At 34.2% G+C, this 72,089-nt stretch overlaps 6 protein-coding genes across 9 annotated transcripts; 2 read left to right on the forward strand and 4 right to left on the reverse strand.

Moving 5' to 3' along the window:
* The first annotated feature begins 10,001 nt into the window (after positions 1-10,001).
* LOC145034730 (zinc finger CCCH domain-containing protein 34-like) lies at positions 10,002-13,494 on the forward strand. The gene is made up of 7 exons (XM_078983232.1): positions 10,002-10,612; positions 10,696-10,829; positions 11,049-11,114; positions 11,600-11,719; positions 11,804-12,142; positions 12,223-12,483; positions 12,563-13,494. Exons 1-7 carry the CDS (start codon positions 10,546-10,548, stop codon positions 12,896-12,898), a joined length of 1,323 nt encoding a protein of 440 aa, XP_078839358.1. The 5' UTR covers positions 10,002-10,545; the 3' UTR covers positions 12,899-13,494.
* A 1,518-nt stretch (positions 13,495-15,012) lies between these two features.
* On the reverse strand, positions 15,013-16,311 carry LOC145034731 (uncharacterized). Its single transcript, XM_078983233.1, has 5 exons — positions 16,057-16,311; positions 15,644-15,798; positions 15,496-15,554; positions 15,333-15,422; positions 15,013-15,253 (listed from the first exon to the last, which is right to left on the reverse strand). Exons 1-5 carry the CDS (start codon positions 16,152-16,154, stop codon positions 15,245-15,247), a joined length of 411 nt encoding a protein of 136 aa, XP_078839359.1. The 5' UTR covers positions 16,155-16,311; the 3' UTR covers positions 15,013-15,244.
* Positions 16,312-20,662: 4,351 nt separating this feature from the next.
* LOC145033456 (telomere repeat-binding factor 1-like) lies at positions 20,663-22,571 on the forward strand. The gene is made up of 4 exons (XM_078982063.1): positions 20,663-20,812; positions 20,902-21,116; positions 21,489-21,573; positions 22,467-22,571. Exons 1-4 carry the CDS (start codon positions 20,663-20,665, stop codon positions 22,479-22,481), a joined length of 465 nt encoding a protein of 154 aa, XP_078838189.1. The 3' UTR covers positions 22,482-22,571.
* Positions 22,572-26,906: 4,335 nt separating this feature from the next.
* Positions 26,907-27,739, reverse strand: LOC145033457 (ethylene-responsive transcription factor ERF021-like). Its single transcript, XM_078982064.1, has one exon. The coding sequence runs from the start codon at positions 27,717-27,719 to the stop codon at positions 27,189-27,191; it is 531 nt and encodes a 176-aa protein (XP_078838190.1). The 5' UTR covers positions 27,720-27,739; the 3' UTR covers positions 26,907-27,188.
* Positions 27,740-36,399: 8,660 nt separating this feature from the next.
* On the reverse strand, positions 36,400-39,332 carry LOC145033458 (mitochondrial inner membrane protein OXA1-like). Its single transcript, XM_078982065.1, has 9 exons — positions 38,905-39,332; positions 38,397-38,487; positions 38,196-38,243; positions 37,759-37,817; positions 37,605-37,680; positions 37,388-37,519; positions 37,201-37,296; positions 36,940-36,994; positions 36,400-36,756 (listed from the first exon to the last, which is right to left on the reverse strand). The coding sequence occupies exons 1-9, from the start codon at positions 39,294-39,296 to the stop codon at positions 36,497-36,499; spliced, it is 1,209 nt and encodes a 402-aa protein (XP_078838191.1). The 5' UTR covers positions 39,297-39,332; the 3' UTR covers positions 36,400-36,496.
* Positions 39,333-52,776: 13,444 nt separating this feature from the next.
* LOC145034732 (serine/threonine protein phosphatase 2A 55 kDa regulatory subunit B beta isoform-like) lies at positions 52,777-57,959 on the reverse strand. 4 transcript variants are annotated; one of them, XM_078983235.1, is made up of 15 exons: positions 57,626-57,959; positions 55,955-56,062; positions 55,374-55,477; positions 55,187-55,285; positions 54,995-55,114; positions 54,831-54,917; positions 54,618-54,709; positions 54,418-54,536; positions 54,209-54,332; positions 54,005-54,128; positions 53,859-53,927; positions 53,673-53,764; positions 53,472-53,549; positions 53,290-53,363; positions 52,777-53,197 (listed from the first exon to the last, which is right to left on the reverse strand). In XM_078983235.1, exons 1-15 carry the CDS (start codon positions 57,780-57,782, stop codon positions 53,058-53,060), a joined length of 1,587 nt encoding a protein of 528 aa, XP_078839361.1. In that variant the 5' UTR covers positions 57,783-57,959; the 3' UTR covers positions 52,777-53,057. The 4 variants fall into 4 exon arrangements, with proteins under 4 accessions (XP_078839361.1, XP_078839360.1, XP_078839362.1 ...); XM_078983234.1 differs by having other exon boundaries at positions 54,804-54,917; positions 57,626-57,958; XM_078983236.1 differs by having other exon boundaries at positions 54,804-54,917; positions 55,955-56,106; positions 57,626-57,958.
* Positions 57,960-72,089: the final 14,130 nt, after the last annotated feature.

Genomic DNA, 72,089 nt, shown 5'->3' on the forward strand with positions numbered 1-72,089 from the left:
TGCCCTAATCATCCAAGAACAATTTTCAAGCAAACAAACCACCTCGAACCTTTCTTTACTCAATCTGGTAGTCGTATAATGTCTACCCTCTACCATGCTATTTTTTTTTCAATTACAAGCTTAAGCAACTCTTTGTTATCAAACATGTGTAGATGCTTTATCTCTTGACTTATGTCCACCCTCTGAGATGGAATGTTCACATCAACATTTACGGGACACAAAGGCAATGGAGGCATACCATGAAACATGGTATCTGAATACATAAGTAAAGGTTTATCATCCGATTCTTCTTCATTAGAATTACTCTCTAGGTCGGATATATCCAACTTGTCACAATCCGTAAACTCCATGTATCCTTTTAATTTACCATTATTAAAAAAAGGAACTTATTCTTTTCTAGATTCATTACCGATCTTATTGACGACGACTAGTGATTTGTGGTCAAATTAAAGATGTGCATCAACATCATTAACATATGTACCAACATCATCATCACTGATATACTTATAATTTTGTGGTTCAACATATAAAACCGATTCTGACACTACGTTTACATTTTTAGCAACACTATGATATTGAAGTATACTTGAAGATATAAAAGTACATATTAGGTTGGTGTTCCCTTTTCCACTGGATATGTTAACTGTAGATGCTCTTCCTCTATCACCGACGTCGTTACCCCCAACACATTCTTCAACCACCACACACAGACACAAATTTATCTCCAACAACATTTATTACCTTGATCAACTTTCTAATATCACAATCATCAACAATACCACAATAATACAGTAGCTTGAGATGTTGATAAAACAGTCTGACTTTTGATTCATTTGTAATATGCATTTTACTTTTTACTAAATAAACAAATTCAGTGAATGTGAAGGTCTCACAAAATTCAACACCATAATAAACATTCTCAAAATGTATCCCGGTGGCGATACATAGTTGGGAATTATCAAACTCTCATCTTCCATCAGTGATAAGCAATACGAAATACTCACTTGAACTCATAATATGATTTTTGAGATAAAACTAGATCAAAAACAATAACCTTCATTTTAAAATATATTCACACTAGACGAATTCCCGTGCGTTGCGCGACGCAGATTAAAAATATATTGTTAGAATATAGTTTTCAAACACCTTTCAGTTAATTCGATTCATCAATTTAGGTTTTTTATTATTATTATATTTAATGTTTTCCTTTTCACTATGTTAAAAAATATATATTGAATTTTTTTTAAGCATTATCTGATATTTTAGTTTAGATTTTAAATTTTACACTAAATTTTTAAGCTTATTTGATATATTAATGTAGGTTATTTATTTAACTATATATTGAAGTTAACAAATTAAGTATATCATATTGATAAGTCACAAATTCTTCCATTTATGATAATGTTTACAATTAAAAGCATATTTAAGTTAATAAATTAAGTATATTGTATGGAAATATGAAAAGATGGGAGTTTCAAATGAATGTGGTGAAAGAAAAAAAATGCTTCCTTTATAATATCGTATGATATGATGATTATAGTTTTAATTTTTAAGTCATTGTGATATATACAATTATTTGATAATTTTATAAACCGTTTAAAATTGTGTAAGTTATATATCAAATGTATGATAATTTATATATCATGGGTAACAAAATGTATGAACAAAAATATGAACTACAACTTTTAGTAACATAAAAATACAAAAACATCTATTATAACATTTGTGTAACGCCCGGGTTTTCAGGGCTAAGCATTTTTGTCAATGTAATAGTCTAGGTCAACTATTGTAACTCTTTTTGAAGTAATAAATATGAAATATTTGAGTATTATGTGAATTATGTGTGTTTATGTGTTTATTATTTAATTATAAATGTATAATTAATAAAGAATAAAAATGAGCGTCAAAATTAAAGTGTGAGATAATCCCGATATCTATACATAAAGTTGTAGAATATGTCTCAAGGTTTCCGTGCATATAAAGAATGCCGAAATCCGAGCTATAAAGAAGAAGTTATGGCCCGCCGAAGTTTTACGGCTAAACCGGCACGACACCGGGAGACGTAAATAGTGAATTTACGATAGAAGACTTTTTAGCCTTAGCAATCTAAACAAAAGTCGTAGAATGTGTTAAACTAAGAACATCGATAAAAAGAACGCCCAAATCTGACTTCGTATGAAGAAGTTATGATTTTTCTAAGATTCGGCTTAGCAGTGCACGGCCTGAAACTCGAATTTTAGTTCGAGCGGTTTTTGGCTTACGCAACATAAATGAGAGTTGAAGATCTCATTAATAGGAAATCAACGGTAAAAAGACAGACAAAAACAGAGTCCGTATGTAGAAGTTATTAATTTTACGCAGACGTTTAACAGTATAATCTCCTTGTACTGTTAAATTTAAGATCGGTCGAGAATTAGCTGACGGTGTCAAAATGAAAGTTGTAGATCTTATTATTACCTACGCGTGGATATAAAGAACGTCAAAAACGGAGGTCGTATGTGAAAGTTACGGATTTTAGAAGTCGGAAGTGTGCTGTGCGAAAATGGGTGATGTGGCACAATCTTGGCCATTGCTTTCTCCCCAAGGCTTGCCACCAGATGGTGACATGTGGCACCAAGTTCAGCCACATTTCACCCTATAAATACCACCTCTCCCACCCTCATTTTCTTCACACCTTTCCCATTCTTTCTTCTCTTTACTCTCTCTCTCTCTCTAGAACCTCTCTCTAGCCCCGAAATCCCCCGAAAAGCCTAGGGAACCTCCCTAGCACGAGGCGGAAGCCCCGGAGTGCTCGAAGGCTCTGAGAAGAAGAGCTTTTCGGCTCGGGAACGCTGCTCCAAGCAAAGCCCGGTTTTCTATAAAACCCGCTGTAAGTGAGCTACGCCTACGCTATTTTTAATATAACTTTTATTTAATTATAGTAACGTTATTAGGAACTTATAATAAATACTTGGGCTATTATTATGGGTTATATAAGTATTTTTTTGACGCTTATATAATAATAATAATAATAGCTAGACTATTAATTAGTCTCGACGAATAATAAACTAAACTCTAGTGGTAATAATACTAGGTTTCGTCGAAGAAAAATTCTTTTTAAGAAGCGAAGCGCTGTCTGAGTTCGGAATCACCACCTTTTCCGGTGAGTGCATAGTTACCTTCAACTTACACATAGATATGAAGTATTTTATATAAATTACGTGCTATGTGTGCATATTATCTGAATACTTGCTATCTATGCTAGATGAACGTTGTTATACATGTTTTCAATGATTTAAACTGTATATGTATTTTATATCTACGAAAATGTTGGGGTAAAACATGGGTAGATGTAATAGGTGATGTGTGATAAAATGATGAGAGGCCTCGATGTTGTTGTTGTTGATCCAGTCATCTAGCGGAGTATAGATGACGACCACGGACTCTTCTAGACAGTCCAGTGGAACACTAGCAGGTTCGCAACCTGTAGGTGTTGTGAACGATGTGTTCACCGGTGTACTCCATCCCCCACATGGTTGCCTATTAGGACATTTATTGCTGAGGAATCCCCTTAGCAGTAGTGTCCGTCCCGATGATAATCCTTAGGCTAGGTCCCTTATGATAGGTGTTTAGGGACGTAAAGTGAGGATAACGGGAACGGGTAATCGGGTTATTGTTGATTGATGAAATTAATAAACTTATTTATTGTGGGTTGAAAACCCTATGTGCTCACCAGGCTCCCAAGCCTGACCCACTCAGTTTTATGTATTACAGGTAGTGGCGCATGAGCATAGGTGTGATGTTTTGGACGAGGGATTACGGATATAGGCCTGTAGATATGAAATAATGTAGTAAGGCTTATATTGTACTGTTTATACTTTTGATCTGTACGAACATGACATCCCGAGTCTTTTAATGAATACATTTCTATGGAAATGCTTTTGATAAATCTTTATCATATTATTGTTTTGGGACAAATTCCGCAAACCATTTATTAAAAGATAACTCTGATTTTGAAATAAAGTATAAACAAAACCGGTCTTTTCTGGCCGTGATTTTGGGGATGTCACAATTTGTATTAAAGAAGATATATATACAACGAATAATAAAAAATATGAAAAATAAAAACTACAACTTTTAATAACATAAAAACACTAAAACATTTATTATAACATTTATATTAACTTTTCATATTTAAATCACAAATCTCTTCAAATACATTAATATTTTTAATGAGCAAAACTTTACAACCTTATAAAAGAAAGGAAAATAAAAAGTTATTATTGATTAGTAATTAATAATCATAAGTTAAAATTTTTTGAGTTGTAACTAATAAATATACATAAATTAGAAAACTTTTGAGTTGTAGTGAGAGTTTCAAATGAATACAGTACTTGGAAATATTTATTTATTTATTTATTATTATTATTATTATTATTATTATTATTATTATTATTATTATATTTGTCTAAATAATTGGTTTTGATGCATCATTTTAATCCCTTCAGTTATTAAACATAAAGATATATAGTTATAAGTTTATAACATACATAAGTGCATATATATGTTAAACAAATCACAAATAATATATATTTTCGTAAATGTCATATGTAATTATTGTTGTAGTAATATGGATAAATTAATTTCATATGAAGAACATATTATGATAAGTTATCATAATTACATATCAAATGTTAAAAATTATGTTATCTTTTAAATATTGTCTTGTAAATACGTTGTGTAGGATAACCCAACAACAAAATAATAGAAAATAAACATAATCAAAATAGAAAAACTACAATCAAATAAATTAGAACATTAGGAGGTTGAATATATAAATAACAATGTTACATAAATATACGTTTAAATCAAAAGAAAAAACTAATATTCGTCCACTTTGCTCAAAAAAAAAAAAAAAAAAACTATATCCATTTTCTGAATCTTCTTTCTTTATTGAACACCATTCTACCATAGAAACTTGATGATAATTCTTCACTAACCTGCAACCAAAATGTTTTTCTTGAAAAAGAAGAATTAGAAAGATACTCCAAGCGAAACATTGATGTTTGGAGAGTCACATTCAAGATTGAGTAATACATATAAATCACATATAAAGGTCAAATGAGAAATTGAATATAAAGAAATAATAGAAAAGCTTCATTTGTTTTGGTTGAAAGAAAAAAATCATATTACAATTACCATCGATGCGACATAACCCATTACTTCAAATTATCATATTTGGACCATGAATGTTTCAACTATATGAAAACTTTTGAATCATAATATCTTCAACCAAATGACGACTTTTTGTAAGAAAAATGTACAAATATAACTACATATATAATGAAGGTAAAAGGGTGTAGGGGTTTGAAATGCATGAGGTGTTGAACTTATAGAGTGTGTGATTTTCTTGGAATGAGACTATATGTGATTAATTAGTTTGAAGGTGAAAGGGTGTGGGGGTTTCAAATGCATGTGGTGTTGGCAAGTTTTTATGGGGGTTTCAAATGCATGAGATTCAAGAAAAAATGCTAGCTTTATAAGTATGTATGATTTTAATATATACTAGGTATGAAATAGTAATCAAAATCCATGAATCAATAGTAAAAAATACCAAATAGTAGTAATAGTAATATATATATATATATATATATATATATATATATATATATATATATATATATATATATATATATATAGGGTTAGGTTATTTTGTTTCTAGTAACTATTGTGTGCCAGAATGCACAGATCTGGACCATCGGATAGAATATAATCAAAGGTGATGATCTGGGGGTCTATGATAGTAGAATAAGATAACATATACCATATAATCACACAAATTTCAGCATAAGGACATTTTAGTCAATTAACCTATATTAAAAAAAGGAAATTTTTGGATTTTTAAGGATAATTAATTCCTTTATTTTTAAAAATCTGAATATTTTAAATTAATTCAAAATTAGAAATTCTATTTTATTCTATCAGAATGGTAGAATGTTAACCACAAAATAGTAAATATATTTGTCGATTATATTCTGTCAGAATGACAGAATGCCAACCATAAACTAGTAAATACATTCTAAAAAGAATACACAAAATCGATTCTTGAACTAATAATATCCAAATAATTACATTGTATGATTATGATTCATTGAATAATAACAACATTCTGAAAGAAAAAAAAAACATCACAATCTAACAATAACACTAATCTATTCTAATAGAATCTTATTTTTTGGCAACACTTTATACATTGTAGCATAACACATTCTGGTATAATACACTCTCGTTCTCTATGTTTTCTTCCTTCTCCACATTAATGTTAGCCTCTTCAAAACCTAAATCCACAAAGAAAACATAATCAAGGTTAAAAAATTAAAAAATTCAATGCATTCTAAGAGAATAAAAACTATAAATTCTGACAAAATGTACTTGTTGTTGACAATTATTCTCAAACATTCTAACAGAATACATCTATATAAAATAAATTCTAATAGAATACATTACATAATTCAAGAGCTGTAATTGAATACAGAATTCAATAGTTGCGATTGAATCATCAACACGCATATGCATTCATTCCCAGTAAACACTAGAGTATGTATTCATAATTTACAACAAGATAAAGAAGAGGATGAAAATGAACAGTAAAGAAACGAATTTGGAATACCTGGATAGAAGAAGGCTTGCGTTCACCATGTAAGACAACCACCTGTAAATGCTCAGTAAACCCAAGATCATACACCCTCACCATTGAATCAAAAATAATCAGCCCCACCATGGAGAATCAAGAGACTGAAGCAATTGATAAGAGGATAAAAAAGGAAATAAAATCAATAAGAATCAAGAGACTGAAGCATGTATATGTATATGTGTATGTGGAATATGAAGGACCTGTAACCTTCCAAATCTAATAAAAAAGTATATATAAAAAATTCACTTTTTCTTTTGACAGCGTTTAAGTAGCTTGTATGTCTTCAACAAAAGTCACCCGTTCTTACCTCGAATCTGTACTGAGGGCTTATGTAAAACAAGGAGAGAACGCATACCTTAGGAGGAGGCTTGAACGACGGAGTAATGAGAGCAGAGGGACGACTGCTTACACAACCATAAGCGAGGAGAAGGTAACTCGGGGAATAAATTGGATTGCGGATTTGATGTGCGTTGATCGTTGAAGCTTCTCCAGGTTCTCACTTTTTCCTTTCGAAACAACTGAGAGATGAGAAGGGTGTGCGATGTTTTGTCGATCTATTGCAAGGAGAGAGAAAGCATCTCCGATTCTCGTCTTCATTTGATCGGGGACGAAAGGAACTCGATCGAAGCAGGGGAAGAACGAACGGAAGGTAGCAACAACATAACTAGGTTGATGGTGATGGTGTTGATGCCGATGATGAAGTGTTCAGCCACAAACATAACTAGGTCAAATATATTTAGTTTAATTCCTTAATTGAATGATTAGTTTATTTCCTTAATTGAATGATTTCAATTAAATAATTTCCTTAAATAAAAGTACAAAAGGTCCAATACCCTTTAATGATTTAGTTAATTATTTATTGTTTCTTGAATTCTTATTGGTGTATTTAGGCACACAATAGTTGCTAAAAACATTTGAACCTAACTCTCTCTCTCTCTCTCTCTCTCTCTCTTTATATATATATATATATATATATATATATATATATATATATATATATCCGTAGGTTTGGGTCGAAACCGTAGACTATAGTTTCGGAAACCATAGGATATAGAAAGGATATCGTAGATCATTTTATGGTCTACGGTTTTGTTTTCATATATATATATATATATATATATATATATATATATATATATATATATATATATATATATATATATATATCCAAGATAACCATACGTGAAAATAGTGAAATAGTAGCCGATTTGACCGACTTATGTTTTATGGGTTGTTTTGGGATAATTGTTAATTTTGAAAAGTAATTAGGAGATTAGACTAGTTTTGTAATTATTTATTTACTTTTTTAAGGGTAAATTACACCAATCGTCCCTCGTTTGCTTAAAACTTGCTAACTTCGTCCCTCATATGTGTTTTTGTTTCAAATTTAGTCCGCTCCACATTTGAAATGATCATTATATCCTTTGATATTTAGTTTAATTACTCTAATATTATTTATTATTATTTATAACTTAAAAAAAACAACTCTCTAATATAAATCTCTCTCATACGAATGAAAATACCACCACAACCTCCGATGCCTCTCCCTCCTCATCTCTCACTCTCCCCCCCTCTCTCTCTCTATTTTTCTTCAATACAAAACACACACACACACACAAACATGTGTTCTGATCGAGATAACAAGAAACACAAAGCACACATACATCGGAAAAGAAAGCAGGTTTTCTTGGAGTAGTCCGCGTCGACTTACACCATCTATGAGGAATATGAAATGTTGGTGGACAAAATCCTCCTCGATCATGTGGCGGTGGACATCACGTTCCTCGATCTGATTACGTTGATCGTAATCCTTTTACTTCTCCTGCGACTCGTTCGTTCCAATTTGCAGGTTTAGGGTTTAGTTAGGTTTGATTTGCAGGTTTATGGTTTTTTACGATTTGTAGGTTTGGGGTCTCGCTGGATCTGTATGGAGGAAAAGGGTGGGATGGTTCCAGAAATTGAAGTCGAAATCTAAATCATACATTGGTGGTGGTCGTCGTTCTTGAGCAATCGACGAGTCCAGACCACGGATGGCGACTGGAGAGTCCAGGTCGGACAATTTATGTGATATTTATAAAATCACAAATTTGCAGGGGTGGAAACGGGCTCCTGGGATTCACCGACGGAATTTTTTTTGTTGGTTTCAGACAGGAATGATCGCTGATGATGTATCAAATTTTTGAGAGATTATTTTGGTTGTGGATGTATCGATTTCTTGGTTTAAGGTCTTGAAGAGGGTTTGGAGTCGTGGAGTAATGGATTTGATTTCTTGAGATATATATATATATATATATATATATATATATATATATATATATATATATATATTTAAAACTGATGAATAAATAAAAGAAATGAAAAAAGAAATTATTAAGGGTAAAATGGTCATTTCATGTTAATACGGATTAAGCATGCAAGAAAAAAACAAATCAGAGACGGTATGAGTTAATTTTTGAAAATAGAGGCTAAACATGCTTTTTGGCATGTGTACGATAGACGATTGGTATAATTACCCATTTTTTAAATTGTGCATGTCTGCACATTTGAATGTTTATATAATATGCATGCGTGGATGCATATTCATGTTTTTTTTTTTTCCCCAAAATCAACATAACAATGAAACTCTAATATCAACGTTTAAGAGAATCGCAAATTTAAAACGTCAAAGTTACACAAAAAAACATAAATAAGTACGTATACATATTTAGAAAAAAAAGTTGTCAATTTTTGTAAGGTTAGATATTGTTTAGACGTCTGAAAAGTAATAGTGGTTTTGATTTTGAAAAATAATAAGCGGATTGTGAGTTTTTTAAATTCTTACCAATTTTCTAAAATCTTAATTCTTTTACAAAGGAAATATTTTTTTTTGAAAGAATAAAACTAAATGAGAAATAAAGTTTTCCTAAAAATAATTTTTATGAAGTATAAAATTATAATTACTTTATTTATTAACATTGCAAATTCATATTGATACATAATTGAAGTTCATGAAAGAGTGGTTCGTTTATGAAATAAACAGTCCAAAAGAAATTGATGACCAAAATAGACAAATCATGTAGACATATAGTTGGTTACACTAAATGCAAAGTAAAATAAATTGCCTATACCTATTTAAAATAAAATCTTAAATCTTAAATAATTAAATTCACAGAGGAAGCATAAAAGTGAGTAATTAAGAAATATTTTAAAGAAAGGGGAATTGGGCAATAAAGAAATATCCGGTGATGCAAGGCGAACACGTCTTAATGCACGTGTAGCAAATCGAAAGGGTATTTTTGTCATATGCTCTATCGTTTCATAAAATCATAACCCTTCCCAAACAACTCTTCCAACCCCCGTTTCACAAACAACATCTTTTTCAACAATTCTAGAGAGAGAAACAGACAGTGTGTGTATGTGTGTGAGAGAGAGAGAGAGAGAGAGAGAGAGAGAGAGAAGGCGCAACAACTCTCTTGTATTTGTATCTGGCGCGTTGGTAAACTAACAGTCATTAAAGAGAAGTTCCAAGCCCATAAAGATCAAGAAAGAGCCAAGAAGAGAGAGAGAGAAAAAGTAACCTAAAAACACACTGAGCGTGTCTTTTTTTCAAGAAAGATACATACGGAGTTCTATATATATAGAGAGAGAAAGAGATAGAGAAAGAAAGAGAGAAGGAGAGAGTGTGAGAGGGGGGATGCCCTCAAAAAACCTCTTCTTTCTCTCACTAAAAAAGGCGATCGGAAAACCCAATAGCATTTGTTCATACGATTTGGCCTTTTGGGGTTTCAGTATATAGTGTTGATAGAGTATATATATTTATTTACACACACACACAAGACACAACCGTATAATTGTATAGTGATTATTTATATATACATCTTTATAATCGTATAATGGAGATGTCACAGTCCGATCCGGTTAGTGAATGGAACACATCAGGAGGCCAAACAGGGCTCGAAGGTAAGAACACTTGCATTATCATCTCTCTATCTCGAATTTTATTGATTCAAATGCCAATTTGGGTGTTTTGATGGTGAATGCAGAGCCTATGTGGCAATTAGGGTTGGAATCATACCCTGAACGGCCGGATGAGGCCGATTGTATCTATTATTTGCGGACAGGGTTTTGTGGGTACGGTTCTCGCTGTCGGTTCAACCATCCTCGTGATCGTAGTTCGGTAATTATCTTCAAAACTTTCCATCGTATTCATAATGTGTTTCTTCATGTGATCATCTCTGTAATCTGTGTCTCATCAAAAAGCGAAATCGTTCTTTGAAATTAATGGATCTGTGTACAAATTGGGTATCCCTTGAGTTTTGTGAGGTTATCGTTCGCTTTTATTTGGAAAAACATCGTCATGCATTGGGTTAAAGATTGGTTTGATGAGTTTTGCCAGGTGGTCGGAGCTATGAGGTCTGCCGGAGGGGAATACCCACAGCGGATTGGGCAACCAGTGTGTCAGGTATTCATTAAAATTCTCACAAATTTCAATCCATCAATGATTCTTGCTGTGTATGATGCATTTAGATACCTTTTAATGTCAAAAAGATCCCAACCCTGTTACTCAACAGTTTACGTCCTAGATTTGAAGTTCTTTGCTCTGTCAAATGCTTGTTCTTACAAACACATGGGTTCTGTTTTTAATGGGATCTTTTACCAAGATACATTTGTCTTTTACATTACTTCCAAAATGGAACTTGAGTTTAGTTATTTGTTTGTTTGTTTCTATACTGGAAACGATTTTAGTTATAAATCGTTGTGAACCATGAAGAATACATATCACATTATGTCATCTTTAATGACATTTTGTAACGTTTGAACATGTATTTGTTGTAGACCAATCATAGCACTAGACAAAATGTTTGTTCATTGTTGGAGTATTTAACATGCACGTCATATTCTTGTTGTATAACATTTAACATGATTGTGTGCTTATTTTGTTTCCAGTACTACATGCGAACAGGAATGTGCAAGTTTGGTGCTTCATGCAAGTATCATCATCCAAGACATGGAATCGGATCATCAACCACAGTGTTACTAAATATATCTGGATACCCTCTTCGTCCTGTAAGTTGTTTCTTCTTTTTTATCTGATCCATTAAATTAAAGTGTTCATATATCTTATTATAACTTATACTCTGTTTTTCACAGGGTGAAAAGGAGTGTTCGTACTATGTGAAAACAGGGCAGTGTAAGTTTGGGGTGACCTGTAAATTTCACCATCCCCAACCAGTCGGTGTTACTCCATCACCACCACCACTACCACCACCCCCACCACCACCTGAATCTTTTTCTCCAATGGCAGCTTCTGTTACATACCAAAGTATGCAATCTCCTGTTGCTTCTTCTCAACAGTATGGAGTGTTTTCCGGCAACTGGCCGGTTTCCAGACCTTCTCTTCTTCCGGGATCATATCTCGCCGGAAGTTATGGTCCTCCGGTGATGCTTCCCCCTGGAATGGTCCCATTTCCAGGTTGGAATCCTTACCAGGTATCTATCTATATAAAACCTTGTTCTCATTTTGTAAAAAAGAAAGAAAGATGAAGTACTAAAAATGAGAGATTACACAGGCACCTGTAAATCCGAATAGTAATGTTGGAGGAGGGTCGATGTATGCCATAAGTCCTTCTCATTTATCTCCAGCAGTTCCTTCATATGTTTCAATGGCGGAATCTGCGTTTCCAGAGAGACCTGGTGAAGCGGAATGTCAGTATTATTTAAAGACAGGGGACTGTAAATTTGGTTCATCATGTCGATACCATCATCCACGGGAATGGAATCAGCCAAAGACAAACTTCATGCTTAGTCCCATGGGTCTTCCCCTTCGTCCAGTAAGTATCTTTACACTTCCATGTTTTTTGATTATAATATACATTTAAAATATATATATATATATATATTTTTTTTCAGGGTGCAGCGGTGTGTACACACTATGCCCAAAAGGGTGTGTGTAAGTTTGGGCCATCTTGCAAATTTGATCACCCAATGGGTGGAGGTGGGACGTTGAGTTACAGTTCATCTGCATCTTCGCTAGCTGACATGTCAGTTGCACCATATCCTGTTGGAACTTCCGTTGGAACTTTAGCACCTTCATCTTCTTCATCGGACATTGTTTCTGCAACCAACAAAAACAAAGATGGTGTTTCTACCAGTACCAGTATAAGTATCGCTAGTGGTTCAGTGGGGTCCAGTTTGTCACAGAGCATGCCACTTTCACTTTCTAAATCCTCCACTGCTGCTGATTGATGCCAATTCCACATACATTCCCAAAAATCACATTTCATCAACGGATCCTAACAAACATGCCATCCATCTTTTTTTTTTTTTGTTGTTTTGGTTTTTGTGACAAGTTCTTTCATTAGGACTTGGATCTTGTTTTTTAGTGGTTTACATATTTACATGGCCTCTCCCTCTCCGTTTTCACTTTCACTTTCACGTTACAAATAATAAGCCAAAACCAAACGCCCTCCACATAAATATATAGCTAGCTAGCTAAACTTTTGAATAACCAACGAAAACAAAAAAGAGCATTATCTATTGGAAAGGTGGTGTCTATTTATGTTGTGTATAGGAAACAAAAACGATGAAGGCCTGTTTCCTTCTTGATCTTCTGTTGTGCTTCCCTCCCCTCTGGTTATTTAATCTGAAAAGTGAAAAGTATTCTTCAAATGTGTTTTTCTCTCTCCCCCGCTAATTGTTTTTGTGGGGAAATGGATTTAGTTTAGACAGGTTGCGATAGAGTCTTCTTGATATGATGAGATGTAAGGGGGGATTATTATTTGAATAATTTTATGTTGGACACCAAAACAATGAATGTGAGACGAGAAGCTGGGATTTTGTAATCTCTTGTTATTACTATTTTGTCCGTTACCAGTGTTGATGTTATCTGTGTTCTCTTAATTCCTGCATTCGAAGTTGGTATTTGTTAAAATTTCAATCACCTTTATCTATCTGTAAAGCTGATCAGCATAATATCATGTTTCCAAGTTCAAACTTAACGGGAAAAAGAAGAGAAACTGATGCAATTGAAAAAAAAAAAAAAAGCGTTCATGAGTTTCTTACTTTATTTCTCTCTTTTTTTCTTTGTTGAAACCTAGAAATTTACATTTGAGTTTCGAAACTCACCCTCTTATTTGTCGGTGTAGAATAAAGAGTGACCCACAAAAGATCTCCCATATGTAGTGGGGTTTCTTCTAATCAATCAAACTTGGTCAATGAACAAGACTTTTTATTAAAAATTAATCTCCCAATGACCAAGTCTTTTTTGCGCATTAAGATGGATACAAACTTGAAACTTTTTAATCCAACTTTATTAAGATTGCAACCATTATCTTTCCATCATAGCAAAAACTATTTCAATCAACAGAGCAGAAAGATCAGTCTTGAGGTCAGATCAGTATCCAATCGTTGATAGGATTGTTGGCAAGCTTGCCAATCCGGATCGGGTCCCACCACATTTGTTTTGCTCCAATTCTATTATACTAGAAATATGGTTGACCTCCATCCATTACGTTATTCTTTTATCATAAAATATTCAAAGAATATGTAAAACACTAAAAGATCTTTTTAACATAATTTTATATTGTAAAATTATGTGCTTTATCTAGATATTTTAGTGTTTTAAATTATTAAAAGATACTATATTTTTGAATAAGCTGAAACATAAAAATTAAGTTATATAAAACCTATATAATATCAATTTAATATTTATGTAACCGTTATACTAATTTTGATGTAAAATATTGGATTTGATGTTGGATTGAAGATGTCTTAATATAATAAGACAAGGGAAGAAAAAGTTATCATCTCAATTGTTATTTGGTTTGATAATTCACCAAAAGTTTCAACAAAAATAATATAAATTAATATAATCATAAAAATATTATTTTCACGGATCTATAAGTTGAAAATAAAATATATATGTAGAAATACAAACATTTTATCTTGGTACTAATCACTTTTAGCTTTTACCAAATGGTCAAACACCAACTCCAACAACGATTCAAAGGGTAATCAAGTCATTTTCATAACTCCAGTAATACTCTTATATAATCTTTCGTGCTTCTGCAAGCAATCTGCTGGAGTCCATTTTTGAAAGTCAATTATCATTTTCGGAAAATCAATTTGTAATTTACTTTCCTTAAAATAATGACTTCAAGACTTTCAAGGGGTAATCCCATAATCCATATTAACAAGCCGTGTGGAACTCAAGTACTCAACCGACAAATAAAAGTACACGATCTAGGCGGCTCCACCACAACCACCGACCACCAGCCACCAGACAAACCAAAGCCCATATTACATTATTATTATTATTATTATTTTTTAGCAAAATTACATAAGCAATTGATGATTTCACATGTGGATTATAACATCATACGATTTAATCCAAATATAATCAACTTAATAGTCTACAACATTTAAGCAGATAATCTCAACAATGATTTTGGTATTTTACAGCACCATGGTCAGTTTCAATTACCTTCTGTTCATGTTATACACAAGTTTTGTCTCTCCAAAAAAAACTATCAAAATCTTTTTGTGAAGTAAAAAGATGGAGCTTTTGGTTGTCCAAGAAACAAAATCTTGCGTCTAGTTCACCTGATCAGATTAAGAAGTTTATGTAGGTCATCAAAATCCATAATGATAACAATCACAGGGATGAGAAAGAAAAATGCACCTTCTGTTTTTTATTTTTCTTCTTCTTGTTCTTCTTTTTCTTCAGTTTGATTGGTTTCACTTCCATTTCTTGGTCTTCTTCAATCATATCCTGCCACATTCAGAGTCTCACTTAAACAATGGAAATTTACAGTAAATAATTCAGAAGTGGACGATGAACGCACCTCATAGTCACCAAATGAGTTTACATGCTGTATTCTCCTTTCTGAATTTGAAGCATTGCCTGCATACAGCAGCTTGCATACATAAACCACAACATGATAGATACTATACCAAAATATGTATTTTCAAAATTAGGATGAGGATCATTACTTGCTCTAACAGTCTCTTTGGCATTTTTCACAGCCAATTCCACAAGTTTGGGATTAATAGAAGATAATCCACTAGGTTCCTGTGACTTCCGTTCCAAAAACTTGGCTAACGCAGCAGCTTTATTAGTTTTCATTGGTCCTCCAGGGTGCGCCAATCTGCAAGAATTTGTTTTTCCCAATTGTCAGCATAATAACTCAATCCAAGAATCAAAAGGCAACAAAAAGAGTCCTCCTACTTTGGCTGAATATTCTTATAACTCAAATCCAAACCATAGATACAACTTTTCCTAGTATTTGTATATCGAGTTCAATGGTTTCCCACAAAAAATTCAGCAGATCTACTTAAATCCTTTACAGCCGACGAGAAAATAAGAAGAAAAGGAGTGAGAAACAGAAGGAAAAGCAAAGGTTGACCTAGGTTGAGATCGGGAAACGGTGGGGAGTGGAGATGGAAGAGGTGCAAATTTGCTTCCACGAAGAGCCTTTCGTTCATCCTCTGTCAGTCCCTCCATGTGGATCGGTTGTTGAGGGGATGAAGAGGAGGTAGCCGAGGAGATTGTGTCTGTAATTTATTAAGCGGCGGAGGGGGAAGGTTGAACTTGAAGGTTTTCGATATCATTGTCCCTTCGAAATCAAATTTGGGGAATTTGGAATTGGATTGGATAGCCGATGGGGTTCGTCGTTGCTGGTATTACATTTTTGTAATACCTATTTTGCCCTTCTATGTCATCTTCAAAAAAAAAAAAACTCCTGATTATTAGTGATGTTCATTATTGGGGCTAAATGAAAAGAACAACAGAAATAAAACAACCTCACTGAAATTAATTTTTGATATTTAATAATTTAGGTTGGATATTTGGTTTTCTCATTTTCGGTTCGAGTTAGATTGAAATTTGTTTTTACTTCCCGAGGTTGAAAATCAATATGAGGAACTAATAAAGATTATTCGCACTAATAAAAACGAAAAATACTCCAATTGGGAGTTTCATACGTTTTGCGAAGAGAATGGTATCGTACATGAAACAACTTCACATTTTACTCCCCAACAAAATTGTTTGGTTGAAAGAAAATACGAAACCCTTTTCAAGATGGTTAATTGCATGTTGAACCAATCAAGTTTACCAGACAATCTGCAAGAGAAGCTCTATTGATCACTTTCTTCGTCTCAATATTTTTATCCACAGACAAAAAAGCACATAAATTAAGAAAAACATTAATTATTATTAATTTTATTTAATAAAATGATAGTTTTGTTTTTACTTTCCATTTAATGTTCCATTAAATGCTTAGTTGTTAAGTAATAATGAGGGGATATTTTGGTAAAAATATTATTTATTTTTAAAAATAAACTATTATTTAAAAAAAAAAAAAAGATTGGACTATAATTTTACAGACGGATAGAGCATTTGCTATGTGAAATATGAACAATAGGATCACTAGTACGTGATTCCTACCTAGTCCTTATGAGTTATGGAAGGAAAGACAACTTAACCTACACTGGTTAAAAAAGCCACGTACAAACAAAGGTGGGCCTTGGCCCACCCTACAAAAACTTAATTTTACGTGTGTGTATGTTTCAAATTGGGAGCTTGAGCTATAAAGATTGTATTTATTGGATATCCTTAAAACAACAATGTTTATCGATTATTTGATAACGAATAAGATGTTGTCATAGAATCTAGAGATGCGGAATTATTCGAAGATAAGTTTTTAAGAGATGCTGATGAGATGAAAGTCTCTTAGATTTGGTTGTCATGTATATTTAGTTATTTATAACTATAATTATATCCATTAAAACAATATTTAAATGAAAAATTAAATATAAAGTACATGTTTGAAATTTGGTTGTTTAACATGTAATTTGATTAGGCTAAGATATCATTTGGTATGGAGTAATTGAATATGTAAAGGAGTCGAGCATTATGACGAAATTTAAAAAAAAAAAAAAAAAAAAAAATCTTGTGTGGTTGTCATAAAAAATGGAATGCAGCATTTATCAGATTTTTTTTTTTTTTCTTCTGGAAATGAAAGAATATATACTTACAATTACAAATTAGTTTTATACATATAATTTTCAATCATATTTTTCATTTTAGAACAAAATATATTCTTTTATTTTTTAACATAAAAAGTAATTTTTAATTATAATTATATTTTAAGATTTTATTGGATCTATTTCTTTTATTTTTTTTAGATATTAGATATATTTTTTAAACTATTTGCAAAGCATATAATATGTATTTAAATTTTATATGCAATTTAATGATTTATATAACCACTAGGTTAAAACCCGTAGAATCCACGGGTGTTGATTTTTAATTGAATTTAAAAATTAATTATTTAATAAAATAATATTTAAGTAATTTTTATAACATATGAATTGTAATATTGCATTTTTCAATAATTATTTGATTTGTAAGTATTTAATTACAAACTCAATGGTAAGTATTTAATTAGAAATGGAGATTTTTGAAAACCCTTATTTTTTGTGCATGATTCTTGTTGGACATATGTATATGATGCATTACCAATGTGTGTAATGAAATTAACATAAAAAAAACAATACATAATTATAAATAAATAAAGTCATATGATGGATTAAGTATGATTTGCTAAAAATGAATAAAATATGCTACAAAAAAGTTGGCTACAAATTAGATTAGAAAACTTATGAATTGTGATAATGCATATTTTAATAACTTTGTGATTTGTACGTGTTTAATTAAACAGTAAATGGTAAATATTTAATTACAAGTGGAGATTTTTAACTTGATTTTTATTGTATGATTCTTGTTAAACATATCGAGATGATGCCTTACCTATGTGTGGTAATGAAATTAACATAAAATATACAATATGTAATTATAAATAAATAAAGTAATATGATGGATTAAGTATGTTTTGCTAAAAATGACTAAAAGATGCTACAAAAAAGTTGGTTATAAATTTTGAAAAATTTCCTTATAAAGAACATTGGAAGTTTTATATGTGAGTCTGCCATCTTTATCTAATTAATAATTTTAATCCCTCTGTGCTTTCAACTCAAGATAAGGCAACATACAATTGCCCATGTTAAAAAATTGGATCTTTGAGAAACAAACCAATCTTTAGTACATGTTATTGTTGTTTTCTGCATAAACGATAATAGTATAGGCTATAAAAAGTATAAGGAGGTAAAAAATATGTTTTTTTATAATAAAATTGAAGAAATAAACATACCTTTGTAAGCATCAGGAACCAGTGTCGAGCAATATTTATTTGCAGTAGACGGAAAGTTTGTTGAAGTCTCAACAGTTTTAGTTGTTGCAGATAGACACGTTGATGTAGTATCCAATTTAATATTGTTTGTATTATCTAAGAGGAAACTATTTAATTTTCTAGTTTTTTTAGAAGAAATTGAATAGTTTTTTTAGAAAATTAAATAGTTTCCTCTTAGATAATACAAACAATATTAAATTGGATACTACATTATAACTCGATTTAGTTAATAAAACAACATGCCTAAAATTACAGAATAAGTAATTCATATATAATATTTATATGTTGAACAAAGGGGTATAATATATTTTTTTGACATATTGACAGATTATGATTAAATTACAAAGAAATAACATATAAAACTACAATTTGGTAGTATATAATATATAACTGTAATACTTTTATTAAACTTTATAATATCGCACAATAGTTTCACATATATCCATGTTCTTATTTTTTATACAATAATATAATATTTCAAAAAAAGTATACATATTAAATAATAAAAAATATATTGTTTAGGTATATGTAAGCTACGTTTAAAAGTTTATAATGAAATATGTTGAAAATAGTGATATATAAAAGTAAATATATTATTGAAATATTGTTATTACATCATATAAAGATTGTAATTAACAATTATGTAAGAATCTTATTTATATTCCATTAACTATAATATTAGATTTTAGAAAAGAAATATTATTCTAATAGTAAGCATTTACATGTGAAAGCACATGTAAAACAACATAAAATTAAAGTTGTAAAAATTGATATGTTAGAAAACATATAAAACAAAGTAAAAAATGAATTTGTAATCTAATTTTAAAGGAGGGGCTGAAATGGTTTAAAAGAATCAATGAGATTTGAGGTTAATTTGTCAATAATTTCCATAGGGGACTGTCTTGGTCAAATTCATAAAGTGGAGTGGCTAAATTGGTCGATTAGACCAAAAATTGAAATTAAGGAAAAGGGGTCAGGTCTCCGTTTTCTTCAATTTGAGAAAAAGAAACAACCGATCGAAGAAAGGGATCTAATGGTGTTCGATCGAGAAAAGAAGCAGGGGGAGGATCTCTGGGGTTTCGTTGGACCGAAGGAAAAAGAAGAAAAGAAGCAGGAAGCTGCTATCGATTCTTGGTGGGTGAAGGTTTGAAAAGTTGAGGACCTCCGATGTTCGAATGGTTCGCAGAAAAGTGAAGAAGCAGCGAGCCTACTTCTTTTCTGCTCTTACAGTAATATGCGAATGAGGATGGGGGAAGGTGGGCGTCGAGAGAGAGAGAGAGAGAGAGAGAGAGAGAGAGAGAGAGAGAGAGAGAGAGGGGGGGGGGAAAGGTCTTTGGTCCTCAGTTGGTCCGAGAAAAAGAATTATGATTGAAGGTAGGAAGTGGGTCGGTCTTCTGTTCATATACACGAATTGATTGGTATTTGAGCTTGTAATCTATGTAATTGTACAAGTATCGATGAGAATTGAGGAAATTAGGGTTCCTTTATATTTTCTTAGCTAGCAGAGTTTCGTTGTACTTGTAGTAATCGTGCAGGAGGTCTTTTGATGTATTTCGTTGTTGGTTATCTTAGTCATATCTGATACATAATTACACTTTGGTGACCTAAGTTTTAGATGCCTAATCCATGTGTTCGATATGCTCGGTGAACAACAATTAGTTGATCATTCTCCTAACGTGTTTTATAAAAATAACGCTTAGATTGCATTACGGAATTGATGAATATGCTGTGCAGGTAGAACTTGCTAGTCTTGATTGGCTTTATGGGTGCTCCTAAGCAGAAATGGACATCTGAAGAAGAAGCAACTCTAAAAGCTGGAGTTCTTAAGCATGGAGCAGGAAAATGGTGCACAATTCTTAAAGATCCAAAGTTTAGCAGTGTGTTATACCTGCGCTCTAATGTGGATATTAAGGTTTACATCTTTTCAAATGGAATTTTCTGCTGGAGGTTATTACATATATGAAATTTTCTTTTAATCATTGGTTCATTGACTTGGATCAGGACAAATGGAGTAACATGAGTGTAATGGAAAATGGATGGGGATCTAAGGAGAAGGCTAGGTTAGCCCTGAAAAGAGTGCAACATGTCCCTAAGGATGACAACCTTCTCTCACTCACAACTGCTGATCCCAGTGATGAAGACTCGGGTGATGTGACGCCTCTTCAGTCTTCTAGTGGTTCTCCACAAGTTGGTGCTTCAAAAAGATCTATGATAAGGTTAGGCCCTATTTCTTTGTTCTTTTTCACACTAACTGTAGTATGGATAAATGATGATGAATTGTTGTATGGATAAAGTGATGTGTGAACAAAGACTATTTCTTTGTTACATTGAATAAACCTTCTGAACGACAGTAAATGATGATTGTACCCTTTGTCTGGAACTAATGTTGACATCAACTGACAAATAGCTACAAATATCCCACATACATTGAGGTATATGTGTTACCAGAATGGCAGATTGATTATATAATGTGCTATTTATTATACATTAGGGATATCTCTTATGAATCATGGTTATTTAGTCTCTAGGAAGATGATGTTATCAATAGTTATAGTGTATGACCATTTTACCTTTTGTGTCATTAACAGGCTGGACAATCTTATGATGGAGGCAATAAACAACTTGAAGGAGCATGGTGGCTCTAATAAGACTACCATTGGCACATACATAGAGGTATCTGTGTTATATTGTGTTTTTTTAGCTTTTAACTTTCAGTTTCTTTTTAATCAGCATGTTTAATAATAGATAATGGGAATATATAGTTTAATTGATTAGTTTATTACAAAATTATACTTTAAATTATTCGTAAAAGATACATATAAAGACACATCGATTAAAACAACAATGGATGAAAGAGGAAAATGAATACATCTTACAGTACTTTCATGCATATGTTAAATAGACATACGTAAAAGTAAATCCAATATGCATCCAATTTAATAAAGAGAAAAAGCGGGAGAATGGAGAGTAAAGAAACCCCAAAAGATGGTATAAAAAGAGATAGAGAGGAGTCGTATATACAGATAGATTACATATTAAAGAAAACTAAACTTAAACCTTATTAACAAGGATTGAATGAAAATGATCGAGTTAAATGGATCTGAAATGATTAATCTAAGATTGGATGTAGAGAGGTGTAGGAAAACAATGAATGAATGTAATAGTCAATCATATAACGAGATTATGAGAAAATTAACTTTTGCAAAGTAGCTCATAAGCAGAATCGTGGATACCAAAGCATGTAGATCTTATAGTCATTTATATGGGTATGCATTTATTTCCAGCAGATTTTTTGTGTTTTACTTACCTGATAGCTCGATAATTTTAAGAATGCTGAAAAGAAGGAATATATTAGATGGATAATAGTAGTATTTTGAAAAGATAATTTTAAGAATGCAGATTTTTTGGGATTTAATCACGGAAAATTATTTAATTTCCAATCACAATAAAAAAAACTTCCATATAAATCGGGTATTTTGAATTTCAAATTTGAATAACCGATTTTTGTATATTATTTGCAAATATTTTATTCATTTTAAAATTTTGATTGCATTTTTTGACTGCAGTTTTTTCCGGATTAATTGCCTCTATTTGAAGTGAAGGGCATTTACGTAAATGGACCTGAAGAAAAGAAGCGGGAAAACTATATTTTGGGGGTCTGGGAGACTGACACGTAGCACTATTCTACTTATTTATTAGGATAGGGGATACGCAACATGTTGGAATTTTTCATTCAATTTTTTCCGTCAAACAAACATGACAATAGAATATAATGATCTATTCTATTACCTTGGTTATTACATCACATATTGCATCGTTCCAAACAAAGATTGGTTTTCATGTTTGGTTTGAAAATTCTTTCCAAACAAAAACCTAAAATGATTGACACCCGTATTTCAATATTACCAAAGTCCTTTCAAACTTTTTTTAACCATGTTCTTATAACTTTTTTAATTATAAAAAACATTATTATTGGATGGTTTTGTATTTAATTTGTGTATAAAACTAAACTGACAAATATGTCCTTTACATTTTTTTTTCGATCTTCTTTAACTATCTTAATTTATATATGTTATTATATAAGAAAGAGGCTCACACACACCCAAGTGCCCATTTCGCCGCTCCCTTCTTAGCTCACATTCATAAGGTAACCTTCCTCATCCATTCATTGGTGACCCTTTCCCCGTAATCACCGAGATGGTTTTTTTCAATACGGATCATAAAAATGTTATTCATTTTCTTAATCTTAAACCCTAAAAGTAAATTCAGTTAACATCCAAAAGTTAAACTAAACCATTAACGGTGACATCAATGTCAGATTCTAGCGGCTCGCAAGGAACAATTATATCACTTTACTTTCACCGTTGCGTTGCCATTTTATTCATCTTTTCAATTTGTTGTTGGAATCTATGTAGTCAATCGTGATGCTATAGCGTTGTTATAGCGTTTAGCAGAGGTAAAGAAACACTATTTGAAAATAACGGTGATGCTATTAGCTCCGTTACCGTGATTGTGGTCACTGCTATACCGACGCTGTAATCATTATTTAAATAAATTCTATTTTTGGGTTATTTTACATTAAAAAAGAGCGTTTTTTTTGTGTCATTTCATTCAATAAAATTGTTTTTTCTTAGCCCAAACCAAAAATTTTGTGACATTACATTGAATAAAATTGTACTGTAGCTGTCGTGACTTACATTGAAACTATGTATGTATTATCTTGCTAATTTTGTTGAAGATTTAATCAAATTATTTAATTATTTTATTTGCAAACTGTGATTATGTTGAAGTATAATAAAATGCTAAGTATTACTTATATTTACTTGTTAATTGTGTTAAAGTATGATTAAATATTATGATATGCAAATCATGATTAACTAAATATGATATGTAAAGTATGATCTAATGATTAATTAATTAATTAGATTGGGTTGAACTTTGAAGTATGATTTACTGATTAATAGTCTAATATACATAAATTCTACATAATATAAAAACGTTATATCACCGCATGAACCATGATTTCAAATAGCGGCCGGTGACCGTGATAATTGCTTAGGTTGGAACCAATGTAGACTCATATACTAAAATGATTAGATTGTTCAAAATTCCATATTTCATACATGTCTTGTGGATTAGGCATTCATATTCTGGAGTAAATCGTCCCTTTAAAAGCCATTTTCGTGGACCCCTTATGCAAAACAAGAATGGAGATGCACTCTCGATCAAGTGGTTCGATCTCCCAAATTTACCTGTACAGACAAAAAAATAAACATTTCCTTAGATACTATTATGGCGGATTCAAGACATGCTTTCAGTTTCTTGGATAGGTAAAAACCTATATAGGTTTTTCTTTAGTTGCATGTATTTTTCAAACAAGGCGTATTTTGAGTGATTTGATGAAGGACTACCTAATAATTAGTAGAATGATAAAAAAAATTGAAATACGAAAGCAACTAAATAATATAAGTTAGGGTCGGTCCTGACGGTGGGCAACCCGGGCGACCGCCCAGGGTCCACGTCTCCAAGGGGCCCAAAATTTAAGGGTTATGTAGTATATATATAAAAAAAATTATTACCTCAATGATTTTTAGGATTTAAAGTTGTTTAAACTCAAACTAGCTCAAAACATAAACAATTTGGCTTAATTGTTATTGCTAATTGAACGTGTTTATAGTGAAAAAATAAATGATATTTTTTTGAATCTTTATTATATTTGTCTTTAAGGGGCCATTTTTTTTCTTTTCGCCCTGGGCCCCATATACATTTGGACCGGCCCTGATATAAGTAAGCATCCTTGTCAACCTAATGTTCAAATATCAATTTAAGCAAACATTATAGTCTAATATGTTATTTTTTTTATTAACGTTTTAATTTTTGTATGTGTCAATTTCATTAGATTTAATGTTTCGGTTGTTTTGATGTTGTTTAGAATTAATCGATGAAAGAGAAATATCCTAATTACAATATGCTTGTAAGGTCCTTGTATGATAAATGAAAATGGAAAGTTTGTTTTTATATGAAAATGACAAACTAGTATTTGTATGAAATGATTGATTGGTAGTTTGGCTTCAAAATAACAATATGATGTTTACCATATAAACCGCCTTACCAAAATACACCTTAATTACTTGTTAAAGTAAGTCAACAAAGTTCATTAATGTGATGAACTTTTAAATTTGAAAAGAAGAATACATGTATATAGCATGTTGGTCCTCATCTATGACCGACAAAGATCATAAGATCAAACAATTCATGTAACTTTAAATTAAATTTATGGGGTTGTCGGTCAATATAATTTGTTTCTTTGTTGGTGGAGTGGGCCCCCAATTTCTTTCTACTTAATTCACGAACTCTTTCATATTACTAGACATGGTAATCAAGACTTGTGATATCTGCCTAATGACTATCTATTGAAGGTCCACGAATTCCAATGCCAGTAATGGGATCTCAAAGTTATGCAAGCAGCCTCGGAAATCCTTGAACCGCAAAATCAAGTCCAATGCGATGTTGTCAACAAAATTTTGTGGTATAACCTCCAAGATGCTACTTTAGATTATGTTGACTGTAGTGACATGGTGGATTGTTGTGAATGTGACAGAATCGGTAGAGTTTAAGAACTTGAGGTGAAAATTATATTCTAATGCAAAAACTAAGACATTTTTCTACATTTCAGATCGGGGTTTTCATTTCATACACTGTTTTACGTGTACATTAAGTAGGGATGAGCATCGGAACCGGGTACCATTTTTTGGAATTGGAACCGCCTCGGAACTGCCGGTTTTAGAATAAAAACCGCCTTAAGCGGTTCCGGTTCCTAAAGTAATGGAACTGCCTTAAGCGGTTCCAGTTCCGGTTCACATTTTTTCGGAGCCGCTACCCGTTGGGTACCCACCGAAACCGTTTTATATATTGGTCCGATTTTGTCCGTCTTTGGTCCGAATTGATTCGATTTGGATCGAATGGAATTGCAGTTTTATCGAAAAAAGTTAACAGAATTAATGTAACTGGGTTACCCGCTGTCGGAACTGGAACTGCCGGTTTCGGGACTGATTTCAAAAATTTAAGAACTGCTTAGAGCGGTTCCGATTTTAACTTTCTAGAAAACGTCGGTTCCGATTCTCGCCAAAAGAGAGGCAGCTACCCGCCTATGCTCGTCCCTAACATTAAGGGTGTGTTCGGCACGCAACTTTTGGGAGCTTGTGGCTTCTAGCTTTTAAGATAATGCAAGTAAAAAAGAAAAAAACTTCATTTGGTGACAGGCGTTTAGATTTTAACCTAAACAAAATGTTCTAAAATCAAAAGCTACATGGAGTATCTTTCAACAAAACACTTCAAAATCAAACGTTACCTGCTACCAACTAGTTTCCCGAACACATACAAAAATTTTAAACAACTTACATGGTACACCCTAATCTCAATGGAGTGTCACATCATCATTCACTATTCCATATAATTCTATTTATTTTTATCCCACAATGCATTAAACTCTACAAGTTTAATGGAACATATTAAAAAAATATTTATTTAAAAATTTAAAGATTTTCCTTTTTTCCATTGAAGAGTTCAATGGTCATTGAACTTCAAATTCATTGAATGTCAATGTGGAATTTCACAATGATGGAATTGTATATATTGGATGACAAGTAGGCTTGACACCTCATTTAACTATTCCATTAAACTTCTTATTGTAGATGCTCTTAGTCTCTATTCCGATTTAAGAGAGTCTAAAACATCATTTTAAGATGGAATTAATGGGTATGACATTAAGGATTTTTTTTATAAATAAGGGGCATAAACAAATGATTTTCCATATCATGAGTTTGAAATGACATATTTCCGATTCGATGGTCAAGGGTAAAATCTTGGTCATTTTTAATAGTTCTGACAAATTATCTGCTCAATTTTGTGATTATGCCTTATTCTTAAAAAGTTAGAGTTGTTCATCCAAATTCTTTGTGGGCCATATGTAAATAAAAGTAAAAATAATAAATAGTTTATGCCATTAATAGATATTTTCCAACAAGACTCACAACCACAGACAGAACACACTAAAAGCTTTCAAAAAGCAGCTCTTTGGATTACGCTACAAGTATACGGCACAGTATATATCCGACAACTGTGGCACGAACGCGTCACAAAGCCGTCGTTTTAGTGGTAGACCCCGTAATATCCCCATGCAATCATGCACTATTGCTTCATTTATCTATCTTTTATAATTATATGTGTATAATCATGCCTACATAACACATGAAATACGTAAATCTTTTGGGTATTTTGTAACCGAGTTATGAATTCCAGAGGGAATCGTCAGGTACTTCATTCCAGTCACTAGTATATTCAAAGTTTGCATCGTTGGAAAAATACATTCCCGGGTTGTAATTATATTCCATCCAATTTTCTGGGGTATCAAGTGGCGAATCATTGATAGCCTGGATTTCGCTAGCCGAAAGTCCAATGTTGGTGGGGACATACTGAGCCGAGCCTGAGCCAGTATCGAGCTCTGCTGTGGAGGGTTTAACCAGCAATGCAGCCTGGTGAGCAGCCACCCGTATGTCGTCAGCACTGGGGCTAGCCGGGATTGGGAGAGCTGTAGCCATTTGTGGAAAATTGAGAATGGCATTGTCTCTCCGAAAGTAAAACGATGCTGCATCGTATGCCACTGCTGCCATTTCTGGTGTGTCAAAACTCCCAAGCCAAATGCGAGATTTGGTCAATGGATCACGTATTTCAGACACCCATTTCCCCCATTTGCGCTTGCGGACACCACGGTAGACTGAGGAAGTCCCGCCACCATGGGTTGAATGAGTGTCGCTCATTGTTAAAATAGGTTATTAGAATATGGGAAAATGGAAATGCATGCTGAGAATATGCAATCTAGCCACGTATTTATACATGTGGATCCAACAGTTAATTAAGATTATTTTGAGACAGGGGTCTGTTTGTTATTAGGGTAAAATATAGGGACATAACTTTATTGAACTTCCCATGTACCTTCCAAACATAGTTATAATGCTTTCATCAACAGAATAATCATTTTTATGTGCTTGGTCTTGACCAATGAGTGTCTGCCACGTTATGATAAGAATGTGTGGGGTTTTCTAATATATGCACTTGTTAGTGAGCACTTCGAATTTGGAAAACAGAGAGATCAGTTGGTGACAGGATTTTTAATCATAACGCGGTGTCCATTCCAATATACAAGTTCCGTCTACATACATACATATACACATACATACATGATACATCTATACATACATATGTACTTCTAAACTTGTATACATGATATAACACATGTACACACATACATGCATATATTCACACACTACTACAAAAAGGGTACTATGTCAAACATAATACGAGAGCCCATTTTAATTGTCACATAGAACTAGAGATGCACAAACGATACGGATTGTGTAAGAAACTGGTGCGGTTTTGCGACTAAACGGGGGTTTGGAATCATGGAACCAGTTTGGATAATACCCGGTCACACATATCCATTGGAAAAGTGATTTTGTTTTGTCAAATGGTGATAATAGCCATTTGTGACTTTTTATTTTTATTTTTATTTTTTTATTTTTTTATTTTTTTAATGGTGGTACTCATCTATATATACTTATAAATTACACAATATATATTTGAAACGTTCGATTTTTCAATTTCTTTATAATAATTATTATAAATATGTTGATAATGTTAAATTAATACAAAAACCACATTATAATCATATAAATCAATTAAATTACAATATTGAAATATCATATTTTACTTCTATTTATAAAATTATAACTTTAACTTTTTAACATATTATAGTTAACTTATCAGTTTAGATATGTTGTCCTATGAGAGCAATTATCATTTTAAAGTTATAATTTTTTTTATGTAAAATAGTTAAATTATTAATTTCAATATCATGTTAAAGGGTTAACATAAATTAAAATTTCAGTTATACTTAAAAAAATCGTGAGACTTTTTTTATAAATAGCTAAAAGTTATAAATTATAATGTTAAACCTAAATGTAATCCTAAATTAACAAAAATAATCCATGAAACCATTTTTTATAATCATTAAGAATTTCCAAATAAGTAGTTTAAAAATAACTTACAATAAAAATAATTAAAAGTAATATTATATAAAAATTAAAATGTTATATTTATAAACAAAAACAATGTTTGTTGTTTTAAATAGTTACAAACAAAGAAACTAACAATACTCATCAAATAAAATTTTCAATTTTTGAAACCAAATTAAAATAATTAAAAGTTTCCAAATACATTATTTGAAATAACTTACAACAATAATAGTTAAAAGTAAAATTATATACAAAAATTATATTGTTATATTTAAAAACAAAAACAATATTTGATGTTTTAGATAATTACAATGATAGAAATATCATTAAACCATATACTATATTTAATTTTATTCATGAGTAACTCACGGGTAGAAATCATTGAGACAATTGAAATTATAGAATTTTAAAAGATGTCTATATTATCATATTAATAAAAACAAACAATGTTTATACTGAAACATTCAAAAAATCATGACAAAAATTTCATTTCTAAATCATTAAATAAACCATAATTAATAACATCATCTTATCAAAACAGAAACCATAGTATCTCAAAACATCATAATTAGTATATCCATAACAAAACACATGTCAAGTATATCAGAGTAACATCAAAGGCTAAACATCATGGTGTGTGCAATGCAGTCATCTTGATCCCTTCCCCTTGCTACCGGAAGTACTTGAAACCAAAACTGAAAACTGTATGCACGAAACTTAGTAAGTCTCCCCAAACTAATACATACCTTACACATAAGATGCAACTAGGAGATACGGGCCTCACCCACACTCAAAGTGATATGAGCCTCGCCCACACTGGGCTAACGGGCCCCACCCTATGAAAAATAGGCCCCACCCACACTCATTTATTTAGGAGATATGGGCCCCGCCCACACTTAGCTAACTAGAGATACAGTCCCCGCTCACACCGACTACTTAGTGAGATTTGGGCCCCACCCACACTCGACTAACTAAGAAACACATATAAGTATCACACAGACAACATGTATTATCAAATCTATCAATCCATAGCCATACCCAAAATAAAGCTAAGATACAGGCCTTGCCCACACTTAGCTACTATCAACACATATAACATACACAAGCCGGTACACATAGCACATAATTTATATTAAAATACTTCATATCTATGTGTAAGATGAAAGGGACTATGCACTCACCTGATAAGGTGGTGACTCTGAATTCAGACCGTGCTTCGTTACTTTTAAAACAATTTCCCTCGACAAAACTTAGTATCATTACCACTAGGGTTTAGTTTAATATTCACCGAGACTAATTAATAGTCTATTGTTATTACTATTATATAAGCGTTAAACAATACTTATATAACCCATAATAATAGCCCAAGTATTTATTATAAGTTCCTAATAACGTTACTATAACTAAATAAAAGCTATATTAAAAATAGCGTAGGCGTAGCTCACTTACAACAGTTTTTTCTCAAAACCGGGCGCCGCTGGAACAGCGTTCTCGAGCCAAAAAGCTCTTCTTCTCGGAACCTTGTCGGTTCCGTCGCGAAACTTCGACGGGTTATAACTTCTTCGTTATAACTCGTATTTCAGCACTCTTTATATGTACGGAACCCTTGAGACATATTTTACAACTTGGTTAAGATTATTTATTCTAAATAATCTGTTGTCGAAAAGTCGTTTTCGACCGGTTCCGTCGCGAAACTTCGGCGAGTCATAACTTCTTCGTTATAACTCGTATTTCGACGCTCTTTATATGTACGGAACCCTTGAGACATTTTACAACTTGGTTAAGATTATTTATTCTAAATAATCTTTTGTCGAAAAGTCGTTTTTGACCCCTATTATCTCTAAATTGACTAGTCCGGATCTACGGGCGTTACAGAAACCCTAATTTCTGGGGTTTTACACCCTATTTAAAGGATCATTAGCCTCCTTTGGCCTCCCCTCATCGTCCCCTTGAGCTCTAAAATCCTAATTCGTGGGTGCACTCCATTTTGTATGATTTTCATGCTTGGAAGGTGATTTGCAAGAAGAAGACTTGAAGTATAAGAGGATTAGTGCAAAGAGGAGTTGGTGGATCTGACTCTTCTGCTTATTGGCATCAGTTTGAAGGTAGCAAGTCGTTACCTTGACCTTCCCTCCTTCTAGATCTCTTCATGTTTAAGATTAGGGATTTTCTAGAATGTATATTAACCATTTTTGGGTATGGGCTAGGATTTGAAGTTGCAACTTCTAATATGAGCTTATCTTGGTCTCTATAGCTATAAAGTTTCCAACTTTAGCAAGTATGAACCTTCCCTTTTGATTTAAACCCCATCATAAGCTTGGATTTGATATTCTAAGCCTTTAGAGCCTTGCATGCACGTAAAGTTTGGAACTTTACGTAATAAACATGCCTTGGGAAGCTTGATCTGTAATGTGGAGCTTTAGGTGGCTTAAAAGCATCTGAATGGAGAAAGGACTGAAGGGACTCGACGAGTTGCATGGACAACTCAGCGAGTCCAATGAAGATTATCGTGCAAGGATTTCTGTATAGACTCAGTGAGTCGGTAGGATGACTCGGCGAGTCAGCCAGGGTTTTTCCCGACTTTTGGGCATACATGGACTCGGCGAGTTGCAGGGAAACTCGACGAGTCAACTGGGGGATTCATGTGACATCACCAATTTCACGGCCAGAAAAAACCAATTTGTTTATGCTTCATTTTGTAAAATCAGAGTAATCCTTTGATTAAAGGAGTTGTGGAATTTGTTCCCAAAACAAAATATGATAAGAATTTATCAAAAATATTTCTTAAATAAATGTATTTTCATTTATAACGAAATCTCGGGATGTCATGTTCCAATACAGGCACATAAGCATAAACAGAACTTACATTTAATTACACTAATGATTTACATCTCCTTTAATCTCTCAGTGACATAAGTCTTCGTGTTGATACCTGTGAAACAAAGAAAACTGAGAGGGTCAGGCTTGAGAGCCTGGTGAGCATATAGGGTTTTCAACCCACAATAATATAATTATTATATTTAATCATCAAACAATCAACCAAATTACTCATCCCCATTATCTTCTTTAATTCTTAATGTTTTACCCTAAGAATCAACTATCCTTCAATCATTCATTTTTAAGGATTGACCTGAGGAATTGGTACAAAATCCATCGCTACACAAGGTGCATCTGCCAAGGTTATCCTTCAAGCGCCTCTGCCCGGATTACAACATACACTATTAGGCGTATATGCCGGCATTATGACATTCTATTTTAGGTGCATTTGTTGACATTATCCTTTGAGCGCATCTGCCAGGATTACGACTTTCACTATTAGGCGCATCTACCAATATTATAAGCGCATCTGCTAGTATTATGACATTCTCTATTTGGTGCATCTGCCAAAATTATTCCTAAGCGCATCTGTTAGTATTATTACATTCACTATTGGTGCATCAATATTATTCTTAATCATCTTTCGCACCTCGTCATTTATCTACCTGTGTTTTCCCCAACATAATAGTAGATATAAAACACATATATAGTTTAACTTATTTAAAACCTATACCAAACATTGCATTCAACACCAATCTCAAATAAACAAACAACTTATTAACACATATCACGTATTTTATAGTCAATACTTCGTATTCAACACTCATCGCAGATAAACAAACAACTTATTACATTCAAACAATACTTGTATTAAAATCATGTTATGAAAGGGACTATACACTCACTTGATCAGAAGATGATCGAATAGCACTATGGCTTGTAGAAGTAGTATTCTTCGGTGAAACCAGGATCACTTCGCACACCGGGCTTCTCGCAGGCAGAGCTTCGGCTCGGAAAGTCTTTTCTTCTTGGGATCTTCAGGCTTCAGGACTTGCTTTGGGTCTTGGGATGATACAGGGCTTCAGGGGGTTAAAATACGGCTTAGAAAGAGTATCGGGAGTGAGAGAGTGATAAAGTAGCAACCTAAATTGGATGCCCTTCGGTTTCTATTTATAGGGCTGATTTTATGGATTCACGTTGTGAATCTCAAATATTCACTTCGTGAGTTCAGTCGTCACTGCATGCGTCATCGCAAGTTGCGTCTGTCAGGCTCCAGAAGTCATAAATAGTGGGTTCACGTCGTGAACACTGTATTCATATCGTGAACTCTGACAGTTTTGGGGTTTTGCGCCCTGAACTTCAGAAATTCATAACTTTCGCATACGAATTCCGTTTTCGACATTATTTTTTTACACGCGTAGGTAAAAACAAGATCTACAACTTTCATTTAGACTTCATCGTCCGTTTTCGTTTATCTTTTTACCGTTGGACTACTATCGATGAGATATTCAATTCTCGTTTAGATTGTTTCAGCTAAATATTGCTCGATCTCATATTCGAACTTCGGGTTGTACACTCCTAAGCCGAAACTTCAAAAAATCATAACTTCCTCAAAAGAAGTCAAATTTGGGCGTTCTTTTCATGCACGCTCTCGGTTTAGCGTATTCTACGACTTTTGTTTAGATCGCTAAATCCAAATATCGCTCTATCGTAAATTCACTATTTACATCGCACTGTGTCATGTTGGTTTTGTCGTTAAACTTCGACAGATCATAACTTCTTCGTTATAACTCGGATTTCAACATTCTTTATATGCACGGAAACCTTGTTACATATACTACAACTTGGTTAAGATTAATCCTTCTAAATAATCTTCCATCAAAAAGTCATTTTTAACACTCAATGTTTCTAAATTGACTAACCCTGATTTACGGGCATTACAATTCACGACTTCTCAAGTTCTGGAGGGACTTGACGATTCAGTGAGTTGCACATGATGATTTAGGTCAACATGGACTATTGACCTTGACTGTTAACTTTGAGTTTAACCAATGATTAACTACTTGACTTCTCGGGTATTTTGGTAAATTGGAAATTTATGGAAATGGTCTTATGGTAGTTATAGGTGGTGTAGTTCATGGACGTGGTTCGAGAATTTGAGTTTATCATTTCGATTCGACAGTTTAAAGGCAAGTTATCCTCACTATACTAAGAGGTCGAAGGCACCACTATCGGCCCATTGGATATGATATCCTAGCAGTTGGTATTATGTTGAGTATGAGTTAGTTATGCATACTAGTTGCTATGCCAGTTTGGTAGGTCAGTAGGATTACTTGTGTTATTATCTGTTTATCTGTATGTGTAATAGTTATGTTATATGTCGACATATTATGTGGGATGGGTTGAGGTTGTACTGCTCCGTGCAGTAACCAACAAACCCTAGAGTATTCCAGATATATGAGCTGAGGGCCGAGTAGGGCATGCCAAACTCCATATATATGAGGGTCCGGCAGGGGATGTTGGACTCATACTGAGGACTCAGGAGCATTCCAGATACGAGTTGAGGGCTGGGTAGGGCATGCCAAACTCGTACCGTGGGCTTAGGAGCATTCCAGATACGAGCTGAGGGTCAGATAGGGCATACTAGACTCGTACTGTAGGCTCAGAGGCAATCCAAATGTGAGTTGTGGGCCCGAAAGGCAAGCCGGACTCATACTGTAGGCCCAGGGGTAATTCAGTCTGTAAAGTTGTGGACCCAGTACATGTTATTTGTATATGTGTTATTTGCAGTGTATCAGTATTTTAGGGGAACTCACTAAGCTTTGGGCTTAACGTTTCAGTTTTTGTTTCAGGTACATCCGATGATCGCGGGAAGGCAAAGGCGTGATCGTACAACTTCTCACATTTATGAATTTGTGTCTGGGATACTCTGATATTATACTATTTTAAAAACAAGTTTTGTAATGATTAATGGTTTTGAAATGATTTTTTTTAATTTAAATTTGTTATGATTTTTATGGATGTTACAGTTTCTGATGGATAGAAGAGAGAAATGGTCTTTAGGTTTTAGGGTTTTGAGAAGAGAGAGAGTATTCATTCAAAAGGGGTGGGGTGTATGTGGTGGGGCCCATTGCCTTTTCTAAAATAATAATATTAATAATAATAATAATAATAATAATAATAATAATAATAATAAACAATATAAATTAAAATATTTTGTAATATTTAAAATGAATCAAAAACATTAAAAATAATTGAAAAAGAACAGGGCAATATCATCATTTTATGTTATTAGAGAATAAGCATGCAACTTTTTAAGATTCAAAGGACAATCCGAATTAATTTTGATAATAATACTCAGGGGGTGTTTGTTTAATCTTTTAAAACATCTTTTAGCTTTTAGGAAAAGATAAAAAGGCAAAAGATGTTTGGTAATCTTATAAAAGCTACTTTTTTATATAAGGAAAATGAACTTTTTGGAAAAGTCATAGAAACCTGATTTTTCACAACTTTTCCAAAAAGAACTTTTGCCCTTTCAAAAGCTTAGCCAAACACCCCCTCAATGTGTCTTTTGGCACTGATATAGATAAATTACTCTATATTAAATATAAAATCATTAAGTATAAAATGTTGATGCGTTAACTTTGTAAGGTTATATTCATTAAAGAATCTTTAAGAGAAAGTTGTATTTGTAAGGTTATATAAATTAAAGAAGTAGGTTATAACCCGTGGAAACCACAGTTATAATATAAATTAAATATTTATAAAGAAAGTTATAATTACTAATCAATTATTGTAATAAACAACTACAGTAAATGAAGTAAATTAAATTTTTTATGTAATTAGTTAATTAAGTTGTTCAAATAAACATATACGAAAAAATATAACAAATCAAAACTGAAAATTACAATAAAATTTTATTAAAAATAATAAGAATAAATGTTATATGAAATAGTATTGTACAAGATATTTACAGATTTCTAAGGTTATATTCATTAAAGAATCTTTAAGAGAAAGTTGTATTTGTAAGGTTATATTCATTAAAGAATCTTTAAGAGAAAGAGAAAGTTGTATTGGATTGTACAATGATGACGTGATAGTTCTTTAAACTCTAATGAAATGGTATGCACCGGAGTCCTGAGATGCTCTAAGAATTGCATGGTAGAAAGAGAGGGTGTGCAAAAGCTGCTTTAATAAAAATCTTGCATTTTTTTTTCTTTAAATATGACTATGTGGATCAGTGGATCATACACAAATATTGACCTTAAATCTTTTATATTACTTTTTGTTTGTCCACGATGATCTATAGATCAATCCAGCTGTTTCAGGATTCTTTATATATATATAATGATATAAGACAATTTCATAACATTTTTATATACAAAGAACATTCTTTTTGACTTTTGTTTTGTTTATTCTACAAGTGTTGTTGTAAGTTCAACACAAACCAGTTGAATTTTTTTATATATTTGGTTGGATATGATTGGTTCAGAAAAAAAAAGTCTTTGCACTAGTTTGATCCAATAGTACCAAATAAAATATGGGTTTCATCAATGGTACTTGAATATACCCCCGGTGAATATATGAAAGCCCAAAACAAAGACGGCAGGAAATTTTAATAAATTACAAATATAGCAAAATACACTGATATAGTGTTAAAAATAAAAAAGGCAACATTTGGTAGATGAAAAGTCAAAACAATAAACTTAGCGGCATCTCTTCTTCCTCTTGTTCTTGTTCCTTCCCTTGAGTTGTTTCTCTAGATTTTTGATCCTATGGTTGAGGAGTAATGATGATGATAGTCTTTGAGTTGTAGATTTACGTTCTTCTGAAGTCGGCTTCTGACATGGAAGTGATGAGCAAGTTACACTGTGGTTCGTGGGCTTAGGTTGGGTGGCAGGAGATGGCGGTGGAGGCACTATTATGGGTATATTCAGAAACTTCTTCACAGAGGGTTTCTTTATTGCTGAATCAAGAACAGCAGGAAGAAGATGACGAAAATTGTCCGATCAAAAACTATTATAAAATGAAATATAATATATATATATATATATATATATATATATATATATATATATATATATATATATATATATATATATATATATATATATATATATATATATATCTAAGTAGTGGAGTAACTTACTGAGTCCGAATAAAAGAGAGAACAAGTTGGAGGTGATCCAATAACAGAAGAGAGCCTGCAAAAATATGAAAGCGGTGTTTAATTAATACGTAATTTTGGAAATCAATAAAGATAAAACTTCCTCTGTATCATATCAACCAATTATTTCATTCCTACAAAGCCACTTCTAAATCATACTCAGCCATATTTAGCTAACTGAAAAGTTTCAACAAGTGAGAACGACGTCGGAAGAAAAAGAGTTGTGATGTGATAGATAGATACGTTTGGGAAACTTGCTGTAAGAGGAAGTGTAAGAGCAGCACCACCCCTTGCAATGTTTTTCCAGACACCACCACGCTTACCTTCCTGCATGGTAAACTGAGGAGCACAACATACAATAAAGACAAAGGAATCCAAAAGGTGACATGGCAACTGAAACAATTATTAACAACAATGTTTTTTTTTTTACCTCGACAGTTATCCAGCATGAAATGGCAGCCAATAAAGGAAGAATATAGAAAGCATCAGCAGTGGTAAGGTCGATGAACCAAGATGCCCCACCAGTTTGAAAAGATGGAACCTTTTCCACCATCTTCTCAATCTGCACATTACACCTTACTCAAAACTTACAACACATTCCAAAGATTGAAGCTGCCATTTGAGATATATTAATATATTTGACTTACAGCAAGGAAAAAGCTGACAAAGACAGGGGCTTGGATGAAAAGCCTGGTCAATTGAGTATACATAGCAGCAGAATACCTGCACATATATTCAGTTCCAATTATAACATCATGTCAAGCAGAAGCTCAGATTAAACAAGGGAAAGTGCTTAATTACTCCATATATACTCTCTTCTTTTGTGCCTCAACTTCAGCAACAGCCGTTGGAGTCATGCTCTGAAAAGGTTATTAACAATTTTTAATAATAAAATTAAGCAAGGGCCTATGAGTTTCACCTTCTTAAAAGGATAAGCATGTCTAATTCAATAAACAAACATTAAGAGCACTGAACATGCATGGAGGAATTAAGTCCCCCAGCCTTCTATTTACATCAACAATTAATTATTCGTGACCAAAAGTTACGTGGTAGCATCAAAGGATAATATTGATTCACAAGCATGTTATTCAATAGCTTTAACTTCCGTTTTGAAACAATATATTACAATTTAAACAAAGGTGGCTCTTTATAGGTAGTGCAACTGCGTAAACATGAACTTTTCATCTATGTAACATGTAACATGACAGATGACAGAAGAAGTTTGATGATGGAAATACCTTATCTTGCATCTTTTGCTGAATCTGCTCCAATTCTGGCCCCAAAATCTGCATGCAAAATGTCAACAGATCAATGCTACCTCTGAACAAGATAACTCAATATACTATTATACTCAGAACTCAGGACACATATATTGCCATTGGCTTTCAACTCCAAATGTATGAACTAATAAATATGTTAGGCAAATGAGTAGAGCTCACAGTTAACTTTGAGGCAACCTTGTGCTGATTAATCGTGATTGGAGCCAACAAGGTTCTAATAGCAACAGTTGCTATTACTATGCTTGCCCACCTGAAAGTGACAGAAAATGAATTAATATTAATTCTTTCAATAATCAATATACATATGCATCGGAAGTATAGCACATAACATGATCGATCATGGAACTGTAACAACTTCAACTAGGCATTGACATTTCATTGTTATACATGAGTCATGACATACAAACTACAAGCCAGTAGATGCCTCTGTCATTAAAAGCTTATTAATTATGTCAGAACAGAGTATAACATGGTTTTTGAATACTTCTACACTATAAAGGCACCCATTAGAAGGTATATTGATTCTAGTTTGTTCGATAAGCTATGTACGGATTTTAATCAAAACAAAGTGACTTTTACCTCAAATCATAAACTAAAAACAGATCACGATGCAAAGTATGTTCGCAGTAGCCTTAACAGAGTCATACAAATGTATCTATCTCATTACCAATTCAATCCCGTAAAGTTATGAATCCCATCAATGGCATGCTGCAAAACTGCAACTGGTGGCCAAGATTCCGCAGCAGCAGCAGCAACTTCACTCGTGGTGGAGATATTTCTAGTTAACAAGAACCCATTTGTCGTCAACGGTGCATGAAGAAACTGAGACCATCTCGGATCTCGAAAACTCACAGCGCCACCGCCTCCGGCAAACCCTAGCGAACTGTTCGTGTTGTTACCGAGGCAACCATATGATCGACTTTGGAGAAAACCCTTTACTTTCGCATCCGTATGTGGATTTTTACGATCATCTTCGTAATGAGCATACGAAAACGATGGGGCAAATCGTTGTTGAGCCAAAAGTCTTGCCCTTGTAGTGAGACTACGCCTGTAAGCCATCGATTGAATTTCCTCTTGATCGAGATTTACAGAAATTTACGAGAAATATGCATGAAAAATTGAAAATTATTGAAGCACAGGTCGTTTATAAGCTTCATGAAAAGGCGTTAGGCTACTAGGAAAATTATTGAAAATTATTGCAACGTTATTATATCGTTTTGTATAGTTATAGTTTAAGTTATGAATATAAAAATCGTGTCATCTATGATTTTTTTTTTCTTATTGACCAAGATATACTAGTAATTCATCAGGCGAATATACATTATAGTCTTAGGGATGAGTATTTTGATTGAACCTAACCTCATTATTTTGACACAAATTGATGGATCTTGGATTAAATATTTTGAGGTTGGTCCAAGTCCGGGTTTTCAAGTTCTTGTACCGGTGGCGGTACAACTTTAGGTGTGTATGGTACAACCCATTGAAGGCTTATCGAGTTAGCTTATCTATTACGGCCGTAGAGGTGAGCATTTAGAGCGAATCAGACCGGAACCGGATAGGACGACTCTTGGACTAAACTTGTTTTACAGAAATTGATGGACCTTGGACCGGATCTGTTAAGACCGATTCACGTCTAATCCGGTAGAGAGGTCCAAATATTCACCCTTACATTACACATTATTTGACATTTATGAATGTTTGACCCAACAATTTATGATAATAAAACAAAAATGCCTTAATAAATACAAGTCATCATAAATTTAAAAGTCATATCATATGGTTGTTCACTTAGTCGGTATAAGCAAATAATGGTTTGAAATCAAATTTTCTAAAAACACATAAAAAAGACATCACAATTATCTCCTAAGAGTCTTTGTTGCGGCACCCCCTCAAACAAAAAAATTACAAGCATTTTTAAATACATAGAAAGTAAAATTGCAATAAGAAATAAAAACATAATATTTAACCTGGTTTACTTGATTTGAGAAATTGAGAGAGAGAGAGAGAGAGAGAGAGAGAGAGAGAGAGAGAGAGAGAGAGAGAGAGAGAGAGAGAGAGAGAGAGAGAGAGAGTCGTTGGATTATACTTTTTGAAAAAAGTCACATTAAATCACAAGTGATCTATTTGTAGAAGCAAACTTATTTAAAATTTGCGAATATGACCGACCCAAGAAAACGACTATGAAGAATTTGGCGCATGAAGCATTTAAATTCCACTTGGACTCTAACACCCCGCTCCCGAGTTAAACTTAAAGAGAGAAAAGAAAGGAAATGGAAGGAAATGAGAGGAAAGCAAGAGAGAATGGTGCTCCCGAGTTTCATTAAATGAAGGAAATGGAAGGAAAACTTTCCCTCCTACCTTTCTGATGGGTTTTGTTCCTAAGAACATCCTATGTGCTCATACAAACCCTAATGCTTGGATCTAGGTTTCTCTATTGTACATGCTTTGAATCCAAGACTATAAACCCTAATTCTAGCATATGGAAATTGACATTAACATATAATTAGGTTTAAGAACATGCCTTGATTGTTATGTAGCAATAACAATCCCAATTCCACCTTGGATTGACTTTGGAATGCTTAGAGTCACAAGTGTCACTCCTCTAATGGCTCACAAACACCATAAGCAAATGGAGAAGGTATAAAGAGAGAGGTGAGAGGTTAGAATTCGTATCTAGGATCTCTTGGGAAAGGATACACGAATTCATGACCCTAGGGGTGTTTATATAGGTGTAGAGATAGGGTTTCAGTCATTATCCTTATCTAGTTGATTATCCATTAAGCAACCAATAAGATAATCCTTGAATCCTTATCATACTCGAATTCTAAGGCTTTCCAACCTTAAATTCGTCCACCATATAAATAAGATAATCCTTACCTTATTTTGTAACTATCACATAATTACAAATCAGCCCCTCTAGTTTAATTAATTACATTTGATCACAAAACTAATTCTTAATTAATTATTGACCAATATTAATTAAACAAATATGATTTCTCCTTTAATATATTATTCTTATAACATATTAATAAATCATATTATCCTCTCTCTCTCTTTATTCATTTCTCCAATCAAGTTGCTTTGGTGAAGGCAACCCAAAAGGACCATGCACCATCGGGTCAAGCACATCCCAAAATAGTTATGGACTTAGACACTAATCCAACAGTCTCCCACTTGGATAAGTCTAACAACTATTCTGCGTATGACTTCAGATCCTGATCTGCAATCGTAGCTTTCCAAAGCTGCTGTCAACTCTGATCATATCAGATACGCGTGTCCTTAGATAAGGGATCATATATTCCTCCATTCTAGATATCGTATGAGATATGATTTCAAATCATTCTCTTTGTACTACTTCTCGATTTCTGATTTATGACAACAGACTAACTGAACAAATCAAATTAGCCCTAGCCCGGCCGAGCATTTACGTATGTCATCACTAAACCATCGAGGGGCCCAAAGATATCGCTTCTATCCTACCTTGGATAAAAGGAACGGATAAACTTTGATACAATGCTTGCTTGCACTCACTAACCAAATCACACACAACAATATGTTTTATAACACCAAGTTACTAGTGCGTTTACATATTATCAATGTGCAACCGATTCGCAGGATACAACTCACACATCTCGGTTTCAAGAATATAAGATGTTATCGTCTCACTAATCACTCGTAATACAATTCATGGAGTGATCCAAGTGAGCGTGGGTTTAATCCAATGCTCAAATCATATTCATAAGCACTCCTGAACGTTGCAGCAAACATTTGCTTATGTCTAATACTCTTCTAGACAATCCACACACCAATTCACGACAGTCTTCATTCATATCTACTTCCAACATATGAACGACTGTGGCCCGTTCGAATAATTCGATTATTCTTAATAAACTCAATTATTCTGGAAGTCAAAACATGCAAAGTGAAACACAAGAATAATACTAATCTCATATGGCCTCAAACCTTTGAGTATAAACAAAACACGTTTTATTTATCACCATATTGATTACTCATTATTTGTCGTTTCGGGTAATCAACTTTATACTTGAATTATTACACTTGTCTCATGCTCCTAGCATGCACACAATGTTTACCTATGGTTCTTACTTTTGTGAAATAGACAAATTGAACACATTTCCAATCATTCTCATTTTACAACTCCAAATCCATTTTCTTAAGTGTAAGAATATCAAATTCTTGTTACTTATAGAATATACTAGATTCTAACACTTTATGCAACGATCCTTTTGTAATGTCATTGCACCAAAGTCTCAAAGACTATTGCCAATGATATTACAAAGTCCTCTATCGGAGATTGTTACAAGACAATTCCTTAGATATGATGTCTCTCACTCAAAGTACATTCCTTTGAACATCCTTTTGCATAAAAGTTTCTAATCTAGACATAGATTTTCAATATTTACTTCCTAATATGGACACGCTTCCATATTTTCCATATGACAACTCATTTCTTAATAGAATCTTATCTATTCGTAATGATGTCGATATTGTCCATCCAATATGGAAACATTTCCATAATTTCCGATACTATACTTCCAACTACTCACAAGCGACCAATTCTCGTCGAACTTCGATTGTCCTTTGATAGTTGTTTAATTATTTTAGTCAAAACCGATTCTAGTCCCTTTTCCCTCTCAATGCGCTAGACATTTGGAAAATTTTAGAATGGTCAAACATTAAATCATTTGCAATCGATCCTATACTCGAAGCGTATGGGACACGATGCATAATGTTTTATTTGCTATGTTCTCAAAATTCGAATTGTGAAGAAGAATGTCGTAATCATAATCGAAACTTTAAGAACACACTATGTACCTTTGACTAAATTTATCAACATTTCACAACCTAATCCTTTAGATTTGAAATGAAGCATAATATTCTCTCCCTTAATTATAGCAAAACAACCTTTCAACTCTTACAACTTTGCAAAGTATGACTCTTGTTTTCTATAATTAATATTGCCAACTATGCAATACTTGCCTTAATAATCATACAATCATAACATTTATGCTCCCACTATCATGATGATTATTATAAAACATAACACTTATGCTCCCACTAGCTTCGACATGTATTCATAAACATCTTAACTTTCAGAAAAACAATACTTATTGAATTTCTTAAGTTCATGTTTCTAATACTTAGTGCTTTGATAATCTTTTATCAAGACTTCTTGAACTTATACACTTTTGCCTTAGATAGTTCATATGTGTGTCTTAACAATTAAGACTAATTGCCAAACCTCACAATTCAAATTATGGAAAGGGATGCCGTAACCATTATCGAATTCGAGAATGCAATTTTACAATCACTATCTTTTAAAATCTTTCTTAGTGAAAGCATTTACTCACAATCATTTTCATGAAGGAGGAAATCTTATGACACTTAGATTTAAACAGTGTATGCGTTCCTATCCATGTGAATTTGTTAAAAACCAAAGTTTACGACAAATTCAAACTCATATGGATCGAACTTCCTTAATCTTGATTTCTTGCCTTATGGTAGCACAGCTGCCCACCACGTCTTCCAAGTAGTTAAGCAGCTCACCTTTTCCTATCAATGTACTTTCCATTGATCAAGGTCCTTGCCTTTTATGCATTCAAATGAGAATTCATAGGACTCACATGCATAATTAACTTGATTAGATTGGCACAGAAACAAAATAATCTCTTCACGATAGGTTGTAAACCTCAACTCGTGTGCTAGTGATAATCAATAAGGTTTATTTGATTTGTTCTTGAAACTTTTCAAGACCATTAAGACTCCCACTGACTCCTTGACATATAAGATTCTCTTGTCAATAAACATTTGTTGACAACCAAATATTCAAGAGTTAGTGTAGCTTTTATCAAAAAACTTCATAAATTGGTCCAAGTTGGTCTTTGTCTTATTCAAGACATCACAACTTTCCACATTTTATGAATGTTATAAACCTTTAATACTTTTCACTCATTGCCACAATCTTAACTTTAAGACTTGTTATTGGAACGAAGTATGATAGACTTCTTGATTTAACCATTTCTTCAATCTTTGAATCCTCTTCTTGGACATACAATTGTACCAAGACTCACTTAGAGGATCAATTGAGATATGGTTCTTAATCATTAGGACCTATCATAAAGCATAAAAGCTACTCTCCCTTCTTCTTAGAATGGAGAAACTCTTATCTTTCTGCCTACTTGATTCTTCTTATTCGTTTTGCTATTGATCTAAACCCTTTAGTCCATTCAAAATTACACTTAATCTTGTAAGTGTAATCATATTTACTAAGCCTTTAGTAAATCATGACGAATATCTTTGTTACTCTTATGGTGAAATTGATCAACACACAACTTTGTGTACTCGATCTCCTAGTCCTTCACTTGACACTTTGTCAATGAATTAGTCCAATTTCCAAATACGAAATTTCTCATTCATCATGCAACCAAGTTGCATGATTCCAAGTTTCTGTCCAATTGAAACTTGGGCGATGAGAAACTCTCCCTATTTGGTAAATTCTCGACATTTCCATAAATAACATAACTAAGAATCATATCCATTCGTTGTAGAAATATGCAAACATCAATTTTCACATAACGATTTCATTGCAAGGAAGTAAACAAAAAAATAAATAAGTCAAACAAAATTTATTTTATTTATAAAAGCAGCGGAAAAGCATTTGTCCTTACAATGCACAATCTATTGAAAACTATGTAAAAAGAAAATTTCTAACAACTCTATCATAACTATCTAAGCTCAAAATCCAATCTTCAAGTCCATGAGATCGAGATCCATCTCTTGTGATTAGATTCATCTTGCTCTCTTATCAAGCTTCCTTTCTTTTCACCGATCCTTCAAAACATTCAAATGTAATCTTATCACATCATGTATTAAGAATCAATGAATAGGAACTTAATGGAGTTAGATAGTGGATTCTTACCTAAAGCGTAGTCATACTTTTGACTCTCACATCTCTTAGATCTCTTAGGTAAATAGGGCAGCTTCGTCTCCAATGCCCCTTCTCTTGGCAATAAAAGCAAATTGACTCCTTTGGAACAACACATGGAACTACTTCAGACATCGCCTTTCTCTTATGATCAAACTTTTCGATCATTGCATGTCTTTCATTGCCATTGTCTATATCCATAGAGGTCTTGAAGGCAGATTCACCAATCAACTTTGCTTTTCTATTGCGCCAAACCATTGCTGATTCAGCAGCAATAAGCATATAGGTGAGATCTATAAGGGTCACGTCGCGGTTCATCATATAGTACTCTCTTACGAACTCACTATATGAGTTAGGAAGTGATTAAAGAACCCAATCAACAGCCATCTCTTCACCGACAACGGATCCCATCATTCTTAACTTATCAATGTGTGACTTCATCCCTAAGACGTGTGCACACACCGACTTGCCCTCTTTATATTTACTTGCCAAAAGGGCTTGAGTGATATTGAACCTTTCAATTTTACAATCTTGTGGGTTAGGGAGAATAATTGGAGGAGGAGGAGGAAGTGAAGCATGATTTCTTGTTCCTCGATCGAATCGTGGAATATCATCTTCATGTGGAATGCTTGTTCCACGGGATTGAGAAGCCCATAGTTGTCGAACTTTGACATCGGGAGAAAAACGAATTCAAGTTAGTTGATTGATTGAGTCCTTGGTAAATCACCCAAATGAAATTCCAAGGCTAGGACCCAACACAATATCCTACAACTCGGGAGAGGGATGCCGTAACCCAAATTGCAGAACATTTGAAGGTAAGTGAATAACGATTCACTAATTTCCACCATGAAAAACAAAAAAGAAATTTAAGTTTTAAATCTATGAAAACTCCTAGATCCTTTGAGATTCATTGAACATTTCAATGGCATGTTTAAATCTCGATATGCCCCTCTTGTTTGTGACTGGGATGCCGAGGATCACAAAGCGGGTGTGAATAACCATGCAAACCACATGGTGCCCTCCGATGTGCCGGTAAACCACACACGCTCCACCGAACTATGACAAACATTGAGTCACCCTTTGCTACCTTTGCTTAGAACCATTTAGTGTGCCGGTAAACCATACACGCTCCACTAACGTCTTCACAAGGGCATAAAGTGTGATTTCATGGAATTGCATCAATTCACTTTTGCCTAAGTAACTAAGATTGGGAATTTGAAAAACATTTAGTTACTTTGTATTTCATTATACTTATAATGGAAGGTTTCGTCCTATCCTACCCGTTCGGCTAACGACCCTCCACTAGTCAAGAGTGCGGTGGGTAAGAGTGGATACCCATTCAATCGCCATTTTATAGGCAATTTCCTTAAACACCCCTTATAGACCAGCTTCGTGAATGAGGCCTACTAACGGTAAGACTGACTTTTACTCATACATATATATAATGTTAGACTTTTAATGTTATATATAGTATAGGGTGTATTTTATACTTTTAAAATACTATATGGTTAACTTTAACAATTACACTTTTAATTCAATTAAAAGGTTAACCTAAACTTTTATGGATTTATTAAACCTCTTTTAATTATACTCCTTAATTAATTAATAAAACCATAAGGGTGTGATTTGAACTTTTCAAAACATTACTACGGTTTTAGAATTTAACATTTCTAATTAAACTTTTAATCAACTTTTAAATTCCAAAACTTGAGGGCAAGTTTTGAAACCTTTTTCAAAACATTAGGGTTTTAACTATTTAAATTTCAAAACTCCAAAACTTTTGGGTTCAAATTTAAACTATAAAACCTAAAGGGGAAAATATGAAACCTTTCATAACAACAAGGATCAAATAATTTTAAATTAACATTTAATCACATAGTTATCCATATTTGATTTGTTTAATGATTTCTTGCAAAACAATTTATCAATTTACTCAAAATAATTAATCAATTATCTTATAAGGAAACAATTATCTTGTTAATTGATAATTATCTTTAATTAGATCAAGAATATAGTCATATATATCATAAAATCGGATTTATATTGATCTAACATGATAAGGTAACTATCCATATGCAAAAACAACAAGAAATCCCGAGATAAGCATTATCTGACGCTTGAACTCGCTGAGTACCACACTGTACTCGCCGAGTACACTGTGGTACTCGCCGAGTTCCTCAGCCATAAAGCCCAAAAAACGATTTTCCAGTTATACAATGCATCAATACAATTGAAACCAAGCTAGGCTCTGATACCACTGTTGGGTTTTGTTCCTAAGAACATCCTATGTGCTCACACAAACCCTAATGCTTGGATCTAGGTTTCTCTATTGTACATGCTTTGAATCCAAGACTATAAACCCTAATTCTAGCATATGGAAATTGACATTAACATATAATTAGGTTTAAGAACATACCTTGATTGTTATGTAGCAATAACAATCCCAATTCCACCTTGGATTGACTTTGGAATGCTTAGAGTCACAAGTGTCACTCCTCTAATGGCTCATAAACACCATAAGCAAATGGAGAAGGTATAAAGAAAGAGGTGAGAGGTTAGAATTCGTATCTAGGACCTCTTGGGAAAGGATACACGAATTCATGACCCTAGGGGTGTTTATATAGGTGTAGAGATAGGGTTTCAGTCATTATCCTTATCTAGTTGATTATCCATTAAGCAACCAATAAGATAATCCTTGAATCCTTATCATACTCGAATTCTAAGGATTTCCAACCTTAAATTCGTCCACCATATAAATAAGATAATCCTTACCTTATTTTGTAACTATCACATAATTACAAATCAGCCCCTCTAGTTTAATTAATTACATTTGATCACAAAACTAATTCTTAATTAATTATTGACCAATATTAATTAAACAAATATGATTTCTCCTTTAATATATTATTCTTATAACATATTAATAAATCATATTATCCTCTCTCTCTCTTTATTCATTTCTCCAATCAAGTTGCTTTGGTGAAGGCAACCCAAAAGGACCATGCACCATCGGGTCAAGCACATACCAAAATAGTTATGGACTTAGACACTAATCCAACACTTTCCTCCCGATTTGGGAGGATTTGAGAAGAAAGAACAAAATGTTTAACTTTCCTTCCATTTCTCTCTAACTCGGGAACACAAATGACAATTTCTTTTTCCTTTCTTTTCTCTCCTTACTTTCTTTTCTCTTCTCTTCTTTTCTTTGCTATAACACGGGAGCGGGGTGTAAATAGCGACAATAAGGTCAAAGAGAATATCAGACTCCATAGCTAAACGACCTCCCACTTAGAGGTTGAATAATCAATATGTTGTCATCCAGTTTAGAACTTTGTAACCCTCATATCTCTCTCTCGTTTACACTTTCGCTACAAACTAGTTGTAAGCTCGTTTAAAGGCATACATAGATTCAACTTTGCCGTCGTCACCACCTTGATGTCTATTCGATTCTTCGTACATGGATTTTCATAAAATTCAAATTGATATCACTTATCAATTATCGGATAAAGTGGTACCTCATATAAATGTGTTTCATCCTATTATGAAATATTGGATTATTTTTCAAGTAGACTGCACACTAATTCTCAAAATGTATAACACAAATCTTCCTGTTGCATCCTCAGTGTTGATAGGAAGATCTTCAAGCATATAATTCATTGCTTGCTTTTGTAATACCGGTAATATTTTGTAACCGGGACATCCAACTGATTTACATACCCTTGATTGTGAACATATATATTTTTTGGAGTTTTGTAATATCAATACTATTATGTAACCTGGATATGCAACTAATTGATATACCACTTATTTTGAGCATATAATTTGTTGTGATTTTCCTAAATCCATGCATCTCCATACATCATCATCATCAAAACATTCCAAGACTATCCTTTTTTCTTTTGAAGCATAAGGCAACCTCAGAAGCTCCTTTTAAGTAGCATAATAGCCACTTCACTCATTCCACCCCCCCCCCTCGGTATTAAACATAAACCTACTTTCAATATTTACAACTCTTACTACATGAGTAATAGATGGTTTGGTGCATATCATAATCTACATCAAGCTACCAGCTATTGATGTAACGCCTGCAGATTTGGGCTAGACGATCAAGATATATAAAGGATAAAAATGACTTTTTTATAGAAGATTATTTATGATAAATGATCATAACCAAAGTCATGTCATATATGATAAAGATTTCATACATATAAAGAACTCTAAAATCCGACTTCGTATGAAGAAGTTGTGTTTCTTCTAAGTTTCGTGATTAAACTGACACGGCTGTGTATATCATAAAAAACGAATTTTTGATATATCACTCATTAGCCTGAATGATCTAAATGAAAGTTGTAGTATTTGTTAAAGAGAATCCGTGCATATAGAGAACATCAAAATCTAACTTCGTGGAAGAAAGTTATGAATTTTCAAAGTTTCAGCATAACAGTGTGCAACACTAGTATCAAATTTTAGAACGGTCGATAGTTAGCCAAAACAAATCAAAATGAGAATTGAAGATCTCATTAATAGGAATCCGTCGATATAAAGACAACCGAGAACAAACGTCAGACGAGATAGTTATGAATTTTTAACAAACTGTAACAGTTTAAGTTTGTTAAATATATAACTTTAAAAATAAGTCAAAATTAGTCAACAGAGTCTCAATGAAAGTTGTAGATCTCATCGACAGCTACGAGTGGATATAAAATACATCAAAAATAGAGCTCGTATGAAGAAGATGTAATTTTTTTTAAAGATTTATAAAAATTTGCACACACCTGCGCTCGTCTAACATACCACCCAAACCTCGCCATATGTCAGGATAGGAATCTACCACATCACCTCTTACGATACTGTACCGGCGCGCAGGGGACATGGTACGCGACGCGCACGGGACATGGTGTATGGCGCGTATCCTTCCCAAGCCTATAAATTCGTTCGCTTTCGGCCTCATTTTCTCACAACTCAAAACAAAATCTCTTTAGTCTTCTTTCACACTTTGAGTCCGACTTTTCCGGACTTCCAAACTTTTTAGCAAGTCTATGGAGTAGCTAGGAGCCCGATGAAAAGAAGTATTTGGGTTGAGATTTTGTTTGTGCAATTTCTTGGTTTTCGCTAAAATCTATGTAAGTTAAGTTACACTTATTTTATTTCAAGTAAAACTTATTTTTATGTTCATAGTCGTTATTATGAACCTATAAATAAGATTTACCGGTAATTCTAAGTCATTATATTAATTGATCTACTTACATTGATGATGTCTAGGCTGGGTTTAGTGAGGTGTTTAAAGTAAGATTTCCAAACAGTATACTCTGTATACCAAACGGACCCTATCTTTGATATGATCCTACTTGGTTATTCCTTACTTGATAGATCTTGATGTAAACATTGAGATTAGTGAGGAATCCATAATATCATTAGTCTTCAGAAATATAAGACTAAGACTTAGTAATATGAACTTAGGTCATGTCAGAGGTAAAGGTGAACCACAAATGCGAAGTTTTGCCTAAATTCTGAGGTATCCACTTTTATCAAGTGAGTGCATAGTCTCTTTCACAAATATGATTTTAATATAAGTATCAATTAAAGTATTGAATTGTCTTTCAAAGAGTTTATAGGTGAGATGTATGTTTATTTCTTGGAATATGTGCTAGAACTGTATTTGATAATATACGACATGCAAACAATATGTGGTTCTATATGTGTTGAGATGTATATCTATTATTTCATGATAATAATAATAATAATAAGGGTGTTATTAAAAAGTGTATTAATACCTAAAATACTTTGTGTCAAACAAACACACTAAGGTAAAATAGATTTACCTAAAATAGAGTTGGTATTAGGAGTTGAGTGTTGTGGTCTTACCAAGAGATAAGATAAGACTTGTAAATGATGTTAGGTTTAATAAGTTGGATATTGGGTAGCATCTTCTTATGAATACGTGTGAGACATGAGTGAAGAGTAGAAATTTGACATTACCGAATCCGAGAGTATGGACTAGATTTAGTCATTCATTCCTAATCCGGGAATGTGGATTAGATATAGTCATTCATTACCGATCTGAGAGTATGGATTAGTTATTCATTCTTGATTCGAGAGTGTGAATTAGGTATAGTCATTTATTCCTGATCTGGGAGTATGGATTAGGTAGAACCATTTATTTCTGAATCCGAGAATATAGATTAGTTGTAGTCATTCATTACTGATATGAGAGTATGGATTCGATATAGTCTTTCATTATCGATTCGAGAGTATGGATTAGTTATTCATTCTTGATCTGAGAGTATAGATTAAGTATAATCATTTATTTCTGAATCTGAAAGTATGGATTAGTTATTCATTCATGATCTGAGAGTATGGATTAGGTATAGTCATTTATTTCTGAATCCAAAAAATATGGATTAGTTATTCATTCCTGATCAGAGAGTATAGATTAGGTATAGTCATTCATTTTTGAATCTGAGAGTATGGACTACGTTGTTATAAAGGATCAATATGTGAGGATCGACGGGATGGGGTAGATTGCTTATAGGAGATGTATTTATGTTAATGATTTTGCGTGCGCGTGCGCACACACACACACACACACACACACACACACACACACATATATATATATATATATATATATATATATATAGAGAGAGAGAGAGAGTGTGTGTGTGTGTGTGTGTGGGTGTGGGTGTGTGTGTGTATGTGTTAGGTGCAAATGTTTCTACTATCTATTGTATGCATGTATGATTGATTCTAGACCAGTCATTTTAGTTATTTTAAGAAAGTAATTAATACATATTAAATGCTGAAGATTTAATTAATACTCATTATATTTTTAAAATGTAATATGTATTAATTACTTTCTTAAAATAATTAAAATAATTGGTTCACAATTATTCATACATGCACAATAGATAGTTAGAACACAATAACCTAACCTTATATATATATATATATATATATATATATATATATATATATATATATATATATATATATATATATATATATATATATATATATATATATATATATATATATATATATATATATATATATATCAAACGCGTAACAAAAACAAACAATATGGATCTTCCGAATAAATTAAGGACCAAACGCGCAAAGTACCTTAAACCTTAAACCATAGGGATCATTCGTGTAATTTACTATTTTTAGACTAAATTAAAATTTTGGTCTCTAATACTTTATTCAAAATTGCAATTTCACTTCAAATTTTGTAATTGTCCCTAATGTTGTCGTTCCTAAGTTTGCATTCAGGGCGGATGTGGTCTCTTTGCTTTAAACAAAATTGCAAGTTTAATCCAAAACTTAAAGCCATTTTATATGGGTCAAAAATAATTAGTATTTGCAATGAAATGTAAACTTAGGGATGACACATGAGTAAATAACAAAATTTGGATGGATTTGTAGTTTTTGGTAATAAAAAAAGGACCAAGTTCGTAATTTACTTTAGTTTTCATTTAGTTATCTTCAGAATATACTGCACAGTTTGTCATTTCCTTATGATATTTCGACACAAACTTATATAAATATAATTATGAGATATACAAACAATATTTTAGAGATCTGAAGTCAAAATTCATGCAATACTGCTTTGTACATCATGCAATAAAAGTTGTATACATTGATCCTAACCAAAAACAAATATAAAATATCTACCAAACCGCCATGATTTTGGTTATAAGGGAGTTTATAGTTTATATTGTTTTAATCTAACAATTACACCCATCAATAATAATACTACTCAAGTACACCTTCCTCATGAACATATATTAAAGCAACAGATATCGACATGCAAAAAGGAGGTAGGTAGGTGGTGCCAGATTTCAAGAAATTTACAAGTATGCCATTCACCTTCTTCATGCATAATACATATACAAGCTGTTTGAAGCAGCACATGCGATTAAATTCCCATTTGGATGCCATGCCAGGTGGAGCAACTTCGTTGAAAAATCATAACTGTTGTTTCCATTTATGTCAAGTCCTGAATTATCCAACCCTATCAAAATTAAATGATTATTAAAAACTATTTGAGAAAAACTCATGAATTATTTCATTGTCAGATTAAATGTACATTACAATGTTACATACCTCGCCTGCTGCTAACAGCATGAGTATAGTTTGCAGGGGGTCTTAAGAATCTTGGAGGGGTTTGGATTTGTCTCCTATTTTAGTTAATTACAATTTACAAACATCAAATATTATAGTAATATATACTTATATCTTAAGTTTTTCTATAAAAAAATATACCCAAGTAAATGAATGGTGTATACCTTGTGGGATTCTTGGTTGCCTCTAAAGTTGTTGCTTCTGAGCTCCCCTCAGAACAACCAAAAACACGAAACAAATTGCTGGATTATGAATTATTGTTTAGTACAACATCAAAATATAAGAAATTTTATATCAAATAACTGATTTTTGAGGAATATAATAGAAAAAAAGGGGGAATAAAGTCAAGAAACTGAAAGTCAAACCTGTAAGAACCACTTGCCACCCGTTGTCCATCTCCACTCAGACAACACTCAAACTTATCAAATATCGAATCGTTTTCATATAAATCACACAACTGGAAAAAAAAAAAAAAATAAAGAATGAGCTGACCTTATTTCATAATATGAAATTATATTTTTAAAGTTGTTAAAAGGTTTATAATTAATTACCTTGGGTCTCAAATGTTCATGCACTTGGAAAGTTGCAACTGGGCCACGACCCATATTTATATCCCACAGCTGACCACAAATAATTAAAAACAAAATATTCTAAATTTATGGAAAAATATATATAATATTTATTAAAAAAAAGGTACCTTAAGTGTCATGTAGTCGCGACTAAGTATATACCTACCCCCATTTGCAAACTTGATATCAGAAATTGAGGAAATAATATCTGTGAAAGAAGATCTTGAACCTTGAGGTTCATGTTCTTCAAATCTGTAACATTAAATGAATAATATTAAATATAAATGAAGGAAAATCGATTAGTAGAAAATTCAAAAACTGTATTTACTTACAATTTGCTATGATTGTCACATAAAGCTGATTGCCTCAAATCAAGAAGCCTTATTGACCCTTTTGAGCTACTATATGCCAACATATTACAATGTGAAGGATGAAACTCTGCTGAAGTTATAACCTCTGTACAAACAAATTTAAACAGTTATTAAAAATATTATAAACCTAGTATTTAATGTGAAAAAAAAATAATAATAAATACTATCACCAGTTAAATCATCCATGTTTGCAGGCTTCATGTCAACAATATTAAAACTCTGAGTGTTGATCTCAAAGTTCCAAAGGTTTATGCGTAAATCATCAGCTGAGATAAATGTTTCACCATCACTACAAAAATGGAAATAATTAATAAATAATCAGATAACATTTTAAATGTATATTAAATAAAGTAAAAGTATTAAAGCACACCTATTATTAGAAATGGAATTAATATGATAGTCATGAGCATGGGCATATGTTCTTCTACATCTAGCTAAAAGGCTGGAGTCATGACTGGTTACCTGAATATAAAAAGTTGGAACTTTTAATGAAAATAAATAATTATTTAACTATTAGAAATAATAAATAATTAGGCTGCAATCTGCATAGAACTACCATAGGTAATCGTAGAGATGTATGTACATTTGAACTGTTAATAAAACCATTGCTCAAATGATTTGAAGGGTCTATATTAAAGTTGCATATCTTCTTGATCTTCTTTTCTTGGACCTAGTAAAAATATATGGAAATTAGTATAGATTGAAATACAAAAAAATAATCCGTATCAAACTTTTTTACATTCATACCTTCCAGAACTTTATGGTTTTATCATTAGTGGATAGCAGAAAAAGGGAACTGTTAGCTGTTTGACACCATTTAATCTTGTTGACTTTCTCTTCAATTTCCAAGCTTTTTAAATAATCAAACTGAAATCACATAAATATGAGAATAAATATACATGATCTTATAATAAAATTGACACAAAATGAAAAACAAACCTCAGGCTCATGACTTTGGAATTCGGTTTTATAACGGAATTCAGGGTGGCGGCTGCTTGAACAATCCATTCCTTCTAGAACTCTTCGAAGAACACCATGCTGTATTATACATTTTCATTTTATAATGTGAATTAACAGGATAAATGAACAAATTTTAAAGAACATGATCAATGATCATGGAGCATACATCTATTTGGTCAGTTCTTTCAAATAAAACCACACGACCTCCACGATCTCCAGTTGCAAGATGATCACCAGTTTTATCAAATTCGATAGCTGAAATGACATCAACTGCAATGAAAGGATACAAATTGTAAATAGATGCAGGTGATTTAGCATTGGTTATTCAAGATCATGACATCTAATAAGCTTCCCCTCTATGTTTTGGCTTAAGCTATCAGAACTCAAAAGGTCTGTACTTTCAGTTTAATTGCTGCATTCTGTAAATAGATATACATAATTTAGCATACTGGAGACGAAATTCCCCTAGCTTCAACATTAGATGATCAAACAGAAGGTATAGTTTCATTACGTACATGCAGAGAATTACATTATCAATCGATTTTCAATTGGAAAAGTACAGGTTCGATTAAGAATCAAAACGTCCCTGTTTTTTTTCTGCGATAGTAAGAAACAGAAGAAGCGAGAACGAACTAAAATCAAAACAAAACCAAAGCGAAATTGAATACACCAAATTTGATTAACAAAACCAAAGCGAAATTTAATTAGAAATAGAAAAAATACACATCGATTAAATGTTGTTTGTACCTTCTTGAACCTCTTCTCCAGCAGCACGTTCACCAAAAACCTGAGAGAATTTCCAGTCTAAGCCCGCTGGAGTCATAGCCACGTCACCCTCGCCGTCCATTTCGCAAACTTCAAACACAAGAATCGACGACTCAAAATCAACCCGATTGTCGCTGAAATGAAATCAGAAATGCAAAGTCTGGAGTTTAATGGTTTATCGAACACGAGAAACGATTTCTATACACTAATCCGCATTTTCCTTCGTCTTGGATGAGTGAATCCGGCATGAATTTGGCGAATTGACACTGAGCAGCTGTGTAAAAACCCCACGAACGCATACACTATGAACTATGAAGTTAAATAATTTCTATATTTGGAATCGATTCGACGAGGATTGTAGAAAGATTTTCACACAATCTGAGTATCCTCTTTTTCTCGTTTTCTTTCTCACATTTGGTAAATGGAATCTCTCCCCTTCCCCACGAAAACACACTTTCGCAATTTAATCTCACCATTAAATAAAACAAAAAAACAATTCGTCATTAATTAATTTTTATTAATAGATTATTGTTGTATCTTTAATATTTTCTACAAACAAACAAACAATATCATCATCGTTAAGGTAACTTATAGACTTATCGTTCGGTCAAATATGATTAACACGGTTTGGAAAATCCAATCGATCATTTTAATTAAACTCAAAATTATTTGTGTGTATATCATCATCATTACTTTTTTAATAAAAACCAATACTATTCTTTTTTTCTTTAAAATAATATGAAGTGTTGCAAGATTTATTACTACATACTTGTGAAAGAAAAGTTAAAAATTCATTTTTCAACAAAACTAATTTTAATTTTCATAGGGTAGAATAACTAAATTATTATGTTAAATTAAAAGTTATAACAAAAGTTTAATTTAAAAAACGACCAGGATCAAGATAAGTAATTGTATCTAATGTGTGACCAATATATTAATTAACTGTTTATTACGTTTATTTCTAAAACTTATGTTCAATTTAAAACATATATGGAAACCCCTTTTTAAACTTGGCTACTAAGTAATCAACACCTAGGGAAATGATGGAAATGAAGGAAAATAAAGAAGGCTCATCTTTCCTTTTATTTTATTTTTTTTCTTTCCTTCATCATTCCACATTTGAAATGATAGATTTCCACGCAAAAAATGCTCATCTGTTTTACCTATCTTTAAATAAAAACATGTTTTCTTTTCTTTCATTTCCTTCTTTTCTTTAAAAAAACAACTCAAAAACTCAGTTTTCATCCTATTTCATTCCTTAAAACAACTGGAGAAGCAATTACATATAACGTTAATTAAAAAATTATATATATATATATATATATATATATATATATATATATATATATATATATATATATATATATATATATATAAGGAGTGAATTCTTACTTCTTTGTTAGGATTTTTTTTTTCTTTCACAATCCTAAATCCTTTTAATATATATATATATATATATATATATATATATATATATATATATATATATATATATATATATATATATATATATATATTAAAAGGATTTAAGATTGTGAAAGAAAAAAAAATCCCAACAAAGAAGTAAGAATTCACTCCTTATAGTACATATACACACAATAATAACAAAGGAGTTGGAAAATGAATAAGATGAAAACGAAGTTGGAGAAGTACTTGCAAACTCTTTCATTTTTTTTCGTTTTGGATTTCTTTCGTGTAGGCAGTAGTAATGAGAGAAATTGATGTTGGTTAGGGAGTAGCGAAGGCCCATCATCGATGATTTTGACGTCTTTGTGGGTAATCTAATCGTCGGTTGTATATGGAATTTCATGCCTTTCCATTCCCAAGAACGTCACTTTTCGTGCTTCAAACGTTTTGATGATGGTCCCTCCAATTTGGGATGTAAAATCCCAATGGTGTGTACGTGTTTGTATATATTGCATGAATTGATATTGCCGAGTGTGGTGAAAATTTTGAAGTGTTGCTACTATTTATATATGTTTGCTTATATTTGTTGCGGTTTCTATATATATCCTTATATGAGTTTTGAGCAAATGTGTTCGCGTTTAAAAATGTGTATGTGGTTGTTGGTTTTTAAGATGAAGATGACGATAATGTGTCAAGTATGATTGTGTTTAAACATGTGTATATTGTTGTTTTTCTTTTTTAAAGATATGTAGAAATATGACGTGTCTTATGATATAGGAAGTATATTTTTTTGGTCGTTAAGTATGGTGTAAACAGATGCCAAAAGAAATATTATTTTTGTTTTTTTATAAATCACATCATTGTATGGTTAAAGTCTTGAAAAATTCAACTGATGTGAATTCTCATTCTCAGATGAAATTTGGAGTTAAGACATGTTTAATGTTTTTGGAATTTATTAACATAATAATTGTTCTGCTATAAATTTTGAAATATGATAGTTATAATGTAATTAATCTTTTCTTTAGTTATATCAATTACATTTTTTGGTATATTTTAATCTAATAACCATGTGAAAAAAACATTTAACATAACAAATAATAATAACTAGCAGGTACAATGTCTGCAAGATGGGAGGGTATAGATGGAAAACTCCCCTCGCTTTTTGTGGGCCATAACACTTTTTCCCTCACCAAAAGTCAAGCAGTGTGTGAGAAACTCCCCTCACTTTCTTTTGATTTTTTCTAAATAAAATTAATTGATTTTAATGATAATTAGAATATAAAAGTATAGTGTCTATTTTGTAATTTTCGAAAACTATTTTTGTTAAGAGAATTCAGAGTTAGGATGTATTCTGCCATAAGACCAAAACATAGGGGCCAATATATACCATTTCCAAAAACTTCTCATATGTCTTCCTTCTTCCTCGATGAACCTGCAAAAAAAAAAAAAAAAAAAAAAAAAAAAAAAAAAAAAGCAAGCAAACAAATTCCAGTCAATCACAAGTAGAGAGAATGCGGCAACTCCACCCCCCACCTCCTCCCCGCGCCTCCTATCCCGCATTGTCGGTGCGGTGTTCCTCCGAGCGGGATTGGCTCCCGCACACCCTTCCCTTTTCACTCCGTCCAACCTAAGGTGTACAGAACACTCAACAACCAAGGTTGCATCATGTTTCAAATCTGAAATGGAATTAGCAACAACAATCTAGTGCCAAGATATAACAAAAAACTTTAGTTTATTTGTTGGCTATATGTAACGCCCCGATCCTCAGGTATTGATTCAATATATATGTAAGTCTCTTGATTTCAAGGGCTACTCGACGAGTTGGTTGCCCTACTCGTCGAGTAGCAGCGGATCGGTCCACACGTTTTGATGACCTACTCGTCGAGTCCAAGAAGGAACTAGACGGGTAGGAGTTGGTAGATGGAACCCTAAATCTCAGCGTTTTGCACCCTATTTAAAGGATCATTGGCCTCCTCCAGCCTCCCATTCACTGCTTCTTGTCCCTTTAAAATCCTAATCGAGTGTGTGTGTTCCTTTGGTGCATTCTTAAGCTTGGAAAAGGATTTTTGGAGAAACGAGCTTGGAGATCAAATATTCAGAAGCAAGGAGCATGTGGGATCCGAAATCTATTTTATTTGGCATCTTCTGGAAGGTATCAAATCGCTATCCTGACCTCATTTCATTCTAGACCCCTTTTTGGGCAAATTTTAGGGCTTTCCTAGTATGTTTGGAAGCTTTTTCTTGTGTATAAGCTAAGATCTGAAGTTGTAACTTCAGAACTGAACTCTCTTGGACTTTTAAGTCCATAAAGCTTCCAGTTCTTGCAAGGATGAGACTCTCCTAGGGTGTAAATGTTGGAATAGTGTCTAAGGCTATAACTATATTCGGTGGTGCATGGTCCTTTTGGGTTGCCTTCACCATAGCAACTTGAAGGATGATTTGTTAAGAGAGAGTAAATATTATAAGAGATAATATTTGGCTATTTGATTAATATAAGTCATAAATTAATTGGTATTAATTTGGTGACTTAAAGAGATTAATTAAATAAGAGGGTATAAACTGTCAATTGTTTGATAGTTAGACTTTAGACTATAAATCCATTAGGATACACCTTGGACGGATTCTAAGAGCTTTAGGATAGCTCAAAATCGTCCATAGGGTTATCTATGGAATGGATTTGGATAGCCTTAAGAGAAGATTATCCAATTAGGGTTTAGGGTGAAACCCTTAAGGAGTCTGATAGTATAAATGGACCCTATGGATGTGGGAGTTCGACACACAACCTTAAGCAAGGAACCTCTGGTCGAATTCCTCCTCTCTCCTCTCTCCTAAATCATCTTGCTTGCTATTGGTGTTTGTAAGCCATTAGAGGAGTGACAATTGTGACTCTAGAAGCTCCAAGACAAACAAGATCAACAAGGGATTCAAAGGTATGATTCTAGATCTGTTTTAATATTGTTATTTAACCTAATTAGCCATTAGAAGTCTTGGATTCAAAAGCATGTTTATTAGAAAGCCTAGATCCAAGCAATAGGGTTTTGCATGCGCACATAGGAAAGTTCTTATGGCTAAAACCCAACAGTGGTATCAGAGCATAGATTGGTTTTCTTTAAATTGTTGCTTGAATAACTGAAACAAACCTGCAAAATTCGATTTTTTGGGTTTTGAGTCACTGACTCGTCGAGTTCCAAGGTGGACTCGTCGAGTAGGCCTGACTCGGCGAGTCCCCTTGTGCACTCGGCGAGTCCAGGCGTCAGGAATGGCCAGATTCGGGATTTTTTTCATAATTATCTTATGGAAACTTACCTTAATCATATTAGATCAATGTAAATCCGATTTTTTTGATAAATATGACTATTATCTTGATCTAATTAAAGATATTTATCATCTAATAAAATATTTAATTTCCTTATATGATAATAATTAATTATTTTGGTAATTATCTTCAAAGAAATCAAGATAAATCAAATAAAGATAATTAGAATATTAATTGATAATTGGAATTATTTGTTATTTGATCCTTCATGTTTTAAATGTTTAAAACCTACCCTAAAGTTTTGAAATTTATATTTGTGATTAAAAGTTTTAATTTAGACAACTTAAATTTCAAACCCTAGATTTTGAGAGGTTTAAAATGCAACCTTATACTTATATAATATTACTAGAATAATATATATATGTATAACTAAATGCTAGTCTTACCGCTAGTAGGCCTCATTCACGAAGCCGATCTGTAAGGTGGGTATAAGGTTGTGGCCTATAAAATGGCGCTTAATGGGTGTACACTCACACCCACCGCTTGCTTGATTGGTGGAGGGTCGTTAGCCGAACGGGTAGGATAGGGCAACCTCATCCTCGCATTAAAAGTATGATAAGAAATACGAAGTAACTAAATTTTTTTTAAAAATTCCCAATCTTAGTTACTTTAGGAAAAGTGAATTGATGCAATCCCATGAAATTACACTTTGCACCTTGCTAAGATGTTAGTGGAGCGTGTGTGGTTTACCGGCACACTAATTGGTTCTAAGCGAAGGTGGCAAAGGGTGATTCATTGTTCATCATAGTTCGATGGAGCGTGTGTGGTTTACCGGCACATCGAATAGGTGATCGTTACAATGAAGGCACCATGTGAATTTGCATGGTAATTCACACCCGCTTTGTGATCCTCGGCATCCCAGTCACAAACAAGAGGGGCATATCGAGATTTAAACATGCCATTGAATAGTTCAATGAATCTCATCCGAACCTAGGAATTCTCAAAAACACTTAGGACTAAAAGTTTAAGTTTTGTGATGGAGAATTAGTGAATCGTCATTCACTTACCTTCAATTTATTTGCATGTTAGATTACGGCATCCCTTTTCTAGTATGTAAATGTTATTGTTGGATCCTAGCCCTAATTTTTCTTATTGGGTGATAATTAGGGATTCTTGTTCTAATCTATCTTTGTCCTTTCTATAGATGTCGAACGCAAACAACGCTGCTGCTAGTTCTTTCACGTTGATGAGCCTTTGCCAAAAGGTCACCTTCGATGGAACGAACTTTGGCGAATGGATAAGATACATTCGCACCATTGCTCGCTATGAGGATAAAGAGTATGTCCTCGATGAGAAGCTCGAGAAAATCAACCCCGAAGTTGCTACTCCTGCCGAAATCACCGCCTTTGAAACCCATGAGCGAGATGCAACGAAAGTACATTGCATCATGATCGCCACCATGAACTCCGAATTCCAAAAGTCCTACGAGGACATGTATCCATACGAGATGCATCAAGACTTGTTGGAGAGGTACCACCAAAACGCGAGACAAGAGCGTTACGAGATCTTCACTAACATGATTTCCGCCAAGATGGGTCATGGAGAATCTCTTACCGTGCACTTGCAAAAGATGCAAAGGTATGTCGACCGCCTTCGCAAGTTAAATGTTGACTTCGGCGAAGACTTGGCGATCGATATGGTGCTTCACTCTTTGCCTCCGATGTATAATCAATTTAGGATGACCTACCACATGAACAAAGAGGAGGTCACTCTAAGTAAACTCCAAGGTCTCTTGAGGGTTGCTGAGAGCAATTTCAAGGACAAGTCTGTTGCACCAACTCCCAATCCATCCGCTGCTCCTGTATTGGCTATTGGTCAAGGGAAGGGAAAGAAGAGGAAAGCTTCTTCAAATAACTATCGAAAGGTGAAAGCCCGAGATGGTTCCTCTTCTAGTGGGACCAAAGTTGATCCCTCTAAGCCCTGCTCTAACCCGAAGGAGGCAGAGTGCCACCACTGCCACAAGATAGGACATTGGAAGAGAAGCTGCCCGGATTACCTGCAAGCCATCAAGGAAGGAAAGATCAAGCCATCTTTCGCAGGTATATATGCAATCAAATCTAACGATTCTAATCATGCTATTTCTTGGGTTCTTGACACCGGTTGTGGTTATCACATTTGTTCTAATGTGCAGGGACTAAAAAGAAGTATGGATGTGGAGCAAGGAAGGATCAATCTAATCATGGGGAACAGAAGATCGTCGCCTGTGACCAAGATTGGAGTGTATTCTTTAGTGCTTAAGAATAGTTTAGTTTTGGATTTGAACAATTGTTGCTATTCGCCAGAAATAGCTAGAAACATCATTTCATTTCATGGTTTATATAGACAAGGATTTAGATTTTCTTTTAATAATGAGAATGGTTCTATTTTGGCTTATCTAAATGGTGTCTTTTACTTTGAAGCTATACCATGTAATGGAATATATGAAACTGTTATGATTGTTGATAACTTAGGAAATGATGTTTTGAATATTGATTCTTCCACTAGTATGGATAAAGCATCCTTGTGGCATTGTCGTCTTGGACATGTCAACAAGAAACGCATAGCCCAACTCCAAAAGGATGGAGTGTTGGAGTCATTCGACCTTAGGGAAGATGACACATGCGAGTCTTGTTTACTTGGAAAGATGACTAAGTCACCCTTCACGAGTACTTGTGAAAGGGGTGAGGAACTATTAGACCTAATACATACCGATGTATGTGGACCTTTTAGATCAACCACGAAGGATGGGAACCGCTTCTATGTGACTTTTACCGATGATTATAGTAGATATGGGTATATCTATTTAATCAAGCAAAAGTCAGAAACCTTTGAAAAGTTCAAAGAGTTCAAGAATGAAGTGGAGAATCAATTGGGCAGGAAAATCAAGATGCTTCGATCCGATCGAGGAGGAGAGTACCTAAGTCTTGAATTCCACGATTATCTCAAGGAGTGTGGAATAGTTTCGCAATTGACGCCTCCTAGGACACCGCAGTTGAATGGTGTGGCAGAAAGGCGTAATCGAACCTTATTGGATATGGTTCGCTCTATGATGAGTCGTGCTTCACTACCTATCTTCTTTTGGGGGTATGCCTTAGAGACTGCCGCCCATATCCTTAACAGAGTTCCTACTAAGAAGGTTGCCAAAACACCTCACGAGATGTGGACGGGGAAAGCTCCCTCGTTGGCACATATCAAGGTTTGGGGTTGCGAGGCTTTCGTAAGACGAGATACTCACGACAAGCTTGAACCTCGAAGTGAGCGATGTATTTTCATCGGCTACCCGCAAACTTCCTTTGGATATCTCTTCTATAGACCGAAAGAAAATGTTATCTTTGTTGCGAGGAGAGAAGTTTTCCGAGAGCGAGAACTCATAAGCCAAGGAGACAGTGGGAGGCAAATCGAACTTGAAGAGATTCAAGAATCGATAAATGAAGGAACCTCTACCGCTGGCATTCAACCCGAGGAGGAAACTCTGGTTGAACCGATTGACGAATCCTTACCTCTTAGACGTTCCGATAGAGTTAGAGTTCATCCCCAGTTTTATGGTTTTCATATTACTACCGAAGGGGACACGTATATTAGTGATGGTACACTAGTAAATCTTGATGAACCTAATAGCTATAAGGAAGCCATGGCAGGCCCGGAGTCTGCGAAATGGAAAGAGGCGATGGATAGCGAGATCCAATCCATGTACGATAACCAAGTTTGGAATTTGGTTGATTACGTGCCCGAACGTAAGACCGTAGGGTGCAAGTGGATCTTCAAGAAGAAGACTGACGTGGATGGGAACGTACACACATATAAAGCGCGATTGGTTGCGAAGGGATTTACTCAAACTTCCGGAGTTGACTATGATGAGACCTTCTCACCAGTTGCGAAGATTAAATCTATTAGAGTGATGCTAGCAATTGCCGCATTTCATTATTATGAGATTTGGCAAATGGATGTCAAGACCGCTTTCCTTAACGGAAAGTTGGTTGAGGATGTTTACATGGCTCAACCAGAGGGGTTTGTGGATCCAAAGCATCCGAATAGAGTGTGTAAGCTTGAGAAGTCCATTTATGGACTTAAGCAATCGTCTCGCAGATGGAATCTTTGCTTCGATGAGAAAGTCAAAGAGTTTGGATTTGTACGAAGCGAAGACGAATCTTGTGTATATGTCAAAGCCAGTGGGAGTATAGTAAGCTTCCTCGTTCTACATGTCGATGACATATTACTCATAGGAAACGACATCCCGACTCTGCAGGAGGTTAAGTCCTGGCTCGGGAAGTGCTTCGCTATGAAGGACCTCGGAGAGGCTTCTTACATTTTGGGAATAAGGATAGTAAGAGAAAGAAGTAAGAGACTAATTGGACTTAGTCAGAATACTTACTTGGAGAAGGTACTAAAACGTTTTAGTATGGAAAACTCAAAGAAGGGAGAACTACCGATACAAGGAAATGCCAAGTTGAGTAAGACTCAAAGTCCGAGTACCGAAGCTGAGATAGCATAAATGAGCCGAGTACCATACGCTTCCGCAGTTGGCTCAATCATGTACGCTATGACTTGTACTCGCCCTGATGTAGCCTTCGCTTTGAGCATGGTTAGCAGATATCAAGGGAACCCTGGAAAAGCACATTGGATTGCGGTGAAGAACATCCTTAAGTACCTTCGGAGGACGAAAGAATGGTTCTTAGTCCTTGGAGGGAGTGATGACTTGAATGTGCGAGGGTATAGTGACGCCAGCTTTCAGACCGATAGGGACAACTACCGTTTGCAGTCGGGATGGGTCTTTACCCTAAATGAAGGAGCAGTGACATGGAAAAGTTCCAAGCAAGAAACCGTAGCTGATTCAACGTGCGAATCAGAGTACATCGCAGCAAGCGAAGCGTCGAAGGAGGCAATATGGCTGAAGAACTTCATCGGTGATCTTGGAGTTGTGCCAGCCATAAAGGAGCCCATGGAGATTTTCTGTGATAACGAAGGTGCGGTTGCCTTGGCCAAGGAACCGAGGGATCATGGTAGATCTCGACATATTGACAGAAAATATCACTTCATTAGACATCGTGTAGAAGAAGGACAACTCGTAGTAAAGAGGATATCATCAGAAGATAACCCAGCAGATCCGCTTACGAAAGGACTGAGTAGGGTTAAGCACTTGCAGCATGCTAGGAGTATTGGGCTGAAGGATGATATTAGCGTAGATTAGATAGTATTAGAAACGTATAATAGATAAATGTATTTGACATTTGATGATTAAATAAAGGAGTTTATTTATGAGTAAAGTTACTATCACATGTTAGTTGTTTAACTATTGTTTCACTTTGCATGTTTTGACTTCCAGAATAATTGAGTTTATTAGGAATAATCGAATTATTCAAATGGTCCACAATCGTTCATATGTTGGGAGTAGATATGAATGAAGATTGTCATGAATTGGTGTGTAGAGTGTCTAAATGGTGTTAGACATAGCAAGGGTTGCTGCAACGTTCATGAGTGCTTATGAACTTGTTTTGAGCATTGGAATAAACCCGCGCTTGCTGGAATCACCTTATGGAATACGATATAAAAGGTGATCGCAAGATGATAATATCATATGGTCTTAAAACCTAGATATATGGTTTATTATTTGTTAATTGATTGTGCATTGATAATGCGAAAACGCATCAGTAACTTGATGTTATAAAACGCATTGTTGTGTATAGTTGGTTAATGAATAAGTAGATGCATATAAGTCGAAGTTTATCTGTAAATTTTATCCTAAGAGGATAGAAGAGATATCTTGGCCACTCGATGATTTGATTTGACTTATGTGCCGGGCCCGGTCAGAACTGAATTGATGTGTTCGATTAAGTTCTATGTCAAATAAATCGGAGATCGAGAAATCTAAATGCTTGACTAACCATTCCATAGGATTGTCAGCATGATATCTAACAGAGGACTGTACGATCCCTTATCTAAAGGACAAGAATTATTAGATCAAAGTTGACAGCGTCTTTGAGAGCTACGATTGCAAACCGTATTGTACTTGTATAGTTATTAGACTTATCCAAGTGGGAGACTGTTGGAATAGTGTCTAAGGCTATAACTATATTCGGTGGTGCATGGTCCTTTTGGGTTGCCTTCACCATAGCAACTTGAAGGATGATTTGTTAAGAGAGAGTAAATATTATAAGAGATAATATTTGGCTATTTGATTAATATAAGTCATAAATTAATTGGTATTAATTTGGTGACTTAAAGAGATTAATTAAATAAGAGGGTATAAACTGTCAATTGTTTGATAGTTAGACTTTAGACTATAAATCCATTAGGATACACCTTGGACGGATTCTAAGAGCTTTAGGATAGCTCAAAATCGTCCATAGGGTTATCTATGGAATGGATTTGGATAGCCTTAAGAGAAGATTATCCAATTAGGGTTTAGGGTGAAACCCTTAAGGAGTCTGATAGTATAAATGGACCCTATGGATGTGGGAGTTCGACACACAACCTTAAGCAAGGAACCTCTGGTCGAATTCCTCCTCTCTCCTCTCTCCTAAATCATCTTGCTTGCTATTGGTGTTTGTAAGCCATTAGAGGAGTGACAATTGTGACTCTAGAAGCTCCAAGACAAACAAGATCAACAAGGGATTCAAAGGTATGATTCTAGATCTGTTTTAATATTGTTATTTAACCTAATTAGCCATTAGAAGTCTTGGATTCAAAAGCATGTTTATTAGAAAGCCTAGATCCAAGCAATAGGGTTTTGCATGCGCACATAGGAAAGTTCTTATGGCTAAAACCCAACAGTAAAGCCCTATTAGAAGCTTAGACTGGTCATTTAGAGCCTCTAGGGCCTTGCATGCACGTAAAGTTTTCAACTTTACGTGATAAACGTGCCTTAGAAGCTTGGATCTGTAATCTGGAACCTTGGCATGGCTTAAAAGTGTCTGCATGGGTGAAGTTCTGAAAGGACTTGGCGAGTTGCATAGACAACTCAGCGAGCCACTTGAAGATGGCCATGTACTCGACGAGTTGGACGAGCAACTTGGCGAGTCCGTTGAGGATTGGCTGGAACTCGGCGAGTCGGCTATGGTTCTCTCAACTTTTGGACACGTATAAATTCAACGAGTTATAGGAGAACTCGATGAGTCAATCTAGGATTTTGTGACTTCGCAAGTCTAGGAAGAACTCGATGAGTCGGTGGAATGCACTCAACGAGTTGGGTCAACATGGACTGTTGACTTTGACTGTGGACGTGGACTTTGACCAAGGGTTGACCAGTTAACCTTTGGGGTATTTTTGGTGATTTGGAAATTCATAAAAAAGGATTTTGTGGTAACTTTAGGTGGAAGAGTTTGTGTTGGTGATCCGAGAGTTGAGCTTATCACTTCAGTGCGACACTTGAAAGGTGAGTTATCCTCACTATATCAACAGGGTCTAAGGTATCAAGGTCGGTCCTTTATGGATTTGTATACGGATTATTACATGATATGTTTATTGATTTGCATCCTGGTAGTTAGGATGGTGATATGTTTATGGTTAGTGACCTAGGAAGGTCGGTGTCTTGGTCATAGGATATTGTTATGCTATTTGATTTGCTAGATCGGTTGACTGTTACTAAGATAACATATGAGATGTATGTGCACATGATTGATGATTGGGGGTTGGGTCGAGGCGGTCCTGCTTTGTGCTGAAGGCCAACATACCCAGGTGTAACACCCAAAGTTTGGAAGGCCAAGAAAGGAAAGAAAACCCTAATTTTAAAGGGCGACTCGGCGAGTCCGAGCGGGATCCGGGTCGAGGAGTAAGTGACCGACTCGGCGAGTCGGCCAAGGGTGACTCGGCGAGTCTGGTCTGTGCGAGGAAAACCCTAAAATTAGGACTTGGAGCCTATTTAAACGTCTCATTCTCTCCCCTAGGGTTCCTTTACTGCCTCTTTAACCCAGAACATCAAACCCTACCCGCCATATCCATTTATTGAGCCATTTGTTGCCTTGGAAGGTGCATTAAAGCTTGGAGAAGGAAGAAGGAACTAGGAGGAGCAAGAAAGGACTATAGATCTGGGATTGTGAGTACATTTCTGAGCATTTGGAGGTAATAAACTAGTTCTTGGACCCTTTTTGCACCTAGATCTATGTGTGGTTGTTGGGGCTTTTTAGCCATAATGTTACTCTTTTGAGTTAGAAGCCAGATCTGAAGTTGCTACTTTAGATCTAAGCATATTATGGTCTTAGGAAGCATAAAGTATCAGCCCTTGAGTTGTTTATGGAGCCTCTTTGCCTTAAACCCTAGTTTATGGTGTATTTTGCCTAGATCTCCTTCTCTACACATAAAGATTGCAAATTTACGTGAGGAATAGGCTTGGGAAGGGTAGATCTACAGTTTGGAGTCCATACATGACTCAAAAGCCCTCTGCATGTAAGGGGTTTTGAATGGACTCGGCGAGTAGCATGAAGGTGAGGAGTAACTCGACGAGTGGGATGAACAGCTCGTCGAGTCAGATGAAGATTGCCTTGTACTCGGCGAGTCTGTCCTTGGACTCGGCGAGTCAGGTTGCGAAACCCCAAACCCTTCGAGTTGAGACTCAAATCAGTGAGTCGGGTGGAGACTCGGTGAGTTGGACAGGTCAGGACTCAGAAATCAGTAGACTCGGCGAGTCATGGACTGACTCGGCGAGTCGAGACGCGAAGGGAAGGATTCTGTCTATATGAACTTGGTGAGTCAGTAGGGTGACTCGGCGAGTAGGGTTGACCTGGAAGGTTGACCTTGACCAGGATTTTGACTTGGACCAAGGTTGACTTGGTTATCTTTCGGGGGTCAGTAAGACTCAGTGTTGCATTGATATTGGTAGTTCGGGGAGCAAGGGGAGCAGGAGTTCAGTGAGTTCCAGGGCAGCAGCTAGTGAGATCATCAGCAAGTTCAGCCAATGCAGGTGAGTTTCCCTTTGTGTGAATGGGTCTAAGGCCATAATGGCGTCCCATGTAGTTATGAGTAGAAGACCCGGGGTTAGCCCTAGGCACAATATGCTAGTATGATATTCAGGACGAGGTCCATTAATAGCGGGCAGGTGCCCAAGGATTTGTTTATATGAAAGTTTATACTTGTTATCTGTGTGATATATGTATGTGCCTGGTAGGGAGGTGAGTGTGGGCGAGGTCCCGTATCTCACCAATAGCAGAATGTGGATGGGGTTCCACATCTCATTAGTAGCGGAATAGGGGCGAGGACCAAGTTATGGAAGGAGTGAGAGTGGGCTAGGCCTGTATCTCACTATCAATAGGAGCGTGGACGGGTTCCATGACTCATCAGTAGCAGGATAAGGGCGAGGCCCAGGATAGGTGAGGCCTTAGGACAGGATCAGTCGTATGAGTTTAGCTTATGTGTTGTGATATGTTTATGTGTTATTATTTGTTGGCGGGCGAGGCCCTGTGATAGGAGAGGCCTAAGTGAAACAGATCTGTATCCGAGCGGGGCTCGAATCCAGGCGGGCCCTGGTGTGGCGGGGCCGTTGTAGCGGGCGAGGCCCGAGGCAGGGGGCGAGGCCCAAGATAGCGGGCGTGGCCTAGTATGTGCAGTATGTGTTTATGCATGGTATGTGGTAGGGTGGGGAACTCACTAAGCTTCGTGCTTACGGTTTTGAGTTTTGGTTTCAGGTACTTTCGGTGCGGAGGGAAGAGCTCGGGATGATCGCATGGCACACACCATTGAATAGACAGCCTGGGAATGTTTACTCTGATAATGAACATGTGTTTTGAAAACTTATACTCTGATTATGTTTTGGAATGATGACTTTGCTTAAAGTAATGTTTTATTAAAAGAAATTTTTGGTCTTGAATTTTGGGTCGTTACACCATGGGGTTCCTGATATACTACAGACCCAGGAGGGTATGCTAGTCAGACCGAAGGCCCAGAAAGCGGTCCGGATAGGTTGTAGGCCATGCGGGGCGGTCCAGACTTTTCGAAGGCTCGGAGAGCGGTTCAGATAGACTGAAGGCCTGCAAGGCGGTCCAGTCAGGATGAAGTCTCATTATGCATTATGTTTGTTTTTTGCTGTTTGCTTACATAATTTTATAATATGGTTATGAGGTTGGTATTTTGGGGGTAACTCACTAAGCTTTCGGGCTTACAGTTTCAGTTGTTGTTTCAGGTACCTCTGGTGATCACGGGAAGGTGAAGGCATGATCGTACCACTCCTCCTGCTGTTATATTTTTATGATTTGATATTGGGATACTCTGATAATTAGTACTTTGAAAACAAACTATGTAATGTTAAATGGTTCTAAGGGTTTTGAAAAAAGTTTAAAATTGGCTTGAAATTTTTATGGGTGTTACAAGTTGGTATCAGAGCCCTAGTTTGAGTGAACTGAAGGAACATTCGTGTAAATCCAGTCTCAAACAAGGAAAGGCTTTCAAAATAATTTCTAAATGGTTTTCAAAATAAGTAAAGGAGGATGTAGGGTGTACGATCAGTCGGAGCCAGTAAGTAGACCCCAAAATACCATGCAGTTATTTGATATTGTGATATGTTAGAACGGCATGCTAGTATTAGGCTATGGATCTTCAAGAATTGCATGATAGAATTTCCTGATTTAATGATGCCTGCTATCCTAGAGTTTTCCTTATATGAAATTGACATCATTACTGTATGTCACAACTGGAAATTTTGTGTCTTGTAAACTATACACTCAAGCTAAAGTGAATCAAAAGCTTAAGAACATGTGTAACACCCATGATTGTAACAACAAAATTTCAATTAAATACACCATACAATCATTCAAATGGTCAACAAACAATTGGAAACCCTAGAAGTTCTTATTTAGGTCCACTTTGGACTAGAACTCCCTTATTGGATCCAAATGGACCAATAAGCTTCCAATTGGACTATCATGGGCTTAGAACCCTAATTGGGCTCTAATTGGACCCACATTCATTTATTTCAATATTATGGGCCATATTGGGCCTAGAATGAAATAAATTGAAAGCTTTGATCCATGACTAACCTAATCTAGCTTATTAAAACATAAAAATCACAATTTTATTTTATAAGGCCAATAAATACTTAAGATTAACCCTAATAGTGGTCTTAGGGGCAAAGGCCCAATTTTCTTCCTTTTCCTTCCAAAAATCTCGGCCCAAAAGCCCAAGCCCAAGATGAAGAGTTGACTTCATCATGCCACCTCATTATTACCTCTTGGTTCTCCATGCAACATCTCATACTTCCATGTATACATCACCTCAAGGTCTATTTCTTCTTCCTCTCTCTCATTCTCGACCGAGCAACACACACACACATTCACCAAAAATCTCTCAACTCTCTCAAGAACACTCCTTCCTCCCTCTCCAAAAAATTTCGAGATTCAAGTGTATTCCAAGGGATTTTTTTTCACAAAAATCACCATCCAAGGTAAGGTTATACTTAATTCTATGATCTAGTTTCCTTGAGCTATCAAA

This window comes from Lactuca saligna, chromosome 3 (assembly GCF_052625555.1).
Source record: "Lactuca saligna cultivar CGN05327 chromosome 3, ASM5262555v1, whole genome shotgun sequence".
NCBI classification, from domain to species: domain Eukaryota; kingdom Viridiplantae; phylum Streptophyta; class Magnoliopsida; order Asterales; family Asteraceae; genus Lactuca; species Lactuca saligna.

Coding starts and splice junctions, on each gene's coding strand:
- LOC145034732 (XM_078983234.1), bottom strand. CDS start 57,782: ATGAAATTCCATATACAACCGACGATTAGATTACCCACAAAGACGTCA. Junction 56,063..57,625: donor AAAAATGAAAGAGTTTGCAA/GTACTTCTCCAA, acceptor TTGTGTTTGAAG/TTTGCGAAATGGACGGCGAG. Junction 55,115..55,186: donor TCCAAAGTCATGAGCCTGAG/GTTTGTTTTTCA, acceptor ATGTGATTTCAG/TTTGATTATTTAAAAAGCTT.
- LOC145033456 (XM_078982063.1), top strand. CDS start 20,663: ATGGGTGCTCCTAAGCAGAAATGGACATCTGAAGAAGAAGCAACTCTA. Junction 20,813..20,901: donor GCTCTAATGTGGATATTAAG/GTTTACATCTTT, acceptor GACTTGGATCAG/GACAAATGGAGTAACATGAG. Junction 21,117..21,488: donor TCAAAAAGATCTATGATAAG/GTTAGGCCCTAT, acceptor TGTCATTAACAG/GCTGGACAATCTTATGATGG.
- LOC145033457 (XM_078982064.1), bottom strand. CDS start 27,719: ATGAGCGACACTCATTCAACCCATGGTGGCGGGACTTCCTCAGTCTAC.
- LOC145034731 (XM_078983233.1), bottom strand. CDS start 16,154: ATGGAGGGACTGACAGAGGATGAACGAAAGGCTCTTCGTGGAAGCAAA. Junction 15,799..16,056: donor GTTTCCCGATCTCAACCTAG/GTCAACCTTTGC, acceptor AAATTCTTGCAG/ATTGGCGCACCCTGGAGGAC. Junction 15,555..15,643: donor CAAAGAGACTGTTAGAGCAA/GTAATGATCCTC, acceptor TGCTGTATGCAG/GCAATGCTTCAAATTCAGAA.
- LOC145034730 (XM_078983232.1), top strand. CDS start 10,546: ATGGAGATGTCACAGTCCGATCCGGTTAGTGAATGGAACACATCAGGA. Junction 11,115..11,599: donor TTGGGCAACCAGTGTGTCAG/GTATTCATTAAA, acceptor TTTTGTTTCCAG/TACTACATGCGAACAGGAAT. Junction 11,720..11,803: donor CTGGATACCCTCTTCGTCCT/GTAAGTTGTTTC, acceptor TGTTTTTCACAG/GGTGAAAAGGAGTGTTCGTA.
- LOC145033458 (XM_078982065.1), bottom strand. CDS start 39,296: ATGGCTTACAGGCGTAGTCTCACTACAAGGGCAAGACTTTTGGCTCAA. Junction 37,818..38,195: donor AGCAAAAGATGCAAGATAAG/GTATTTCCATCA, acceptor TAACCTTTTCAG/AGCATGACTCCAACGGCTGT. Junction 36,757..36,939: donor CTCTCTTTTATTCGGACTCA/GTAAGTTACTCC, acceptor TTCTTGATTCAG/CAATAAAGAAACCCTCTGTG.